Source organism: Oreochromis aureus, linkage group 3 (assembly GCF_013358895.1).
Source record: "Oreochromis aureus strain Israel breed Guangdong linkage group 3, ZZ_aureus, whole genome shotgun sequence".
In the NCBI taxonomy this organism is placed as follows: domain Eukaryota; kingdom Metazoa; phylum Chordata; class Actinopteri; order Cichliformes; family Cichlidae; genus Oreochromis; species Oreochromis aureus.
Genome location: NC_052944.1, coordinates 117,068,250 through 117,140,338, shown reverse-complemented (window position 1 = coordinate 117,140,338; position 72,089 = coordinate 117,068,250). Strand labels below are relative to the sequence as shown.

Here is a 72,089-nt window from a genome sequence, read left to right as displayed (position 1 = left end):
GTTCATCTAAGAAGGTGTGTTTAAACCATCTAGAGATGAACTGAAGCCTGTTGGCTAAAAAATAGTGATTAAAGTTAGGCAGATCTAATCCTCCTTTATCCTTGGTCCTTTGTAATGTTTTTAAGCTGATACGTGGGGTTTGTCTTTCCAAAGGAATTTAGAAATACATGAGTCTAGAGATCTGAACCAATCTTGTGATGGCTTATTTGGGATCATTGAAAACAAATAATTTATTTTTGGCAAGACCATCATTTTTATAGCGGCGACCCTTCCCATGAGTGATATGGGTAAAGATTTCCATCTAGCCAGATCACTTTCTACTGTCTTTAAAAGCGGGATGTGGTTTAATTTAGTTAATTCTGAAAGCTTACGAGAGACATTAATACCTAAATATTTTATATTTCCAGATTGCAGTGGTGTAGGAGAAGAATTATGGAAGGAGCAATTAATCGGAAGAACTGTAGATTTTGACCAGTTAATTGAATAATCTGAGACTCTTGAGAAAGAATTTATCAATGCAATCACCCCAGAGATATTGGTTTGTGAGTTTTGGAGAAAAAGTAACACATTATCCGCATAAAGGCTGATTTTATGTTCTACATTCTTACATTTTATAACTGCTGTTTTTAAGGCTTTGGGAAAGACACGTGATAGGATGGATGCGTTGACTACTTGGATCAGATCCTCCCTGATCGCTGGGAGGACCTTTTTAAGAAAACCTGTCGGTAATATTTCCAAGCAGCAGGTGGCAGAGCTTAGATTCTTAATAATTTTATCGAGGCTTGATTGATTTATTGTTTGAAAGTGAGTCATTTTCTCTGCATAAGTGCTAATTGGGCTTAACGTCGGGATTTCCAAGATCTTTTTAGTAAAGAAGTTGGCAAATTCATTGCAGGCCCTGGTGGAGCTTAGTTCAGGGGCTATTGCCACTGGAGGAAAAGTTAATCTCTCCACTGTAGCAAATAATGTCCTAGCATTATTGTTGTTTCTGTGAATAAGCTCAGAGAAAAATGACTCCCTTGCATCCTTCAGGGCTAGTTGATACTTTTCCAGCCTCTCTTTATATGTCTCGCAGTGAACCTGAAGTCGGGTTTTCCGCCATTTTCTCTCAGCACGCCGGCACTCTTGTCAAGAGCATTTTGTTTCAGTAAGTAAGGAAAGAGACAACAAGCTTGTTTAAGGCATGTACATGGGTGAGAGCTCTGAGTGAGACTCACACCCAACTGTAGTCCGCCTTCTTTATTTATACACTCAATGTATAGTTTACACAATGTATAGTTTCATAACTCTGTTAAGGGTAAAGGCGTGCTTCCCCTTTCGACAACTCTACTGCACGTCTTCGCCCTCATGCATATGGCATAATCTTCTCGTTTCAAGTTCCTTAGGCGTTTCCTGTTTTTCTCTAAAAGTAGTTGAAACAGATTTCACAAGCGGTTACACAAAAGTGGTTATTTTCCACTGCAGCAGTATGTATGCTAAAGACGTAAAACATAGACTTTATAAAAAGGTATAATAAAACAGTAAAATCTCTTAACAACTCTCTTTTTTCATTACATACCAGTGGATCACTTCTCCACGGAGATTTCTTTTTACTAGAGACAGTTTTAACCTTGAATGGTGCAATCTTATCCATCATGTCTAAGATTTTGGATAGAAAATCATCTGTCAGTTTGTTTACTGAATGTGTGTTGGTGGATGTCGGTGATTTAAATAAGGTAGAAGTGTACATCAGTTTAAAATATTCAGCTGAGTTTTCTTTAAGGAAGCGTTTTTTAACAGTGATCTTACTTTGATTAGGCATATTGGCTAAGATATTGCTATCAAATGAAATGCAGAGATGATCAGATAATGCAATATCAGTAACAGCAATGTTAGAGATATTTAAATCTTTGCTAATAAGTAAATCCAGAGTGTGTCCTTGATTATGCGTTGGCTCACTAATGTGCTGGATTAGATCAAAGTTATGGAGGACATCATTTAATGCTTTTGTTCCGCTATCTTGAGGCTTGTCAGTATGAATGTTAAAATCTCCCACAATTGCTGTCTGGTCATAGTCTAGACATATTGCAGAGAAAAGGTCATTGAAATCATTAAAAAAGTTTGTATTAGATTTTGGTGGTTTATATATGTTTAGAAATAAAACTTTGTTTGGTTCATTTATTTCAGTAGCTAAATATTCAAAGGTGCTGAATTCACCTAGAGATACCTTTTTAAAGTTTAGTGATTGGTGAAAGATTACAGCAAGACCACCACCTCTTTTGTTTTTTCTGATTTTTCTGATCACTAATGAAGTGATAATCAGTTGGGCAAGTCTCTATTAATACAGTTTGTTCTGAATTTCCATCTAACCAAGTTTCTGAAAGAAAGAAAACATGTATATCATGTGTAATGATGTAATCATTGATTAGGAGAGACTTCCCGGATAGAGATCTAATATTTAGTGCAGCAGCTTTAATATTCCTTTCAGTGATTGAGAGATTATTTTTGCACAGTATTATGTTCAGATTCTGTACTGTTCGATTATAAGTACTTTTAGTGTGTAAGGATCTGTTGCTTATAATAACTGGTACTTTGCTTTCAGTATATGAATGAGAGTGACCGGACACATTTTGGTGGGAATGATGCAGATTGGTTATAATGCAGCTGCTTCAGAGGAACAAAGATGAAAAACTGTTTTTATTTCATGTATAACACCTTTCAATAATGTCTAAAGTCTATTGACCAGTATAAGTAAAGACATCACACACACACACATGGAAACACTGAAACCTGTTTTTGGTGCAGCAGCGGTCCCAGCTGCTCGCCTTTATCTAGACTGGGTCGGCTGCTTATCTCAATATAAGAACGACTAGTCATGCAACACATCAAGACTGTCCTGCCCCCCTCCCTGGATCCCTTCCAGTTTGCGTATCGGCCCAACCGCTCAACCGATGATGCCATCTCCACTGCACTCCACTCAGCACTCACACACCTGGAAAAAAAAGACTCATATGTTCGAATGCTGTTCATAGATTTCAGTTCAGCATTCAACACTATAATCCCCCAACAGCTCACTCAAAAACTGGTCCAGTTGGGGCTCAACACCTCTCTGTGCAACTGGCTGTTGGATTTCCTCACCGGAAGACCTCAAGCAGTGCGGGTCGGCAGTAATACATCCAGCACCATCATTTTAAACACGGGGCCCCCCATGGACGTGTGCTGAGCCCCTCCTCTTCACTCTGCTGACCCATGACTGCACTCCATCATACAGCTCCAACCTCTTCATCAAGTTTGCGGACGACACAACGGTGGTGGGTCTCATTAGCAACAGGGATGAGACCGACTACAGAAGTGAGGTGAGTCGCCTGGCCACGTGGTGTGTTGACAACAATCTCTCTCTGAATGTGGAGAAGACGAAGGAGATTGTTGTGGACTTCAGGAGAATGCACACCCAACATGCTCCTCTGACCATTGACGGAGCGTCTGTGGAGAGTGAGCAGCACCAAGTTCTTGGGTGTGCACATCACAGAGGATCTCTCCTGGACGTACAACACCACAGCACTGGCCAAGAAATCACAGCAGCGTCTCTTCTTTCTCCGCAAACTAAGAAGAGCAGGAGCACCAGCCCCATCATGTACACTTTCTACAGAGGCACCATCGAGAGCATCCTGTCAAGCTGCATCACTGTGTGGTTTGGAGCCTGCAATGCGTCCTGTCATAGAACCCTCCAACGCATAGTGAGAGCTGCAGAGAGGATCATTGGTGTCTCTCTCCCTCCCTCCAGGACATTTACAGCACCCGTCTCACTAAAAAGCCCTTTGCATAGCGGCTGATCCACGCACCCAATGCAAAGCTTCTTCAAGCTGCTGCCGTCAGGGAGGAGACTGCGGAGTCTCCAGGCCAGGACCAGCAGACTGAAGGACAGCTTCATCCATCAGGCTGTCAGGAAGCTTAACTCCTCCCGATTCTGCCCCTCTCCCTCTCTCCTCCACGGTCTCACTGAACTCTGTCACACACACACACACACACACACACTCTCTGACTCACTCACTGGCCTGCACCAGTTATTAGTCACTTTGTGGAGCATTGGACTGCCACTACCTCATAAGACTTTGTTGTTACACTATCTCCTACTGTACATTACTAAATCTCCATTTGCACTATTTGCCTATTTGCACTACTTTGCCTGGTTTACACTCAATGTCATTTACCCTTACTTGAATATTGTATATTGTATATTGTATAGCTTTTTTTGTTATACGTAAAATTGTATTGTATTTATTTAAATTTTTACTTTCTAATTACTTTACTTGCATTTTTTAATCACTCTCTTATATTTAAATGTTCATTTGTTATTTCATCTAGGGTTTGAGAGTAACGAAATTTCTATTCTCTGTATGTCCTGTACATGTGGCAGAATTGACAAATAAAGCTGACTTTGACTTTGACTTTGACTTTGAATATAATCAATGTTTAAAGTTCTCAGTGTTTCTGTGTTGCTTCGTATAGGATCTCCCAGCATCATCACTGTGCTGTCCAATCATTGTGTGCTAGGTTACCCTTATAGTGCAATGTGTGTTTGCACAAAGAGAAGCATGTGTGTCAAATATAAATAAGCACAGAACAGAAAAAGCTGCCAGTTTCTTCTGTTTAGAGTCAAGTTAGTGTTTTGTGTCTTTGTTTGAGGCCTAATGTCAAGCAGAGGTGTGTGTAACTGGACTGCTCTGTTATATGTGTGAAATGTGTGCTTCTCTTCAGCATCATCTTCATCACTGCTGATTCCTTTGTGTCATCATGTGTTGAGAAGAGAGAACAGTTATAACGGAGGAGCAAAAGGAAGCCCTGAAATCTGCATCCAACAAGGAAGTGTTGGCTCACCAGTGATCCCAGCAGAGGCCACTGGTTTGGCTCCAGTGAACAGCAGTAGATCTACTCTTCATCTGTTTTAGGCCCAGTGAAAGATCTGAAGCAGAAATGGTGTCATTAGGAGAAGAAGAGAAGAACAAGTCCGGCGAGGAGGCAGCAGCTCTTAAAGATGAAACACAGCAACTTAGCCCTGAGCTCAGAGAGCTTCACATGAAAAAGCTCCTCAAGCAGATCATGTCAGAGGTTTGTCATCAACAGGAGGAACTGTTCATATCATAGAATGAAGGATGCTGTCAGCTGGATGAAGAAGGTTATTTAATGGCAAACGTTCACATTGAAGTCAAATTGTTGTGGTGTTGAACAGATTCATGGACTGATTGTCTCCAGAATGTTAGAAGAGCTTCAATGAATCATTAGAAACAACTTACAGCTGCACAGTTGTGTCAAACACATCTTTGTGTCATTGTGGGATTTTTGTGTTTCTACATGTGACACACGTCTAAAACATGCACACAATTTGAAGACAAACAGGGATCATTTGTTCCCACAGCCAGATGCTGAGAGCCATTTCCTTGTAGTCCTGTGTCTATATATATGTACCATTAGATGTTATTGGAATGATTGTCAGCTTTGATAGTTTCATGTATGTTTAGCTGGACGGCTGTTTGATCCTCCACATGTTTAAAGGTGTCCAGTCCTGAGACACTGGGGTGGAAACAGCTGTGATGTCATTGGACTGTCACAAAGACAGAAGTGCATGAAGTGAGCAGCCAAGGAGCCGCTGATGTTTTGGATTCAACAGCATTTGAAAGGTTGACACAGACACATTTGCACATAGAAAGCTGAATTTGTCATATGCCACAGTGAACTCACTGTTCAGTGTTTTCAGGAAGCTTCTTAACTGCCTCTGCTGCCAAACAAGCAGCTGATGTCCTTGAGAAGAAGCTGAAGAAGTCTTCAACAACAAATACAGGAAGTGGACTTTCAAATACTAGATTCACTTTAGACTCACACAAGAAATGACTCAACTAGCTGTGTTTGATTGACTCCTTTGACTCTATGAAAGCTCAGTGTGTGTCTATACACAGACTGTTGTGTTGGACTATTATTCAGTTGTCTGCTGAATGTTTTCAAATGTCTGCATCTCAGTGTAGATGAGGCTGGGGGTCATGGGAGGCCACCATAGCAGTCTCTTCAACATCATGACATCATCATAAATGCTGCTGGACTGTCTGATGGGCTGACGGTGAAAAAGCCGTCGGGAAGGAAACAGAAGACATTTCAGAGGCTGCAGCAGATTTATTTTATTTGGGGCCTTTTTCAGCTTTATTGGACAGAGCAGTGAAGATAAGTGACAGCAAAGCAGAGGGAGAGAGAAAGGGGGCGTGGTCAGAATCAAAGCCAGGCCAGCTGCTCTCCACCTCGTGGCACATGGTCACCTGCTCATCCTAGTGAGCTCCACCAGCAGCCTTTCACACAGTTTACACTGTCAAACACTGTGTGTGGACCTCAGCTAACAATAGGCTCCATTTAAGTCTGGACTACATGCTTTTATATTGAGGCAGATTTTTCACTGTTTTTATTCCATCAGCAGCTCAACATCATGAGCAGCTTTGACATAAAGACATCAAACTCAAGCTGACTTTAAACTGGATCTACTTTTAATACAGGGGCTCAAAAACAACTAACATCTTTATTATATATCAGGACAGAAAGTCATTTCATCTCAAATGGAAAACAGCTTTATTTGGAATAATCAGCACTATCAACTGGTTTGGGATCTCCACCAGTTTCATGTCTTTACAGCTTCTCCAACAAAGTTCCTGTAAAATCAGCATCTTTATTGGTTTGATAGTGATTGATTATTCAGTCCCAATCTGCTGTCATCTAAAGAACAAAATGATGTTTCTATGAGTTGTTGGGATTTAGAGATTCTTTTATTGCTGCCATATAATCTGCCTTATGATAAATGCATTAATAACATGTTCTACAGTATTATTTTATCAGTAATATTGTTTACAGGGTTCATATTGCATTGAAAATGTTTGTCATCACATTCATTCTATTCACAGGTTGAGTTCATTCTATACACAATGCATAACTGTGCTTGTTTAGAGTTGATGTTCTATCCAAGAGGGTTTTAAGCTTCACTGGTGAGAGTGTCCAGGTGATACATGTTGAGGGAAGATGAGAACATAGCAGGTTAATTGCATGCATGCTTACAATACACATAAATCTAGTAGCAGGCCTGAGCGAAGGCCCAAGTGTCTTCTGCTTCTTATTTGAGACCTGCGCCAATTCAGTCTACTTAGTGATTGAGGACGAGGGTCCATTATTAGCCCTTAGAGGCCCTGAAGCTTGAAGTTATTACCTTAAAAGGAAGGTGTTATCAAAAGAGAAGTTATATGTCTGTTCATAGTTATTAGAGATGTACAAGATGTACCCTTGTCTGTAAACAATGACTGGACATAATGTATTTTTTGACCTGTATTGACGTGTGTATGTGGGGTGTCATCCTCTATGCTATAAAACCAGAACTCAGTGTATTTTTGTCAGAGCAAATAAGCCATATGCTGACGGTTGTTCTCCGTTGTCAATAAACTCATCGTTTGATTGCACTTTTCTGGGCCTCCGTCGTTTGTTGTCTGGTCTACAGTTGATCGATCTCGCTTCATTTGGTGGAGGATGCAGGGCAACTGACGATCAGCAGAAAGAAGTACAGGTGTTTGTTGTCGGCGGAGGTTGAGCCCGGATTAGGTGATCGAACGGCAGACGTCACGGTGATGGCTTGACTATTGGGCCCTCAAAAAGGTAAGGCACAAACCTCTTAAACTGAAATTGTGCTGTATTGGATTATAATTCTAGAACATGTAGTCAAGTGGTCATCTGTTGATCTCTGTTTTGAGTTTTGTTTGAAACGAAAAACTTTGTTGCAACGAAAGTGAAACTTAAGAGTAGTGTTGTGTTCACGGTCGCTCGGAAAAAGCAGTACTGAGCTAAAAGTAACTAGAGACTGAGTTTTGATTAAGGAATAAAGAGATTAAAAGTGTCTAAAAGTCACGGAGTTGGAGAACTCCACCCCCGGGAAAGACGTTTCCTGGGTATTAAACTAGGGGAGGGGCCCCGCTGAGATTTTGTGGCCTCAGATATAGCCCTGGTGATCGCAGAGGATCATTGTTAGGGAGACACTTAATTGTGAGAAAAAGAGTAAAATACCAGACGCAAGAGTCCGAGGAAGTTGATATATGATTTAAGAGAAACTCAGGCCAGCCGTAAGCTTGAGGTTTTGCAGTAAAGCCAGCCGAGCAGTAAAGTGAAACTAAGGTCTGTTGTGTTGAAGTAACTCTGAGAATAAATACTGTGAGCTTTGAGAGACGATTAAAAAGTATTACCTGTGCATTTGTGGACCCGCCGTGGGCCAAGAAAAGCTGTGTTTTTGTTGATATTCCTGGAGAATTTGCAGACCTGTTGACGTCTCTTAAAGACGAGCAGCGGTGTGTATATCCGGGTTGTGGGGACTCACTCATACAGCTGGAAACCGTGACGTAAGAAACTGTCTGCAATGATTTAAGTGCCAGCCGGCTGCAGGCTGTGTGTGAGAGAGGCTGTAAAAGTCTCTTTTTCCGTTCTTTTTTGCTGGGGAAAAGTGCGCAGTTAAAACTTGGGTGTGGTCACTTCCCCTTTTAATTTTAACAAAGAATAGATACATTGATTAAATGAGGGGTGGATAAAGGGCATGCTCATTGTGCCGGTGTTTCATTATAGGTGCTTGAAATAGACAGTGAGAGGCCCACAGGGGATCCCATTAAGGCTGCTGAAGCATTTTCCTGTTTTGTGAGCGTGCCTTTGGTGATTTTGAAATACAGTATCACTGGACAGGGTGATTCTAATATAAGAGTTATTTTAATCCAACCAGAAACAGAGTAAGAGATAAAGCTGTGAGCCTCCTCCTGAGTGCGGAGAATTTGCAGAATTTTTGAGTATCTCTAGTCAAAGAAAAGGGAAAAGAGATTCTGTGTACGGCAGACCGTGAAGTTTCTAGATTAGATCAGAGAGAACTAATGTGGCCGAAGGTTGGATCTGATATGAGGCGAACAGAGGACCGGTCTAAAAAGATTAAAAGGTAAGCACAAACCTGTTCAATAAGCAAATTTGTGCAAATTGGCTGAATTCTAAATTATCTGTTCGCTGAGTAGATGATCTTAACTACTAAATTGGCGCAGTAGGGGTAAAACTGAATTCTCGAGAATAAAGTAAAACGTCGAAGTAATGAATGAGTAACTTGGAAGTAATGAGAAGCTTTGAAGCAAGGATAATGAAACTTTGAGAAACAGACAGTACTGAGTTAAAAGGTTATATGGTATTTCATGGTAAAAGAGAAAAAGAGACCAATGCATGTTTAAGAATAAGAAGAATATAAGAGTTATTGGTCAGCTTATGGTTTAATAAGTGTCAAACTCACGGGATTGGAGAATCCTGTACTTCTTTGAGATTTCAAAGAGGAGCTCCGGCGTGGGCATATGTCAGGTGGTGTTGCCGAGAGTTGTGGGCTCGGTGAATAGCTAATGATCCAGAGGATCATTTTGGGAGACGCTTATTTCTAAGTAAAAGGATTAAGTTCGGACGAGGAAGTCCGACAGAAAACACCTGGTGCTGTAATTGCCCTGGGTCTGTGTCTGTCTGTGTCTGTGTTGTTCAGTGACAACATGCACAGTTTAAATTGGGCGCTGTTCCTTCCTCTTTTTAGTTTCAAAACACAAAGGCTGTTGGATGAAGAATTACTGTGTGAGGAACGGCTTCACTTTTGATTAGGGAAATAATATGCTTACTTTTGGGTCTATGAAGATCTCGTAACAATCTGGGGGAGATGCCGGGGTAAAAAAGAGTGAGCTCGGACGAAGGGGTCCGAGAAAAGAACACCGTGAGTTGAGCAAGGTGTTTTAACTGACTCAGGATTTCAGAGAATCGAGTCAGCTGTGATCTTGAGTTTTAATGGTAAGTTGATTTTAAAGGAAAATCAATGTTTACCATGTTGAAGTAATTCTGATGATATTACTAGATGTGTTGTGATACAAGTAAAGAATAAGTTGTGTAAATGTGAACACACGATTGTGTTGAGATGTATGGATCGGCTGCGGTCCACCTGATAAGTTAATACTGGGTAAACTGAGACAATAAACTGTTTTTAAATCTTCACTGGCTGCAGTGAGACACGTGTGCTGAAGATTACTGGACCCGGCGAGGTCCATATGATGAAGTTCTTGGGGAGATAAATGACAGAAACAGTTTCTGAATTTTGAGGAGAATTCTGAAGCACTGAGGTTGAATTTTCTCTGTGCTTGGTGCGCTGTGTGGACTTATATCAGAGTTATAAGTCCAAAGGTTATGACCTGGAGGTCATTCATGGTGTTTAAAGAAGAACAGGAATTAGAAAAGGTTATTTAATGTCATATTTTGTGTAAATTGAGGAAAACTCACCACATGTGTTCACCTTTTTTCATTTAAAGGGACACAGACATTAACACACACACACACAGTTCTTGGGTGTGAGTTACTTCCTCTTTTAATTTTAAACTGCAACATGTGTGCATTGAACTAGAATTTCAGCAGTGGATGAGACAGGATTTAGGTTAGGGCTAGTCAAAGATAAAGATGACTTTTATTAGTCCCACAGCTGGGAAATTTGGTTTGTTAAAGCAAAAGTGCAAAGTTATGCAGCAGAAATTAGAAAACACTGGAATGCAATAAAATAAAGTAGAATAAAATAATATATACAATAGAATAAAATAGAATAAAATAGAATACCAATACTATATACAGCTGAGTAAGAAAATACAAAATACAACCTTGTCAAAGAAAGAATTGCACATATAGCAGTCTTATTGCACGTATGAGGGTTCTGGTAAAGTACTAGTCCTGGTAAAGTAAAAGATTATGCTCAAAGTTTTATGCCCTGGAGGCCAAGAGTCGTGTGTAGAGAAGAACATGACTTAGAAACGGACATTTAAGGTCACATTTTGTCTGAGATGGGGAGAATTGTCCCATATCTGTTTATTTCTCTTCTTTTTAAGAGGACAGACGCACTGAGTGTTGTCTACTTCCTCTTTCTGATTCTAAGCAAGCATGTTTGATAAAATCCTCTTAGGAAAGCGTATTTTGAGTGCGTCTAAGTGTGTGAATGTTGTGAGTACTTGATTTGAATGATTCTGTGTGATTTGTACAAAATAATAAATAAGTAATAATAACACATAGGAGAGTGCGTGAATAGAGGAGGCCTGAGAGAGTGTGTGCGCCAAACAGGAAGTCTGATTATAGCTGGGAGAGACGTTGCAGCATGAAAACAGAGGAATTAGAGACTGAATGTCTTAAGAAAAAGTAATAAAATATATTAATTACATGTTTTAGAAAAAGAAAGACTGAGAAAATAAATACATGAACTAACAATTACATTAATGAATAGAAAACACACATACACAAATTGTTACAGGTGAAATGTTGGGAATAATCAAGAAGTGAGATAGCTTAATATACTGATGAAATGAAGAAAGCAGCTTACACTCCTTTGATTTCCAGAGTCAGTGTGTCCCCTCCCCTCATAGCACCCGTGCCCACTTGGCCCCCGTATCAGGCGAGCATGGAAGGCTGGACAGCCCATGACGGGTAAGATCCCACCTCGAAACCCTGGGACAACCTAAGGCAAGGCGCAGTCACGATTGCTTGAACCTAGGTCCCTAAGTGAGCTTGGACTCACTGGAGGAGACGGGACTTCAAGGGTAAAGCCGCTGGGGCAGAGGGGGAAATGTCATTAACAATGACGAGTGATGAGCCAAAGAGGGGAGACACTCACTGTCTTTCAGGGTGAATTGTTCCCTGAACCTGAAAATCAAGCTCTAACTTCTGGCTGAGGACAAGGAATGTTGTTATTTAAGGAGGGAGATCAAATTTGGGAAAGAGAAAAACTGACTGTTTAAGTGGAACCTTGTGAGGGAGTCTGAAAAAACCACGAAAAGAAACATATACACAATCACACACACAAATAGAAAATGCATTAACCTTAGAATACAAAAGAGTTCATGAAGATCAGATAGCAGGTTTAGCATAGGAGTCTGTTTATCATCTTGTCCAACTCGTTTAGTGTGTAGTAGTTTTCAGAAGAGAAAATTTAGAATTTAGTGATGATGGTGTGCAAGTTGTGTGGTGTTTAACGAGATTTTCTGTGTATTGAGCAGGTGAGATGATGTTAGTTGACCTGAGAGTGTCAGGACCCTGAAGAACTTGTGGCAAAATGTTCTGTTTAAGATTGTTGAGGTTGTTGTTGTAGTGATGGGTTACTTCTATCGGTTAGATTTGTGTTGTTTTCTTATTTTAATAGAGGGAGTTTTATCAAACATGCACATGTCTAAGGGGTCCATCATTTTGTAACAGTGCACTTAGAAAAACCTGTCAGGTGATTTTGTTTTGTGTTTTGATGAGCTAATAATCAGCTCTCTTCTTCTCATTTTTGTTCTAAGCAGGCCTGCAAAAGAGTGAATAACAGCGCTGACAAAAGTCTCAGGACAACCAAGATAATGTGACCTTTTCCAGATTACAATGGGCGGAGGAGAAGGCTAAGTCTCTGTCTAAAAGGATTGCCGCGAGCCAATCCAGTCCAAAAGCAGAAAGAACTATTTTCCTAAAAACAAAATAAAACAAATGAATGAGCGCATGTTGCTGAGAGTGAAGACTCTGATTATTTGCGAGGGAGTCCACACTATCAGCAAGACCTGATGTTAATGCATGTGAGTGAATGTGTGTAAATGGACGGTGACTGGACGGACGAGGCAGACCATAGGTTGGACCGACTGGACACTGAGATAAAGACTGGACTAAGGTTGGACACATGACTGATAACTGTTCTGTTTTAAGTTTCCTTTCTTATAACACAGGTTGGATCATAAGTGGGGAAAAACTGAGTATGAAATGTGAAGTTCTGGTTAACACACAGGTTTTTGTTTCTAGGAAGTTCCAAGGATGCAGGTTGTGGATGGAGCCAAGAAAAGATTTGACATGATGATTAATTTGATTTCATTCCTTAAACACAGGTTTGAAGGGCCGGAGCATGTATACCTAATATGATATGACTAACCTTTTTCTCCTAATTTCTAAGCTCGAGTGAAGCATTTTGAGTTTGTAACACATAAGATGTGTCACAAAAGGGGGAGTTACAGGATTTAAGGTTTAATTTGAAATGGGTTTTAGGATTACTCGATGACATTTGGGGTTTTTGATAATTTAGATATGGTAAAATTGAGGCAGAAATTGTTATTTTCATGTTCTTTTTGATCTGTTTTTATGCTCAGAAGGTGATGGTTTATATCTTACCCTGGGCGTGTTTAATAAAACTAAAAGTGTTGCTCACACACATGAAGGGCATGGAGACTAAGTAAAGTTAATATAAAGGACAGAGCCCAGAACATGTTATGGTGAAACAACTTTGAATAATTAAAGGAACCTTAGATGAACACAGTAGATTAGTGAGGTGTAGCAGAGAGAGGCTTTTTGTTTTCTATCCTTTACAGGAGAAGATTTCAGGACCACAGCGACTATAGGGGGGCGAGAATCCTGGAAGCCCGAGACTGAACGGAACCAACCATAGAAAGGAGAAGAACAGAGCACGAAGACACCTAGTTGTTTATATTACAAAGAAGATCAAAAGCTTGTCAGACATAGGTTATAATGGGAGCATAAAAGTAATGAGAGGGACTTTAGGAATAGCTGCAGGATTTATATGTTATGAAAATGGCCCAAACACAGTGTTCAGACCGGATATGCGCTACCCGTTAAAGGGGGCGAAGAAATCAGGCCTAAGTTTTGAAAATGAAATGGGTTAACTCGATAGAGGATGTTTCCAAAGGTTGAGAAAATAATGTAGGACCTTTTACCAGGAGAAAGCTAATTGTATCTTTTACACTTTACAGTGTGCACTGAGGGAAGTCAGGAATAGTTTAAATTAGGATTAAAAAAATTAAACTAGGTGAAAAGGGGGTGTAGCAAGTAGATTTAGGGCAGCTCACAGCCTGGCGTAAATGCAAGGTGCCGTCACACAGCTTAAGTTATTTGTTAGATTTATTTTTATGACAAAATAATAAGGAAACATTGAAAACATACAACCCGTTGAGGAGACAGATAGGGTTGGGGAATTGAAAGGTTTTGTTTGTTTAGCATAATCACTTTTGTTATATTTTAGCTTTAACAGGGAACATGCCTCTCTGGAGCTTCTCTCCTGATGCTACCCTGCCAAAGACCCTTATCTATAGAGACTATGTCAGCTTCCAAACAGACAACAACAAACCAAATCTAGCAATAAACAACTTAAACATCAATAGTAACAAAGCAAGAACAATACAGAATCCACATCTGAACCGAAGAATAAAACAGTGAAATGTGGATTATTAAATATAGGTTTCTCACCCCGGAAGATGATTGAATAAAGAAAGACAGGTACTTATGTATGTCAGCATAGGGTGGAGTCCAACAGAAGCAAGGCACCCTACATGCGCACAGCATGCAGCAGGGGTTGCCAAAATAATATAGAAAACAGCACATGTAGTGAGAGAACACCCACTAAAAGTTCTGATTACACATAGTGTGGTGGCATATGTGAACTCGCAGGCGTTCAACTATGACATCATTAGCACAACAGAGACTGAGTAAAGTTTTAGATGCTCCAAATCTGACATTTACACATGAAGGAATCAATATGGCAGATTTAATGGGATCAGGAAAACCTCATGATTGTACTAAGAAAGCAGAAGTTGAAGGGAAAGTCAGGGAAGATTTAAAAGCAGAACCTATCCCTGGAACTGAGGATTGGTTCACAGATGGCTGCTGTCATCGTGATGAAGAAGGATCGAAAGCAGGCTATGCTATAGTCTGCAAACAAGGAACTGAATTTGAGCCCACGAGGAACTCCAGCAGTGGAAGGAGCCACGCTGGACGGGTCCTTACGAGGTCGTTGCCAGAGCAACTACAGCAGGTCAACTAAAAGGGAAAGGCGATACCTGGTATCATTGGTCGCAGTGTGCGCCAGCACATGAGAGTTTGGTAGAGGAAAACCCCTCTACACCCAACACAGGTGGTAACGAGCAGAGGCAAAATAAATCCTCTCACCTGTGCAACGGGCCAACCAGTAGTCTACCTGGGAGGCCGAAGAAAGAAGAGGAGCAGCGCAGAAGGTCGCCACGCCAGCAGAAAGGAGCGGTGACAAGTTGAGGACTCCACAAAAGCAGGGGAGTTTCATTCCAGGATACAAAGTTTATATAACATGATGCAAACACACGAATCAGAGACACGTAATGAGAAAACTGATTAGAATGTTCCTTACAACTACATGTTTATTGTATGCAATGATATTAACTATGGCTGTGTTGTTTATTGTCTATATTTTGTAGGGCACTCCGGACCACTTGTCTGAACACGGAGGCCAGTCCAGCCCAGCACTTCCTGAGACTGTAGTTGCTAAAACGGGATCGGGAAAAAAGACAAAAGCGCGAGGTGTCAGGTAAAGGTGATGAGTGTCTCAGCATGAATAATGGCATAGAGTTGAATTATGGTAAAGGGTCTACCAGCTCATTCACATTTGATTTTTGTGACGTCATTAAGTGTACAGGAGCTAGTAGTAGCTGGAGAGCGTATGAGGTATGGGTCTGCAATGACCCCATGATATGCTTAGGGTAAATTTAGTTGATGCAAAGTCTAAGCCGCTCGCAGAAAGCTTAATCACCATTCTGACTGATCAGATGGTAACTTCGGGAACAGTAGCTCAAAAGGAACAGAAACCAAAAGGGAGAGTACTTCTGACAACAGATTACTTTAGACTGAAGCCTAAGGATTTGATAAAGCGTGCCACAGGTTTCAAGGACAGTAACCTCTGGCTTGATTGGGTGGCTCAGAATGCTAGAGAACAACATGTATCTGAATGTGTTGCCCGTGCGTCAGCTAGGCCACGTTTGTTTATAGAGCCCGCACCATTGCATTAGAGGATGAGTGGGGCTATGATTGTATGTTACAGTTAACTAGAAGTGCAGTGACTACTGGCAACTGTATTTTGTTGTCCAGACTTTTCCCTGCCGTTTCAAAGCAGACAGCAGTGGGACCATTTATGCCAAAACAAGATAATTACATGTTTCAAGTTCTCTACAGATAATGAAAAGTACAAGGTGGGAGAGATCGACCCAACTTGGTGTGCTGTCACACTCACGGGACGAACCACCAACAATGTAAGCGATCCTAGCAGGGTAATTGGAACATGGGCAAGAAGTGGGCTCTATTATTACTGTGGGGAAAATACTCGTGTTCCTATGGGAAGCGTAGGGACATGTGTGATGGTGCGATTGGGAGCTCCGCTCATGCTTATTGGGAACCAGGTAAAGGCTATTCCACAACACAACACACGTACCTTAGCTGCCAGAGGTAAGAGACATATTTTGGCCAAAAGAGGGACCCAGGGTACACATGCATATGACCCTAGGTTAAACTCTCCGACCTGGATAGACTCTATTGGAGTGCCCAGGAGAGTTCCAGATGAGTACAAGCTGGTAAATCCGATAGTGGTAGGATTTGAAAGTATATTTCTTTGGGTGACACCTAATAAGAATGTTGATCGCATTAACTATGTTCATTGCAATCTGCTGAGACTCTCTAACCTAACCAGGGATGCCATGATGGGGTTCGCAGAACAATTGGGTCCGAGTTTGCTGATGGGAAATCGAATGGCCCTTAACATGAGAAGGGAGGCGTGTGCGCCATATTCGGAGACATGTGCTGCACTTTTATCCCTAATAATACTGCCCCAGATGGCTCAGTAACCCGAGCTCTGGAGGGCTTGAAAACTTTGTCTAAAACTATGCATGAACACTCAGGTATCGAAAATCTGCTGGCGTCCTGGATGACATCTGTGTTTGGACAATGGAAAGGTGTGGCTATGTCAGTGATGTTTTCTTTGACTGTACTTTTGGGAATACCGGTCATCGCTAGTTGTTGTATCATTCCTTATGTCAGAGGATTGTTGGTAAAAGTAATGGCGAGGGTTCCTAACCCTGGCTGGGTTGAGGGCATCTACCAGATGAACTTAGAACCCATAGAGTGGGGCAGGGAGTGATACAGCATGAGGTATGGTGACATTCCTTGTTGGAATGTCAAAAGAGGGAATGTTGGGATTTAGAGATTCTTTTATTGCTGCCATATAATCTGCCTTATGATAAATGCATTAATAACATGTTCTACAGTATTATTTTAACAGTAATATTGTTTACAGGGTTCATATTGCATTGAATATGTTTGTCATCACATTCATTCTATTCACAGGTTGAGTTCATTCTATACACAATGCATAACTGTGCTTGTTTAGAGTTGATGTTCTATCCAAGAGGGTTTTAAGCTTCACTGGTGAGAGTGTCCAGGTGATACATGTTGAGGGAAGATGAGAACATAGCAGGTTAATTGCATGCATGCTTACAATACACATAAATCTAGTAGCAGGCCTGAGCGAAGGCCCAAGTGTCTTCTGCTTCTTATTTGAGACCTGCGCCAATTCAGTCTACTTAGTGATTGAGGACGAGGGTCCATTATTAGCCCTTAGAGGCCCTGAAGCTTGAAGTTATTACCTTAAAAGGAAGGTGTTATCAAAAAGAGAAGTTATATGTCTGTTCATAGTTATTAGAGATGTACAAGATGTACCCTTGTCTGTAAACAATGACTGTACACAATGTATTTTTGACCTGTATTGACGTGTATGTGGGGGTGTCATCCTCTATGCTATAAAACCAGAACTCAGTGTATTTTTGTCAGAGCAAATAAGCCATATGCTGACGGTTGTTCTCCGTTGTCAATAAACTCATCGTTTGATTGCACTTTTCTGGGGCCTCCGTCGTTTGTTGTCTGGTCTACAGTTGATCGATCTCGCTTCAGCGAGCACGTGAATGCCTACATGTGCGCGTTCCCGCGTGTCTATATGAGTGCTCGTGAGTGACTGTGTGCGCATACCTATGTGTGAGTGTGCACGTGGGTGTAGGAGTATATCAGTTAGAACACTGGGTATGTGTCTCTTCCTAGGGGCCATAAAAACCCATCTCCCCTCCAGACCACAGTTATCCAGTTACAAATCTACTTCTAAGCTCATGACACAATCAGGCCTTTATTACATTGAGGGCAGTGTCAGTGTCTCTACCATAATTCTAAATTCTATCTTAACACATTTCTAAACTCTAAGGCAAGCTAAACATTCCTACACGGGACACAGAGGCTGTGTCTGTGTGTTAGCACTGATTATTCAAACCCTGTTTAAAATGTGACACATTTGTTATCCAAAAACATTTCCTCTAAATTTGCAAAGTTACCGATTTAAAAATTATATTTAGAATTTTTAATTGCATGACAAACATACGATAGACTCTTGAGCATATTTATATAGCTAATCTCACAATGGTATAACCGTGCTAAATAAAAGAGGCCCAAGCACCAATGCACTCTAATGCAAGCCTCTAAACTGCATGTTGATAAGTGCATGAAGTGTGCCTCTACCTCTACAGCTGAAAACAGTTTCTATCTGCACTCTGAGGGTCTGCTGATTTGTTTTTAATATGGCACTTTTTGATGAACTGCAGATGATAAATTCCTCTTTATTGGAGAAACTGTCCCTAAGCTATTGTTGCTCATACTTACTGAGTTCCCTAGCTACATCCTTACTATGGCAGTAAATTTTTTGAACAATAAAAGGTATGGTAGATTTAAAGAAGCATCCTAATTGAAGCAAAGGCAAAAAAATTGGAATGAATTTTATAATATAAATAATAATAATATAATAATATAATAATAATCATATTAAAGCCAACAAAAAGTGAAAATCCAAAAACCGGCTCCAATCCTTTGTGTTAATGTTAATGATAATAATGTGAGCGTGTGTGTGTGTGTGTGTGTGTGTGTGTGTGAGCGTGAGTGTGTGTGCCCTCACAGAAGAAAGGTCACAGCAGGACCTTTTCTCAAACGCATTTCCAATCAGTTTATTTTTTTACAAGAAGTGTAGCTCATACATTGGTATAAATGTATTCTTTGCGATACTTTATAAATATGAAACTCTAAAGATTTTGAGTTCATGCAAATTGTGAAACAAGAATCTAAATATTTTGTGTCACAACAATTTCTATAAAAGCATGTTGTTTACGGGCATAATGTAACAAATCTATTGTGGGCACTATTAATGATCAATGGTAATTGAAGAGGAAGCTTGAACCCTGGCTTTGGACATTTTCATGACAAGTGACAGCGCAGACATCTACTAATGAGAGAACATGTTTTATCATCATAAACACGGGGATATGAAGCATCGTTAAAGTGTCACTTCAGTAATGTTGACTCGTGTTTTTTAATAAATGACTTTAAAACACTAAACTCTAATTTCTGTGGTTTATTTTAAGTTTACAGAATATAACATGTGGTAAGACGACGAGTTTTACTTCTCACAGGCCGTGTTATGTGTATCTATTATCATGTATGCTACTTTGCTCTGTGGACTGTAAAATGTTTCATTGTGTTCATGAAATAAACCAGACTTTCACTGTCTGCATCTTTTACTGTTTTTTGCTTTTGCTCACTCCAAGTTTGACAAAACCCACAGACATCCAGAGTTAACTCACTAACAATGTGGAGCAGTCTCAGTGTATTTAGCTGCTTTTTGATGTTGATGATGTTGTTGGCCGAAAAAGGAGGTGTGTGCGCCATGTTTGGTGACATGTGTTGTACCTTCATTCCCAACAACACCGCTCCAGATGGCTCTGTAACCAGGGCTCTGGAGAGTCTGAAAACTTTATCCAAAACTATGCATGAACATTCGGGAGTAAATAATGGGCTGGAGGACTGGATGACGTCTGTTTTTGGGCAATGGAAGGGTGTGGTTATGTCTGCCATGTTTTCTCTTGTTACTTTTATAGGTATATTGGTTATAGGTTGTTGTGTCATCCCCCTGGCCTGACGACTGTTGGTGAAATTGCTGGAGAGGGCTATGGATTCGGGGCCAGCTGGTTTAACTGGTCCTGAGTCTATGATGACGTTGCGAGAGGTGGCTGGGTGGTCCGAGGAGTGAGACAAACATGACGAGTGTTGACCTTTTTCAAAGGCCAAAGAGGTGGAGTGTGGAGATGAGAATATTATTTTACTGTTACTGTTACTATTCATAACCAGTATTATTACTGTTGCATCACTTATCATTATCATTTTCATCAAAGCATTTATTACCTTAAAGTTTGCATTTCAGGTGTGAGCATAATTACATAATAATCTTTCATTGCAGGTGCAACTGTATTCATGTTATCCATATTGCATTTTGTGCTTATTAAGGAGTTGAAGCTTGGTCAAGTTAAGTAATGGTCTGAAGCTACGAGCAGCGTGATGTCTGGCAGATAAGTCAGGAATTATGCCCTTAAAAGGTCTTTGTGCTTGCACACACACACATACACAGTATCTAGACTTGTTTTTGCTCGAAACTGCTAACTTGTTTGACCTGCCTACGTGACAGTTTAGTTCCACGAATAACAGGAAACGGTGAAACAGGAAACAGTGAAATAACAGGAAATATCTGGCGGGGGAGTAGAGGCCACCTGGGAATATCTCCAGGGATGAATATACTGGAATTACTGGAACGGACGCATGTTATCTATCTGTTATCTATCTGCTTTGACGCATGATGCTCGTCATCAACTATGTTATATATATGACTGTTCATCTGTTGTTCTGGGAAGATCGATGCTGTTTGGACATCGTGCTCGGCTTCCCACATTTATATGTGTTTAATAAAAATCATTGTTTTGACGCCCTGGGACTTTGCAGTCGTCTGTCTCTTCCTCAAGTACGAATTCAGGACATGGGTAAATGGCCATTTACCATATTCTTGGTGATCCCATTTTTTTCATATTTATGCTTTTGGCACTGAGGCTACGTCCACACGCACACGGGTATTTTTGAAAACGGAGATTTTCCGTTTTCGTTTTAAAAAATAATCCCGTCCACACGTAAACGCAGAAATGAAGGAAAACGCTGCCAGGAACATGCCAAAGCAACAGGTGGCGATATATTCCTAACCGTGTAGAAATGTTGGCCAATCAGAAGTCTAGAAGCCTCGGTGGGAAATGGTAAACAAAGATGGGGCATAGAAGCAGAACCGTGTCCTATGTGTGGAGGGACAGTAACTGTGTGTGTATATGTAAGCATTTAAACACTGCAGAGAGTACAATTAACAGTAACAGTATTGTAGAAATTCATTTCACCAAAACAATAACGTGGCGCACAGTGTGACGTCAAAAAAGGCGCACACCTTTGACGCTGCGTTTTCTCCGTTTTTCTCGTCCACACCTAAATGCAAAAACGGAGATTTCGAAAATATCCACCCTGGCAGGCGTTTTTAGAAATCTCCGTTTTCAGTGACCGAAAACGCCGTTTACGTGTGGACGAAAGGTGCAAACGCATAGAAAAATCTGCGTTTTCAAAAATACCCGGGTACGTGTGGACGTAGCCTGAGGGTATCTAATACGCACGTTGTCACTGTGTTTTGTACTACCGGCTGTGAGGGCTCTGCTTTTGCTTTGAGCAGTCTGGTTTTATTTTGTCTCGTGAGTGTGTGTTTTTCAAACGAGATCCTCGTCAGTTTGATTTTGTTACCACAAACTTTGTGTGAAGTTCACAACAGAGGTAAAGAGATTTAAACACCCCAGTTTAAGGAGGCAGCGGTTGGACCAGCTGCACAGGGCAGGTGAAGAAGAGAGTGTCCGGGGAGATGTGCAACAGAAGCAGAGGGAACATTTTACAAGATGATAAATGGCAGATTTAGGTGATTAAGGATTTGTTGACAAGATTAAAAGACACGTCTGTCAGAGTTCAAAAACATTACAGTTTGATTAAATTAAAAGTTTTTAAACTACACAAGCTTCATTTTCTCCTCTGATAGTAATCATATTAAACATGTCAAGAAAGAAAGAGTATAAAGAAAAATAGTAAGTGTGCCTAATTAACCTCTTCCTGTGAACCTTACATCATCCTTTAATATGTTCAGTGTTACAAACTTGAAGAAGCAGAGAAAAGATCATCAGACATTAATCTAATCAGTTTTCAGCCTTCATTCATATTGAAAGTTGAAATCTTCCCTGCTAGACCGAAGTGCAGCGTTTAACACCGTTGGCCATAACATTTTATTACTGCTATTATTAAATGGAGAGTCCTCTTCACACACTGAGGTTAATTATGAAGCTCCACAGGCTTCTGTGCAAAGACCAGTTCTGTTTACATTATACGTGCTTTAGAAGACATAGTGTACATTTTTACTGCTATGCAGATGATACCCACTTTTATTGGTTAAACTGCCGGGATGTCTTAGACACATAATGAGCTTTAATTTTCTGCTTCTAAGTTCAGATAAAACTGAGGTTATTGTAACGGGGCGTAAAAATCTTAGAAACACTGTGGCTAACAAGATCCTTACTCTGGATGGCATCGTCTTGAGCCGCCTGTTGTAGTGATTTGGCACATTATAAGTAAAATTGAAGCACACAATCCCGTCGCACAACATCAACATTTATTTATATACAAAAATAAAAATGCTTTTTTTTACATAAAAGAATTGTAACTTCATATTTTATCACCGATTACGTGGGTACATTTTTTTTTTAATGCACTAAATGTAGAATACATTGTTTGGTAAAATGCAGGTTACACGTTTTAAGAAAGAAAAAATCAGTCTTTCAGAGAAAACATTAGCAGCCACCTTTGTAACACTCTGCGACCAACCGTAGCTGTCTGATTTTCAGCATGTCCAACCCTACCAGATTGATGTATGCCTCAGCGATGGTGTCAAAGACTTTCCTTTCCAATTTCAGTTCGTGCAAGAGAGTTTCCGCCACCATGTGGACTTTGACGTCGTCCATTTTGATGTTGCGAGCAATCAGCAGCCGCTGAATGGATGGAATGAAACGAGGGGTGAGGAGTCTTTTTCTGATGCTGTAATAATTTTCAGCGTAAAAGTCATCCTCCAAGACTTGCACACACTCGTGCTGTTTCTGGCGGGGTTGATCGGACATACAACCGTTGCATTCGTCAGTGAGGTACTTGTTGATTACAAGATGATACACCGCTGTTTTCACGGTATCGATGAAAAAAGAAGATGCCCAACCGTCAAGCTCGTCGGCTTGCTGCTGCTGCGATAGTAACCGGGCGTGTGCTATTGTGCCCTCGTCCACAGAACTTTCCTCCTCCTCAGTGTGGCGCAGGGGTACAGAGTCCATACTTCTCTCTGTATTTTGAGCTAAAAAAAGGTTTGAAGGAATGAGACGGCGGTCTTCTTTTTTAAATAACAGAAGGGGGCGTGATCTGGAAGTGGGTTGATCCTAAATGGTGCGGGTAGGAGTGGCAGCAATTTTCAAAAAACGTAGAGTTGGCCACAGCGTCTCTCCAGCAGCTGCAACTTTGGAAAAGAACGGTAATGTCCTTTCTCATCTGTTTGGGTTTAAATTCTCCATGAAAATGGCATCTTCCAGCCCTTCTGCTCTATCAACCATCAAAGTGGCAGAACTTGGTACAAGCAGCATCGCCAAGAGTAACAGAAATGAGTGTATCAGGGATACTGGGCAATCTTTAGTCTCTGACGATCCAGCCATGAACCCTATGTAACCTGGACGTGTGTCCCTCTATCTATAAAGAGATGATCTATACTGCTCGCCCAAGTGCAATGTCTACAATATCTGAATCTAGGTTTTTTTTTTGATTGGCGGTAGCAACTCTGTAAGAGCAATAAGACTTCCAACCCACATAACACGCACGACCACAGGTTAGTGAAACAAGGCTTGCTTTATATATATTTTTCTCTGGATCAGTTCCCTTTACTCATCCTCAAAATAGGGATACCTTCAAATGCAGTAAACATCTCAAATGCATCACAAAAATAATTGAAACAATCAAAACAGATGTAAGACAAGAAAGAAAATACAACATTTCAACACCCCAAAGAAAAGGAAAAAGAAAAGAAAATGTGGTACCACTAGACTTTTACTGGTTGTCAACCGTCAGTTTTTATGATATCAGTTTCATTTAGTTACCAGTTTATTTGGGTTTGAGAACAAAAAACAACCTGAGTTCCAGACGAAGGAAAAAGTAGCAAAAGAAAATGATAAAGTATCTCTCAGGTGGACTTCCTTTTGTTTTTCTTTTCCTACCGCCCTCCTGGTACGGCAGGCATCAACGAGTCGCGTCCTGACACACAGAAGGCCTCCACAGCAGCAACAGTGTCCTAGATCTGCGATGGCAGCTCCAGAATAGTTCAAAAAATTCGAAGAAACACTCCGACTCCTTCGAGGTAGGTACCCGTCTGTGGTTCACCGCTAACGGCAGCTCTCTCACAAATGTTAATTGAACTTCTTTTTTTCCTTTTAACTGGAAAACTGTGCTTCGCGGCAGCATGGAGTTTTTCCTTGCCGTCTTTGTTCCTCTACACCACACCTTCACGCGCACCGAGCTGCAGGTGATGCCTTCAGGGCAAGCCCGGAAATTAAACTATCAGACGAGAAGTACGATGCATTCAAAGAACCCTGTACTTCTGATTGCTGTAAATCTTACCAGGGTTACACCTACATTTGAAGATTGGAGTGAAGACGCACCGTATTCACCAGTGTCAGAGTGGAGCCCACCCCACTGCCCACTGGCCGTCACCCACTGAAGATCTCAGTCACTGTGAAACATAGAAACCTGCTTGTGTGGCCTCTGCCTCACATGTAGATACAGCTACAGGTTTCTCTGTCAGTCAGACTGAAACAGTGTCCTGATGCTGCATCATTCAGCTCTGTGCCCCAGTCAGCATCACTGTGTCTACCAGTGTCAGTGTTTCTTTTCCTGTAACACTCAGCACAGGCTCAGCTGGTATCCAGTGTTGGACTTTCAGCTGCTGTGATAGATCCTCTAACATAGATCAGCTCTGCTACATGTTGTTAGATCAGTGCAGCTGCCTGTCATGTCCTGATGTTTCTCTGGGTCAGCAGCTTCTCCATCAGAGGTTCACATGGAGCTGATCCAGTATCTCCAGTAACTGTGTTCTGTGCCTCACTGGTTCATCCTTCTGTCTGTGTGACGTCAGTCAGATGTTAAACTCTGTAATCTTCACTGTGTCACAGAGTTCAGTGAGTCCCGTTATTCACAGGATCAATCAGATCATCAGAGATGATCAGCAATCAGTGGTGCCAACAGCGCCTCCTGTGGTGAGAGGATGCAATAATGCAATGTAGCATTTTACACTGAACACTTCCAGTCATGGAAACTGTCTGTTGGATCTGTGTGACGTTGCTTTCTTGTGTTGCTTTCTTGGTTAGAGTTCCTCACAAATGTCCAGATGATTCTTCTAATGAGGCGTCGACCATGTTTTCAGTTCTTGGAAGAAAACATCGCCCTTTGCCATCCTTACTTTTCTTTGACTTCTTCAAATGCAGCTGAACTCCAGCTGGTATTTTATTGGACTCTGCAGCTGTTTGTGGTCATCAGTTCATTCCTGCAAACCTCTGAACCTGAACAACAATGATGCTGCATTGCTGGCTGATCCCAAAAGCTTGATTCTGTTCATCTGGACGTTTTCACGTTTGCTCACTGATCAGGTGACTTCTTCAGTCTCAGCTGACTGCAGCTTTACAACCTTACAAACAGCACATTTGCACAATGACTGAAACCAGCAGCACCTGATATATATGATACTAATATAATACATATACATATATAATCCATACTAATGATGAAGGAACTGAGCTCACAGTCCATTGTTCATTCAGTGAACTACTCAGTTTACTTTGGTCTCAGAAATGCTCACTCTGTTTGTACATCACTGTCAGCAATAGACTCATTCTGCTGTGTGGACAGGAACACATGTGACATCACTTCCTGTTTGTTTGTGACTGAAGAGGAAGAAGTTTACAAGGAATCATTTAGAAGAGTTTCAAACATCAACTGATTGAATCCATGAATGTGAAAATGTGTTTGTGAGTGAAAGAGACAGACATGTACAGACTGAACTATCTGTTCAACAGTCAGAGTGTTTCTCTAACAGGAGACACTCTTTACACTCCACTCAGCACAGGGACACTGAGGAACCACAAGACCTGACCATAAACCCAGGATAAAGAGTTTGAGTGAATGTGGTGTTGAAGGTGTGGAGGTGGATCAGAGTGTCAGAGGAGACTCTGTAGAAGGACAGAGTGCCAGCAGGACAGTCCACATACACTGCTGCTCTGTTAGAGACAGAGGAGGAGGAGGAGGAGGAGGAGGAGATGGATGTTTGTCTGTAATTGTGCCAGACAGAACGAGGACCATCATCAGAGCAGATCAGACTCCAGGACTGATCATTGTATCCAAACACACAGTCATCATTGTTTCCTTTCCTTCTGATTCTTCTGTAACTCACTGATATAAAAACGTCTCCTCTCCACTCGACCTCCCAGTAACAGCGACCAGTCAGACCATTTCTACACAGCAACTGAGGATAAAAACCATCAAATCTGTCTGGATGATCAGGATATGACTGAACCTCCTCCACATGTGTCACCTTCCTGTTGTTGTCAGACAGTTGGAGCTTTGTGTTCACTGTGTTTGTGTCGATTGTGAGTTGACAGGAATCTGATGGAGAGAACAAACACAATCCAGCTGCAGTTATTGATCCATCATCTGTTCATTGATTGACACTTTGATGATGACTCCTGACATGATGAAGATGGTTGACTGTGTGCTGCTTTGTTTTCATGAATCCCATTAAAAACACACTTACACTTCCTCAGACCTGGTCTCAACCATCGGACTCCAGCAGGCTCCACCCTGAAAGGAGGAGGGGTCAGAGCAGCACAGTCAGCATGCACACATGGACATTACATGGCTCTCACACACACTGTTACACACTGAGCTCAAAGCTCGGCTCCACTGTTTTATTCAAAGAAATCTACATTTATTTATCAGCACATTTAAAAACAGGTTGAGCCAAAGTGCTGCACAGAGTAGAGATAAAATAGGAAACATACACAGTAATTACTATAAAGACTCGTCAGAACTGAAAGCTACAGAGTACAAATGTGTTTCCAACCAGGTTTTAACAATGTCGAGTGTTGGTGACGACCTGATGTGAAGGGCGACTGTTCCAGAGTTTGGCTGCAGCCATCGATAAAGCTCACCTCTGTTTTTACGGCTAGTTCTGGTCAGATGCTACTTATCTGCAGACCTGAGGGCTCGACTTGGATTATTTTTGTTAAAGAGAGATAAGATGGAGCTAATCCATTCAGAGATTTAAAGACAAACAACAAGATCTGGAAGTGGATTCTACGACGTACTGGTAACCAGTGTAAAAAGCTGGAATGGGTCGTCTAGCACAGAGCCACCGCTGGAACCAGACAATTCATGAGGGAGAGAACTGTGACAGCGCCGTTCCTTCACTTGACCTCAGTCAGTCTTGTCTGCTCCCTTGTAACACTGCTCTTTATTGAGGTTACATGAATATGCATAAGTTCATTAACATATGACGTCTTACACAGGTATGAACAAAGAGTACCAGTCAGTGCAGAGTGTAGGTATGTGTGTGTTCCAGATGTGACCCTGTGACCCCAAAGCTGGTGCTAAGAGTCCAGCGGTCCCCCTAACAATGGGCTCTTATACTTAACCAGATACAGAGTAGGTGTCCTCCTATGCCATAAATCAGTAAGAGAAGGTACGACCTCTCTCATGACCCAAAGTTGTGTGTGCATGCCAGAGCACTCTGGAAGGCACACAGAGTCTTTGCAGACTACTAAGGATCAAACCTCTATCATTATGCAATCGATTATAAAACTCTAAGCATATATGAGTAAATATTTCTAAGCATAAATGACAATCAACAATATAAACCTTACAGCTGGTTTTAAAAGCAGAATTTATTTGTTTCTCAAATGAGAAAGAGCTATCGAGAAACACTCCTAAATCTTTAGCAAACAGAGTTCTGAACTTTTCCAGTGGGCCAAGGTCAACATTATTCGATAATGCTAATTCTTTTCCCTTGCATTATAACAATGTGAGGAGTTAATGCTAAGTATACTGCCATTAGCGGCTAATTCTAATTATTACCAGCTAATGCTAATATCGTTTTCTCTTCCCTTTTAACAATGTGAGCAGCTACTGCTAGGTAGGCTGATGCTAGCAGCTAATGCTAATTTGATGTGAATTAGCATTATATTAGTGAGGAGTTAATGCTAAGTAGACTGCCATAAGTGGCTAATGCTAATTTTAGGTAAATAGGAATTGGCATCTAATGCTAATACCATATTTTCTTGCTTTATAACAATGTGAGCAGCTAATGCTAAGTAGGTTGCCGTTATTAGCTAATACTAATTTGAGGTGAATTACCATTTTCTGCTTATGCTAACAATGTTTTTTCTTACTTTTTAACAATATGAGTAGTGTGGGATTAAAGAAATTATTTTACTGCTACTGTTCATAACCATCATCATTACCATCGCATTAATCTTCATTTCATCAAAGCATTTATTGAAGCTGCTGACATCACAATGAAGCCTGTATTACAGGGTGTTATTAATCACATAATAATCTTTCATTGCAGGTGCAACTGTAATCATTTTATACACATTGCATTTTGTGCCTATAAAAGAGTTGTGGCTCAGTCTATTAATTGAAGGTCAAAAGCTTTGGCTGGCGATATGTCCAGACAATCTATCGTGTAAGGGACTTAGAGCTGTGGAAGGATTGCATACACGCTTATAAAACACTTATATCATGTTATTCATTATTATCTTTTAGTCTTTTATATTCTTTTATTAAGCTTTGAGTAGTGGCCGTTGATTAAAGCATTTATTCAATATATTACACATATAGTTTCAGTTAGCTTATTACATATATGAGAGTGGCTTCTGTCTCTCTGAGAGGTCAGAGCAGTTGGCGAGGTGAGGCAGAGTGCATTTGAGGTTGAGACCCACACACACACACATAGTAGGTAGATTAATTTCTAGGTAAGAGTTCAGACATATTTTGCAAGCTTGCAACTGCATTTTGTGCCTGCAGAATTGACAGTTTGTTATAGGACGTGCTCTGATGTTCCGGAGATAAGCGAGAGCAAGACGAGCTACAGGAAGACACCTGGAATGGAGACGGAGGCGAAGTTCTTTTCTAACTGTGTCAAAAGTTGCTAACAGAACATTTGTGGTTTTTATGCATCTGCTTTGACGTATGAAGGGGCGTCATAGAAAATACACTGATGCTATAAAGACGACTGCTTGTGTATTACTGGGTGGAGATGTACAACTGATGTTTTGCAGTGTACATCTCCCCACACGTGTATTCATTAAAATCATCGTTTGACCTAACCCGCCCGGACCAGTGTTATTATTTGGATCCCTCCTGTATCCCTCCTCGATATTTGAATCCGTAACAGTAGCTATTGTGAACACTTTTTTTCATTCAATTTTAACCTTTCCCCTGCAATGTGAAGAGTTAATGCTAAATAGGACGCCATTAGTGGCTAATTCTAATTTTAGATGAAAAGCATTAGCAGCTAATGCTCATACTGTTTTCTTTTGCTTTGTAAGAAATACAGCAGCTAATGATACGAAGTCTACCGTTATTAACTATTGCTAATTTGATGTGAATTAGCATTATCCGATAATGGTAACCCTTTTCCGCTGCTTTATAACAATGTCAGGAGTTAATGCTAAGTAGGCTGCCATTAGGGGCTAACTCTAATTAGGTGAATAATTATTAGCAGCTAATGCTAATATCGTTTTCCCTTCCCTTTTAACAATGTGAGCAGCTAATGTTAATTTGATGTGAATTAGCATTATATTAGTGAGCAGTTAATGCTAAGTAGGTTGCCGTTATTAACTTATGCTACTTTGACGTGAATTAGCATTATGTGCTAATCCTAACACTGTTTTCCCTTACTTTTTAACAATGTGAGCGGCTAATTTTAAGTACGCTGTTGTAAATAGCTAATGCTAATTTAATGTGAATTAGCATCATTCAATAATGCTAACACTGATTTCTCTTACTTATTAAAAATGACAGTAGCTAATACTAATACTCGTTTCCGTTGGGTAAAAATGATGTGAGGAGTTAATGCTAAGTAGGCTGCTTTTAGCGGCTTATTCTAATTAGGGGTGAATAATATATTAGCAGCTAATACTGTTTTCTCTTTCCTTATAACAATATGAGCAGCTAATGCTAATTTGATGTGAATTAGCATTATATTAGTGAGGAGTTAATGCTAAGTAGGCTACCATTAGCAGCTAAAGCTAATTTGAGGTGAATAAGCATTAGTAGCTAACGCTAATACCCTTCTCTCTAGTGTTATAATGATGTGAGATGTTAATGCTAAATAGGCTGCCATGAGTGACTCCTTTCCCTTGCATTATAAAGATGTGAAGAGTTTATGCCAAGTAAGCTGCCATTAGCAGCTAATGCTAATACTGTTTTCCCTTGCTTTATACAACTTGAGCAGCTATTGCTAAGTAGGCCACTTTGCTCTGCTAAGGATTTATGTGACCATGATGGAAACTGCTAAGCTAATGCTGTTTATGGGCCCTGTTAGAATCAATATTCCATTCTCATTCTGTTGTTTGAGAACAATAACAGAAAAATGTGCACTTGAGAACAAATTTATTGTGAATTCAGCTGTGAATGTAGAGTTTGTCATTATTTAAGCTTCCATTTCCAAATGTTAGCTGACACTTTATTAGGTACACTGGCATCTATCTCAGGTACACCTGTGACCTAGATGTTCCTGCAAACAGACTCCTTGGATACCCCCTACATGAATATCCATGTACTATCCAGCTAGACTAGTGTGTCTGTCCCTGAAAATACTCCTGCATGTGTGATTGTTCATGTCTCATCTGCAGGAAACAAACAGGAAGTGAGTGAAAGACACAGGAAATGTTTCCAGCTCTTCCTCCTCTATCAGACATTTTCTCCATACCTGAGAGTGTCCAGTCTCCAGCCTGGATCCTTCAGTCCAGCCGACAGCAGCTTCATTCCTGAACCTCCTGGATGATTGTAGCTCAGGTCCAGCTCTCTCAGATGGGAGGGGTTGGAGCTCAGAGCTGAGGCCAGAGAAGTACAACCTTCCTCTGTGATCAGACAGCCTGACAGACTGCAGACACACAAAACAACAATCTATCAGTCAACAATCATTTTCTCTTTGTCACAATAATATCTATCCATTTACATCCATTCAATGTAACTTTATTTCAAATCAAATCAAATCACTTTTATTGTCACATCACATGTGCAGGTACACTGGTACAGCACATGCGAGTGAAATTCTTGTGTGCGAGCTTCACAAGCAACAGAGTTGTGCAAAAATACAATAACGTAAAACAAGCAAAATATAAGAATGGTTAAATCTGAAAGTAATGTACAATATATAAGAGTATATGCATTACTGGATGTGTATACTAAATATGTTTTTCTACGTGTGTGTGTATACATATTTTACAAATGAAATAGAGTAAACAATAAAATAAGATATATAAAATATACAGAGGTTGGTAGTTGGACATGTGCAAAACAGTGGCATTAATGTACAGTATGGAGTGCATAATGTTGAAGTTCCAGTAGTGAGGGTGAGGTGTCTATGAAGTGTTCAGCAGTCTGATGGCCTGATGGAAAAAGCTGTCTCTCAGTCTGCTGGTACGGGACCGGATGCTGCAGAACCTCCTTCCTGATGGAAGTAGTCTGAACAGTTTGTGGCTGGGGTGACTGGAGTCCTTGATGATCCTCCCGCTTTCCTCAGGCACCGCTTCCTGTAGATGTCTTGGAGGAGGAAGCTCACCTCAATTATCCGTTCAGCACCGCACTACTCTCTGGAGAGCTTTGTGGTTGTAAGCGGTGCTGTTGCCATACCAGGTGGTAATGCATCCAGTGAGGATGCTCTCAATGGCACAGCGATAGAAGGTCCTGAGGATGCGGGGGCTCATGCCGAATCTTTTCAGTCTCCTGAGAAAGAAGAGGCGCTGCTGCGCCTTCTTCACTGTTTTGTTTATGTGTACTGACCACGTAAGATCCTCAGCCAGATGTACACCAAGGAAGCGGAAGCTGCTCACTCTCTCCACAGCAGCGCCGTTGATGGTGATGGGGGTGTGTACTTCTCTGCACCTCCGGAAGTCCACTATCAACTCCTTTGTCTTTGCGACGTTGAGGGTGAGATGGTTGTCTTGACACCAGTGGGTCAGGGCGCTGACCTCCTCCCTGTAGGCCATCTCATCACCGTTGGTGATAAAACCCACCACTGTAGTGTCATCTGCAAACTTCACAATGATGTTGGAGTTTCTAGTGGCCGTGCCGTCGTAGGTGTAGAGTGAGTACAGGAGAGGGCTCAGTACACACCCCTGTGGAGCACCAGTGTTCAGTGTGATGGGGGATGAGGTGGTGCTGCCCAGTCTGACCACTTGGCCTCTGTCAGACAGGAAGTTAAGGATCCAGCTGCAGAGGGAGCTGCTCAGTCCTAGATCCTGCAGTTTCCTGTCCAGCTTCGAGGGAACAATGGTGGTGAATGCTGAGCTGTAATCTACAAACAGCATTCTCACATACATTTATAAGTGACAATACCCAACAGACAACAACAGTCATCTGAAGCTGTTTAACAGTGTAAGGTAACAGCCTCCAATATTAGAGACAAAGCCCCAAACATCAGACAATGGACTGTGAGCAGCACTTGGTGATGGTGGGAAGAAGAACTCCCTTTGACACAAAGATCCTCCCAGTGAAAACAGGCTCCAGGAGGAGCATCTACCATGACTGTTTGCAGGGTGAGGGGAAAGAGAAGAGATGAGCTCAGAGAGACAAGAACAAAACACAAACTAAGGAGAGAGAAGACAAAAGTTAAGGACATGCATTAGTGACATATAAAAGCATCAGGAGTGAAAAGAGGGGAGAAGAAAGCAAAGCATCATGGGAAGTCCACCAACAGCCTGAGCCTATAGCAGCATAACTAAGGGATGGTTCAGGGTCACCTGATCCAGCTCGAACTATAAGCTTTATCAAAAAGGAAAGTTTGAAGCTGATCTTCAAAGTAGAGAGGGCGTCTGTCTCCTGAACTCAAACTGGGAGCTGCTGCTACACCCAGTCCAACATAGCCAGGCTTTCTTTGCTGCTTTGACAAAACCTCAAATCCCAGTCAGAGATGATGAGCATCATCACAGTGATGATCATTTCTCTGTTAACCCAGGCTTTCTGCTTCAGGATCTGTGCTCGCTCACATAACAAGGAGACTTTTAAACATTACTTCACTAAATGGACTGAGCTCGGCCTACAGGTGAACTGGTGCCAGAGATCATAAAGAACATCAAACAGTCAAATTCAACACTTTTAATGGAAATATGAGATTAATGCTGCAGACAATCATGAACCTGCTGAATTCATGAACATCAAAAATGCAGCGAGTGGTAAAATAAAGATTTGACCTCAGTGTTACGGTCTATTCCTAACATATTCCTAACATGATAGCTCTAAAACTGGAACTGACACATATTTAAACTCTACATGTTACTCAGTACATTCAGTTCTGACCCACAGTCCAACAAAGGAAACATGGAGATCACATCAGTTTGTCACCAAAGTCTAATTATTAGTGCAGGTTAACCTGTTACTATCTCGTTAACTCATTAATTGATTAACGTCAGCAATTATTTTAATCACAGTTTTTAAAATCATGATTATTGTGAAAGTGCTCACTGGCTCTGAATGTAAAAACCATGGGTCACAGGAGGGATGTTGACTAGTGCTGGCTTGAAATGGGCGTCATTATGCATCTCAGCCAATGAGAGCATTGAGGGTGAATTTTCAGGCTTGCTGATAATCAATGTGAGCACGGCTGAGATTTTATTCTGATGAGCAAACCATGTGGCCAAACACTTTAAGAGACAGACTGGGATCATACCATTATGTGAAAGAAGACATGTCCCATAGACAGCAAGGGTAGTGGTAGAGACCAGGTACACAGAGAAATGGGGAGCTGTATTGAAATGCAAGCGTGTCAGGAAAGAGTAAAAAGGCAAAATGAGCAGCATCTGGCTGCATTTCAGTGATACTGGAGACCACAAAGCTGATTGCAAAATTTATATAGGAGACGCTGAGAGTAGAACTGATAAAATTAGGAGCTGGCTAAAGTGATACCCATTTTTATTTCCACCCATTTTCCATTGTGGAGGACAAATAGTTTCAAACTCGTCCAGGTCTTAAACCTCACGTGTTCTTCCTAATAGCAGCAAATGGATAAAAGTAAGGCTTTTATGAAAACACTGAATAAAAATTGCTGCCTTAAAAAAGACTAAATGTACAGTTCAGTATTGAATACTACATAAAATAAACTATATATAAAGTGTGTCTGAATGGCAGAGATGCAGAAATATGTGCATATAGCACAGAGCCACGGCTCAGTGTCTGAATGAGTCTCACAGACCTGAATGTGCTGTTGAAGCCATTTATAATTATAACGTAATTCTTTACCCGTTTGATCTGCTCCTTACCACAAGCGACCAGACGTAGAAGGTTTTGGACTTTTAACTATATTTTCTTAAGTTTTACAACTTTTCTTACTGTTAAAAACCTCGTTATGGCCATTCATACTATACAAAGTAATTAGACATGTGTGGTATCTACAGAAATGTCAAAATCTCAGCTAAAAGTTCACAAAACCATCTCAACAACCACCAAACAGCTGAAACAGCAGGTGAACAGATTACACAAAAAAGATGTAAACACAAATCCCCCTGATCATCTGTTTTTTAAAACATGAAGCGTAGTTTTGGACGTTCATTTACTGCTGGTTCAGTGAATTTTGGTTGGACAGTGATGAAACCTGCAGTCTCAGAAACTGTGAGAAGTCTGCCTTCAGCACGCAACAGCAGTGTTGTGTTGTGTGCTGTGGATTCACCTCTGCAAACTCATCACTGTTTTACCATCATGTTTCTACTTAGACATTAACAAAGGAAGCAGTTCCCAGGAACTACTTCCTGTCCTGTTAACATAAGAGTATGTTGCCCTTCAAAACACCTCCACTTCTCCTCTTATTAGAGGACTGCCTTTTTATTAATCTGCTAATTCTGTCAGTTGATGAAAAAACAATGCTTGATCTCACCTGAGAGTTTCCAGTGTACAGTGTGGACTCTTCAGTCCGTCAGACAGAAGCTTCACGCCTGAATCCTTCAGGTTAATGTTACTCAGGTCCAGCTGTCTCAGATTAGAGGTCTGAGAGCTGAGACCTGAGGACAGAGCTTCACAGCTTCTGTCTGACAGGTCACAGTGACTCAGTCTGAAAAATAACAGATAAACAATTACAAAAATAAAACACTTATGTTGAAGTGTAATGAGATACTATTATATTTAGCCATATTTAATCTTGATGTTGTCAGGAAACTGAGCACTGATGCAGAGCAACATGTGGAGAGAATCAGAGGAGAAGAAGTGAAGAGAGAACAGCAGTAAAACAACACTGAATTGTTCAATGTGCTTTTGATATCAACAAAATGTGTCAAATGTCTTTATTTTATATTTGTTTTAGTAGAATTAATGATTATCACTTAGATAACAGCCACAGGCCAGGTCTAAATTGCACTTTGGTAACAGTTACACCCAGAAATATTTCAGAAATGTGGACAATTTGTGCTCCAATGTATTCAGTATTGAACAAACTGAGTACCGATGACCACTTAATATTTTTGATATTTTATTTGAGTTGTTCCCACCTGATTTGTGTTAACTAGAATAAACATTTAAAAACTAAAGCTATGATCACATATTTACTTACAGAGCTTTGTTGGAGGGTTTGACCAATGGCAGCAGCCTCAGAAGAGCCTTTTTAAAGTCTCATGTTCTCACTTAGATCATTGATTTCTACTTACATTTCTTTCTGGGAAAAATGGGGATTACTTTGAAAACAGGAACTATTTTCCCCAAAAATCAGCCCTGGATTAGTAAATCACTCAAACATCTTCTCAGTCAGAAGAAACTGTCTTGTTATGAGGGAGAGAAGCAAAAGATCGAGGCACAGAAACTTGTCGAGAGAGAGATAAAGCAGCTAAAATCAGGTCTAAAAGTAAAGCAGAGCATAAGTTGAATAAAGGACACTCAAGGCTGGCTTGGAAAGGAATGAAGTCCATGGTGGGGATGCAGAACAAGGACAAAAGATGAATGTGATGCTGAATCAGCAGAAGAGTAGGACTCATTTAATTCTCTGTTGATCCTCTACCTAATCACACGAGCCAAGGTGTGAAAATGGGTGTAGGTCACAATCAGTCAAGGTTGCGGAGAGCTCATTGTGAAACCTAGCCCCACCCTATCATGTGATTTCTTGAGGTTAGCCTCTGTACAAACAGACTTCAGCCATATGAGAGTGAGTGTGAGTGAATGAGAGCACACACAGGACACTCTGATCTCTGAATGTGTGTGACTCAGTGAAAGAGAGGATTGGACTGGATATACTGTGACTGAAAAACAAAGTTTTAAAGAGAAAGGTGTCTGGATTAAAAAGGATTATGCTAAAGTGAACGTGCTAATGAAATCTGAACTGACTGAAATGTGAAGTGAAGATTATTCAGATGTAAAAGAGAGAGAGAAACTGATAATAAGGTGGGGCTGAAGATCAGTGAATGGCATGTAAACACCTGATTGGCTGAGTAGATATCAGATCGACAGTTTCAAAGTTTTCCCTGTGGATTATAACTTTAAGAAGATGTGACATTCATCAAGGAATCCTGCTCTCCGGATTATTTCCATGAACACTGATCTGGAACACATCTACAGCGCTGAAAGTGCCCATCTCACCACCAACCTCTCTGTGCACATTCACTTTTTAACCCTTTGTGAGACAATAAAGATGTAAATCTGAATATTTATCTATGTTAGTGCAAACACCTCTAATAGGTTGGTTTAGTCTTTCCAAGTCATAACTTCCCTTGGAGTCTGTGGTCCAGGCTCCTAAAATCATCCTAGTTTAACAAGCACTAAAATCTAGAGGAGAGCTGCACTAACAGGTGTGACTGATAAGATCTGACCTGCAAGGATACTCAGGTTTATGTGTATCAGGACAAGCAGGGAAGACATGGACATCAAATCTGTCAGGCTGCCTGAGTCCGCTCATCCACATCAGCTCAGAACTCTGCATTATCTACTGAGAAAGACTCAGATGACAAGGGATCAGAAGTTCTACAAAAAGCCAAACAAGACTTCCTGTATAGAGGTGTGCGGGCCTACTGATCCACAGTGTCAGCACAACTTTCACATCATATTCATCTCAGCACAACTAAAACATGGTGACTGACCTCAGAGTTTCAAATCGACATCGTGGATTCTCCAGAAGAACACACAGCTGCTTCACTCCTGAATCCTGCAGGTTGTTGTTGTTACTCAGGTCCAGCTGTCTCAGATTAGAGGTCTGAGAGCTGAGACCTGAGGACAGAGCTTCACAGCTTCTCTCTGACAGGTCACAGTGACTCAGTCTGAAAAATAACAGATAAACAATTACAAAAATAAAACAGATATGTTGAAGTGTAATGAGATACTATTATATTTAGCAATATTTAATCTTGTTGTTGTCAGGAAACTGAGCAATGATGCAGAGCAACATGTGGAGAGAATCAGAGGAGAAGAAGTGAAGAGAGAACAGCAGTAAAACAACACTGAATTGTTCAGTGTGCTTTTGATATCAACAAAATGTGTCAAATGTCTTTATTTTGTATTTGTTTTAGTAGAATTGATGATTATCACTTAGATAACAACCACAGGTCAGGTCTAAATTGCACTTTGGTAACAGTTACACACAGAAATATTTCAGAAATGTGGACAATTTGTGCTCCAATGTATTCAGTATTGAACAAACTGAGTACCGATGACCACTTAATATTTTTGATATTTTATTTGAGTTGTTCCACCTGATTTGTGTTAACTAGAATAAACATTTAAAAACTAAAGCTATGATCACATATTTACTTACAGAGCTTTGTTGGAGGCTTTGACCACTGGCAGCAGCCTCAGAAGAACCTTTTTAAAGGCTCATGTTCTCACTTAGATCATCGATTTCTACTTACATTTCTTTCTGGGAAAAATAGGGATTACTTTGAAAACAGGAACTATTTTCCCCAAAAATCAGCCCTGGATTAGTAAATCACTCAAACATCTTCTCAGTCAGAAGAAACTGTCTTGTTATGAGGGAGAGAAGCAAAAGATCGAGGCACAGAAACTTGTTGAAAGAGAGATAAAGCAGCTAAAATCAGGTCTAAAAGTAAAGCAGAGCATAAGTTGAATAAAGGACACTCAAGGCTGCCTTGGAAAGGAATGAAGTCCATGGTGGGGATGCAGAGCAAGGACAAAAGATGAATGTGATGCTGAATCAGCAGAAGAGTAGGACTCATTTAATTCCAGCTTTGATATCATTGATTTCAATGCAGAGCTTTGTGATTTTAGGAAAGGGCTGGTAGCTCTGACAGTGACACTGATGAGGTGTTTGTGAAGGTTCACAGTCATCTAAAGAGCTTAGAAAAGGCATATGGACTTCTTTAAGTTTCTTGAAGACGTTTCACCTCTCATCCAAGAAGCTTCTTTATTTCTAGGGTCAAATGGTAGAGAGTCCCAGATTTAAGCCCTGTGGGAGAGTCCGCCACGGGGGTCATGAACCCCCCTGTTGATCCTCTACCTAATCACACGAGCCAAGGTGTGAAAATGGGTGTAGGTCACAATCAGCCAAGGTTGCGGAGAGCTCATTGTGAAACCTAGCCCCACCCTATCATGTGATTTCTTGAGGTTAGCCTCTGTACAAACAGACTTCAGCCATATGAGAGTGAGTGTGAATGGGAGCACACACAGGACACTCTGATCTCTGAATGTGTGTGACTCAGTGAAAGAGAGGATTGAACTGGATATACTGTGACTGAAAAACAAAGTTTTAAAGAGAAAGGTGGTTGGATTAAAAAGGATTATGCTAAAGTGAACGTGCTAATGAAATCTGAACTGACTGAAATGTGAAGTGAAGATAATTCAGATGTAAAAGAGAGAGAGAAACTGATAATAACGTGGGGCTGAGTAGATATCAGATCCACAGTTTCACAGTTTTCCCTGTGGATTATAACTTTAAGAAGATGTGACATTCATCAAGGAATCCTGCTCTCCGGATTATTTCCATAAACACTGATCTGGAACACATCTACAGTGCTGAAAGTGCCCATCTCACCACCAACCTCTCTGTGCACATTCACTTTTTAACCCTTTGTGAGACAATAAAGATGTAAATCTGAATATTTATCTATGTTAGTGCAAACACCTCTAATAGGTTGGTTTAGTCTTTCCAAGTCATAACTTCCCTTGGAGTCTGTGGTCCAGGCTCCTAAAATCATCCTAGTTTAACAAGCACTACAATCTAGAGGAGAGCTGCACTAACAGGTGTGACTGATAAGATCTGACCTGCAAGGATACTCAGGTTTATGTGTATCAGGACAAGCAGGGAAGACATGGACATCAAATCTGTCAGGCTGCCTGAGTCTGCTGATCCACATCAGCTGAGAACTCTGCATTATCTACTGAGAAAGACTCAGATGATCAGGGATCAGAAGTTCTACAAAAAGCCAAACACGACTTCCTGTATAGAGGTGTGTGGGCCTACTGATCCACAGTGTCAGCACAACTTTCACATCATATTCATCCCAGCACAACTAAAACATGGTGACTGACCTCAGAGTTTCAAATCGACATCGTGGATTCTCCAGAAGAACACACAGCTGCTTCACTCCTGAATCCTGCAGGTTGTTGTAGGTTCCACTCAGGTCCAGCACTCTGGGATACGAGGGGTTGGACTTCAGCGCTGCTGCCAGATAATCACAGCTGATCTCTGACAAATCACAGTCTTTCAATCTGAATAAAAAATGATAAATGTAAGTTTATTAGACAAAGTGTGAGCTTGAAATCATTCAGTGTTTCATCATCTGTTCAGAGCTGAAGAAGGTTCAGAATGTAGAAGTTTAGAAAATGGAAACTCCAGACAGCTGAAGCCAATAGGAAGCAGCTTCAAACAAACAAGAGAAAAAAATGAATTTTTTACATTGAAGTTGTACATTTATCATAAAGTTGTCAAATTTTGCCATGTGAAATTAAAAAAAACTGAACAGGAATCCTCAGAGTTGAACCCTCTGCACAGAGGTTCAGTTTCCTCTTCAGGTCCCAAAGTGCAGAACAACAAGGTTTCAAACAGCTTCGTTCCAGCAGCATCAGCCACAGAAATGCAGAGAAAATTCTTTGGATCTCTTGGTTGTGTTGTATGATGCTGTGTTTGCATATCTGGTGTCCAATGTTCCCTCTAATTTTTCATGTGTCTGAGCGAACACACAAACTCCCTGAGTGGTCCCTTGGACCACTGTGAGCAACATCAGACGTGTGCACTGTGGTCACGCCAGCATCGAATCCATCCAAGTTACATGGTTTATTAAAATAATCAAATTACAGCATTTACATTTATGTTAGACTACTTTTAATTAACTGCTTTAGCCCAATTGCAATGAAAATTTAAAAAAAATCTTGTTCATGACCTGTGTAGTATGTTAACACTATTGGAAGTAAAAATAACTTGAACTCCAATTTTGAAAACACAACTTTCTTTTTCTTTTTTTATATAAAGCTCTGACTTGTATTATGAGTCTGTGTTCTGGGAGAGAGTCCTGTAACTCTCTGTCTGCAAAATTCAGTATATAATGACCAGTGTTGGGCAATTAATTATATATGTCTGTGAAGGTTCTCAGTCATCCAGGTCATCGTAGTCAAAGGAGTTTGCAAAGAAAAGCGTCTGGACTTCTTTGAGTTGCTTGAAGACGTTTCACCTCTCATCCGAGAAGCTTCTTCAGTTCTAAGGTCAAATGGCCGAGAGTCCCAGATTTAAACCCAGTGGGAGTATCCCCCCAAAGAGGGACAAAGGACCCCCTGGTGATCCTCTAATCACATGCGACAAGGTGTGAAAGCGGGTGTGGTACCTAATCAGCCAGGGTTTCGGGTGAGCTCATTGTGAAACCTGGCCCCACCCTATCATGTGATTTCCTGAGGTCAGATGGCCCAGGATGTGAGTGGGCGTTAAGGCGTCTGGGGAGGGAACTCAAAACTGGATTATAGATGGCAGACAGTTGGTGTCGTAAACCACCGCCTCTGTTCAAAGATGGTCGCTCACAGTGGACATAGATGGCCTCTTTCACTCCTCTTTCAAACCATCTGTCCTCTCTGTCCAATATGTGAACATTGGCATCCTCGAAAGAGTGACCTTTATCCTTAAGATGCAGGTGGACTGCTGAGTCTTGTCCTGTGGAGGTGGCTCTTCTATGTTGTGCCATGCGCTTTAAAACAAGCTTTAAAACGAGACCCCACAAGCAGCTACAAAAAGAAAGTTATAGCTTGCCTTCAAGACCTTGAAAAGGACAAAATCATTGACCGCCTCAAATATCACCGGCTTTATCCAGGGGATGCCATACCCTGCATTTATGGACTTCCTAAGATCCACAAGGAAGGGGTCCCACTCAGACCCATAGTCAGTAGCATAAACTCAGCCACTTATAACATTGCGAAACACCTTGCTACCATCCTGGCACCTCTCGTGGGAACACCCACACCACATCAAGAACTCCACCGACTTCACCGACAAGGTCCAGAAACTTACCCTGGATCCAGATGAAACCATGGTGTCCTTTGATGTAGTCTCTCTCTTCACTTGCATACCCACCACGGAGGCAGTGGAGACTGTCAGAAAAACGACTACAAGAAGACAGCTCCTTGGAAGACAGGACCAACTTCACCCGATCAGATCTGCACACTGTTAGACCTCTGCCTTACCACAACATACTTCAAATACAACGAAGGCTTCTACAGACAAAAACATGGCTGTGCCATGGGCTCCCCTGTGTCACCTATTGTAGCCAACCTTTACATGGAGGAAGTGGAAAGAAAGGCTCTTGGCTCTTTTAAAGGGAGAGTACCCAGCCACTGGTACAGATATGTAGACGACACCTGGGTCAAAATCAAGACACAAGAAGTGGAATCCTTCACTGCGCACATTAACGCCGTGGATAAAAACATCAAGTTCACCAGGGAAGACACTAAGGATAACTGTTTGCCTTTCCTGGACTGCGCTGTGCACATTGAAGAGAATGGCAACCTCAACATTGAAGTTTACGGAAGCCCACACACACGGACCAGTACCTCCTCTTTGACTCCCATCACCCTCTGGAACACAAACTTGGAGTAATTAGGACCCTACACCACCGGGCAGAACTTGTTCCTCTAAGCCTGAAGGGAAAAAGAAGGAACACACACATGTAAAGGAAGCACTGAAAACATGTGGTTATCCTAACTGGGCATTCATAAAGTCAGCAAAGAGGCACAGAAAAGAAGATCAGACACCAGCGAGGGAGGATAAGAAAGACAGACGCAACAACATTGTCATCCCCTATGTAGCGGTGTATCAGAGAAACTCAGGAGAGTTTTCTCCAAGCACGACATCCCAGTGTACTTCAGACCCAGCAACACACTCAGACACAAACTGGTTCACCCGAAAGACAAAACTCCAAAACACAGACTGAACAACGTGGTGTATGCTGTACAGTGCAGTGAGGAATGCCCGGACCTCTACATTGGAGAGACCAAACAGCCACTTCACAAGCGCATGGCACAACATAGAAGAGCCACCTCCACAGGACAAGACTCAGCAGTCCATCTGCATCTTAAGGATAAAGGTCACTCTTTCGAGGATGCCAATGTTCACATATTGGACAGAGAGGACAGATGGTTTGAAAGAGGAGTGAAAGAGGCCATCTATGTCCACTGTGAGCGACCATCTTTGAACAGAGGCGGTGGTTTACGACACCAACTGTCTGCCATCTATAATCCAGTTTTGAATTCCCTCCCCACGCCTTAACGCCCACTCACATCCTGGGCCATCTGACCTCAGGAAATCACATGATAGGGTGGGGCCAGGTTTCACAATGAGCTCACCCGAAACCCTGGCTGATTAGGTACCACACCCGCTTTCACACCTTGTCGCATGTGATTAGAGGATCACCAGGGGATCCTTTGTCCCTCTTTGGGGGGATACTCCCACTGGGTTTAAATCTGGGACTCTCGGCCATTTGACCTTAGAACTGAAGAAGCTTCTCGGATGAGAGGTGAAACGTCTTCAAGCAACTCAAAGAAGTCCAGACGCTTTTCTTTGCAAACTCCTTTGACAATTAATTATATAGTTACTTCTTCAAAAAAATAACTGAGTTATGCAAACAACAAAGTTTTTTGCAGCTGTTTACCTAAAAATGCAGCCAAGGCATTTTTTTAAATAAACATTTCAAACTATTTACAGAACAATCAGCTGTTCTGCATCAAATCTGATACCACACAAATTATTTGTGCCACTCCAAAAAATACTTTCTGTCCACTATGAGATAAAGGAGAACAACAGCCTGATACCTGCAGGCCTGACAACAGGAGATGTATCACTGCTGTAACACCTGTAACACTCAGCAGTCGCCTCCTTGTTCTGATACACACAACAAAACTATTGACTACACTACACACTAACTACACACTAACTACACACTAACTACACAAGATTTGCGCTAAACGTCGCAAATCTCTCACATCTCAAAACACCGCCGTCACTCCTAAAACTTCCCCCTTCCTAAACAACTAAATGCCATGTTGCCATATCATTTTTTGATTGGTCGACATGGTACATTTTTCCACAATAGGAATGGGTGGGGTTTTCTGGTGTTGTTTTTGTTCACAGGTGGAGAGTGCTTTCGAGCGTTTTCCTTATAAAACGCTGTTTTTACTGTTTCTTCCCGCAGTAAATATAAACAACGATAGTATTCAGGAAGAAAACCAAACATTGCATATTTTTTATGATGACTCTGGTTTTACGTGGCCTATCAACACAATTTAAAAACTGGTATAAAATCCACACTTTTTCCGTTAATTGTTCCGTCTGTCCTGCTCACATCTCCAATGGTTGTACACGTTGTCATTAACGTGGCTTCACTCCACATCAGCCACGCCGCTTTGCTAGCTAAAACACCGGTGTCGGCACATAAGGACGCTGTCATAGCCTGTCAACCACGTTGATTAGCTGCGTACATACGAATGTGAATCGCATTATTGGCTGGACTATGGGATAAGGTGGCATCGTTCTAATCCCATACGGGAGCAGCCAGTCACTTACTGACTAACACTGCAAAACAGAAGACACTTGTGACGGGAACGTGTGAGAAGTTTTGTGCAGACAAGTGTTGATTTTGAGTCTGGGACGAGGTCTCCGCAGTGTTTTGTGGGAGAAACGTTTCGTCACTCATCCAAGTGACTTCTTCAGTCTCAGCTGACTGCAGGTTTCCCCAAACCTTATAAACAGTACATTTGCATAATGACTGAAACCAGCCCACTGAAGGAACAAAGGGCAGTATCCACATTCTGCATACTGCCTGTGAGAAGCTGGAGACATTTCTCCTCCAAATCCACTGAGCAGCTGCTCGTGGTGGTTTTAGCTTCATGTGTGCGTGTTAGCATTAAGCCTCGGTGACACTCTGCTGTGGACACGGTCACAGCTGGACGCGTGATGGACGAGTCGTCCTTCCTGTTAAACTTCTTTGAGGTGAGCTTGAAGCTGCTGCTTGGGGCATGCACAGCTGGTTATTGTACTGGAAATGTTCTGCAGACGAGTCCACGCGCTCACAACAAAGCTCAGTGTGGACGACGCTGTGCACGCTCCAATGCTGATTGGTTAGAAAGTGGGCGGGAACAGGAAGACAGCGACAGCAGCGTTCAGCACAAACATGGAGGATCAACAAAGAACACGAGAAGCTCAGATGGAGGCTGCAGTGGACACTTTTCATTGTTTTAACACTCGCTTTCACTTCAGTTTCACCAACAACAGCATAAGCAGAGCAGCCCACTGACTGCGTGGCCGTGACGGCGCCCCCTGGTGACTGTAAACCACTACAACATGTAGACGGCCGTCTGCTGCTCATTTCTTTGCCACCATCACAGGAGCTCTTTATCCTGTTCTTTACTCTCATTGGTTCTTTGTCTGCTTGTTTTTTAGAACAGTAGTCATTGTGATTGTTCAAAGAAGACAATCAGCTGTGACTAAATGTAGCTCCTACAGCAGTGATGGTAATAACTACTGAAGCTAATCCAGTATCAAAGCTCAGGAATCAGCAGCTCCCACCTCGTTTTCTTTGAACAACTATTTTTAGCTGTGTTTTTGTGTTTCTGCAGACCTCAGACATCCTGCTGCTCTGGAGAACTGAAGCTCTAAAGGGCTCAGCCTTTATCTCCAAGAAACAAAGCTGATCATGGAGACCCAGCAGGTCAGCTGATCTGTGGACAGCACCAGCATCTTTAACTAAGCCTGAGAGGTGAGCAGTCTTTGGAAGCCTGTCTGATAGTCTCAGAGCAGGATTTGGATCATTATTTGGCTTTTCTTCTATTATTATGTTTAGTTTCTGCTTCACAGATATTCTCTGAGATGTTCTCTGAAATGTTTCCCACTGTTGGACGAACTTTCACAGTTTCTTCATAAAGGAGATCTCCTGTGGAGTCCATCTGTGATAATATGTTAAACACTGAATTATGATTCATATCTGAATGTACTGACTGTTAATTATTGATGAGAACATAATCAGTAAATATAAAGATGTTTGAGTTTGGCTTTGATGAATCAGAATAAAAGTAATAAAATAATGATTTTAGAGACAGGCCTAACTCAGGCCAGCTGACAGCCTCTGTACAAATAGACTTCAGCCATATGAGAGTGAGTGTGAGTGAATGAGAGCACACACAGGACACTCTAATCTCTGAATGTGTGTGACTCAGTGAAAAAGAGAATTATATTGAATATACTGTGACTGAAAAACAAAGTTTTAAAGAGAAAGGTGTTTGGATTAAAATGGATTATGCTAAAGTGAACGTGCTAATGAAATCTGAACTGACTGAAATGTGAAGTGAAGATTATTCAGATGTAAAAGAGAGAGAGAAACTGATAATAAGGTGGGGCTGAAGGTCAGTGAAGGGCATGTAAACACCTGATTGGCTGAGTAGATATCAGATCGACAGTTTCAAAGTTTTCCCTGTGGATTATAACTTTAAGATGTGACATTCATCAAGGAATCCTGCTCTCCGGATTATTTCCATGAACACTGAGCTGGAACACGTCTACAGTGCTGGAAGTGCCCATCTCACCACCAACCTCTCTGTGCACATTCACTTTTTAACCCTTTGTGAGACAATAAAGATGTAAATCTGAATATTTATCTATGTTAGTGCAAACACCTCTAATAGGTTGGTTTAGTCTTTCCAAGTCATAACTTCCCTTGGATCTGCGGTCCAGGCTCCTAAAATCATCCTAGTTTAACAAGCACTAAAATCTAGAGGAGAGCTGCACTAACAGGTGTGACTGATGAGATCTGACCTGCAAGGATACTCTGGTTTCTCCAAAAGCTGATTCTGTTCATCTGGACGTAGCGTTTCGTGGGAGAAATATTTCGTCACTCATCCAAGTGACTTCTTCAGTCTCAGCTGACTGCAGGTTTCCCCAATCTTATAAACAGTACATTTGCATAATGACTGAAACCAGCCCACTGAAGGAACAATGGGCTGGGAGGTCAGTTCCTTAATCTTAATTATGCAAATTCTCATGACCATTGATCAACAACCACTGACCAGATATTCATGTTTATTTGTATCAGGACAAGCAGGGAAGACATGGACATCAACTCTGTCAGGCTGCCTGAGTCCGCTCATCCATATCAGTTCAGAACTCTGCATTATCTACTGAGAAAGACTCAGAGGATCAGGGATCAGAAGTTCTACAAAGAGTAGAACCAGACTTCCTGTATAGAGGTGTGTGGGCCTACTGATCCACAGTGTCAGCACAACTTTCACATCATATTCATCTCAGCACAACTAAAACATGGTGACTGACCTCAGAGTTTCAAATCGACATCGTGGATTCTCCAGAAGAACACACAGCTGCTTCACTCCTGAATCCTGCAGGTTGTTGTAGGTTCCACTCAGGTCCAGCACTCTGGGATACGAGGGGTTGGACTTCAGCGCTGCTGCCAGATAATCACAGCTGATCTCTGACAAACCACAGCGGTCCAATCTGTACAAAGAATGAAAGATGTAAGTTTATTAGACAAAGTGTGAGCTTGAAATCATTCAGTGTTTCATCATCTGTTCAGAGCTGAAGAAGGTTCAGAATGTAGAAGTTTAGAAAATGGAAACTCCAAACAGCTGAAGCCAACAGGAAGCAGCTTCAAACAAACAAGAGAAAAAACTCTGAATATTTCCCATTAAAGTTGTTCATTTATCATAAAAACATGAAAAAGTATTATTTTTCCTTCAAGGAACAACATGGCTTCACTTTTAAAGGTGAAATGTGAAAGAAATGGACATATTTGAAGTCCAACACCTTTTTCCAGTCACATTATTGAAGCAGACAAACTACAAGCTCATTTTCATTACAACAAGTCATCTTCTGGCCCTTTATTATTATTGTTATTATTCAATATTTATGGAGGATGTTTTTAAATTAGGCTCAAATATGTGAAAGACATTTAATCCCATTTCAGTTTGGCCTCATCCTGGGCCAGATTATCCAACACACACTCTGACCACCGGCCCAGGGTCCACGCACAGCTGGGCTCCATCCAAGAGACAGGAAACAAAACCAACACAATAATAAAGAGCACCATGTGATCTTCTTACATTTTAGCTTTTCAAGCCAAACATAGTAAAAACATGTGCATACATATGTTTTCTGATAAAATGATGTGACAGTTAGAAAAGAATAAAGTGGTGGTGTTACAGCCGGCCTTTCTCCCCTCTGTTGCCGAGGCTGTTAGTCTCTCCCAAACTCAGCTAGAGGACTTCCACATGAATTAAAGCAGCAGATCTGACTTTACAAATGAAAGAGGAAGAGGAGAAGAAGAGGAGAGGGAGGCCACCCTGACCATCACTCCAGCTGAAAACATCACACTTCCATTAAAGTTGGTGAGAAAATGTTGAGCAGGATGAGCTGCTGGCTAATCTGGGGGCTGTAGCAGCAGCTCACAGTCACCGTGGATTTCCACTCATGAAAAAGCTCTGGCTGCTTCATTTCATATCAGAGACTTTAAGGCTTCAGTGAAGCTGTACTGTGATGCTTCCTTTCCATATTCAGCCCAATGTGCTCTGTATTGTTTTATGCAGGTCATGTAAACAGGAATGAGCAACTCATTTCAATATAAAAGGTTGGAACTGTAAAGAAAACAAACAGAGCTCATAAACTGAAACTGATTTCATTTTTTCAGCTGGAACATTTTAGTTGTTCCTTTTTCAATACATACATGATTATATTTACAGTAAGTCTTATCATTCCCCTTTTCCCTGTCAGTCACCGCCAATGTTCCCTCTAATGTTTCATGTGTCTGAGCGAACACACAAACTCCCTGAGCGTCCACTGTGAGCGACAGCAGACGTCTGCACTGTGGTCACGCCAGCATCTAATCCATCCAAGTTACATGGTTTATTAAAATAATCAAATTACAGCATTTACATTTATGTTAGACTACTTTTAATTAACTGCTTTAGCCCAATTGCAATGAAAATTTAAAAAAATCTTGTTCATGACCTGTGTAGTATGTTAACACTATTGGAAGTAAAAATAACTTGAACTCCAATTTTGAAAACACAACTTTCTTTTTCTTTTTCTTTTTTTATATAAAGCTCTGACTTGTATTATGAGTATGAGTCTGTGGTCTGGGAGAGAGTCCTGTTACTCTCTGTCTGCAAAATACAGTATATAATGACCAATGTTGGGCAATTAATTATATAGTTACTTCTTCAAAAAAATAACTGAGTTATGCAAACAACAAAGTTTTTTGCAGCTGTTTACCTAAAAATGCAGCCAAGGCATTTTTTTAAATAAACATTTCAAACTATTTACTGAACAATCAGCTGTTCTGCATCAAATCTGATGCCACACAAATTATTTGTGCCACTGCAAAAATAATTTCTGTCCACTATGAGATAAAGGAGAACAACAGCCTGATACCTGCAGGCTTGACAACAGGAGATGTATCACTGCTGTAACACCTGTAACACTCAGCAGTCGTCTCATTGTTCTGATATACACAACAAAACTATTGACTACACTACACACTAACTACACAAGACAACACACAAACACACTCCAAACACGCTAAACGTCACAAATCTCTCACATCTCAAAACACCGCCGTCACTCCTAAAACGTCAAATGCCATATCGCCATATCATTTTTTGATTGGTCGACATGGTACATTTTTCCACCAATAGGAAAAGGTGGGGATTTGTAGTTTTGTTTTTGCTCACAGGCTTTCGAGCGTTTTCCTTATAAAACGCCGTTTTTACCGTTTCTTCCCGCAGTAAATATAAACAACGATAGTATTCAGGAAGAAAACCAAACATTGCATATTTTTTATCATGACTCTGGTTTTACGTGGCCTATCAACACAATTTAAAAACTGGTATAAAATCCACACTTTTTCCGTTAATTGTTCCGTCTGTCCTGCTCACATCTCCAATGGTTGTACACGTTGTCATTAACGTGGCTTCACTCCACATCAGCCATGCCGCTTTGCTAGCTAAAACACCGGCGTCGGCACAAAAGGACGCTGTCATAGCCTGTCAACCACGTTGATTAGCTGCGTATATACGAATGTGAATCGCATCATTGGCTGGACTATGGGATAAGGTGGCATCGTTCTAATCCCATACGGGAGCAGCCAGCCACTTACTGACTAACACTGCAAAACAGAATTGTTAAAGTTTTAATTTTGATTTCAATTGAGATTTGATTTTTTTTTGTGTGTGCAACGCAGATTTTCTGTGCGCAGAGACCGTGCCAGCAGTGCGCAATTGCGCACGTGCGCAGCATAGAGGGAACATTGGGCACCACCACAGTTCACTTCAACAAAACTTTACTTCAGATTTGTTTTCATGTTTTGATCCAGTGATGAGAGCCGTTTCCCCCATGTCCAGTCCTTGTACTAAGCTAGGCTAAACATGTCCAGTGCCTGTCTCTGTGCAGCTTTTAATCTGATATTAATAAGGTAGAAATGGAGGAAGAAGAAAATGACTTCATCAATCAACATGCAGCTACCAACCCAAATGGTGAGGTGGTGGTTAGTTATTACTGTTGTTTATGATCCCCTACATTATCCTACATTCAAATATATCCTCCAGCTACAATAGTGTTTGTGTTCCTAACAGGATTTCATGAATGTGTTATTGTTCATGTCACATCTGTATGAAACAAACAGGAAGTGAGGTTTATCCTTCATGATCACAAACTGTTCCAGCACGTAAACCTGAGATCTGTGTGGAGCAGCTGACCTGTACGATGTGCTCAACACAAACATTATTTACCCTCAGTTACTGTGTGACTGAACCACGTGGGTGTATGAAACATCGCTTTTAGTTTTAATAGCACATGGCAACATTCAGACGTGAATCTATACAGTAACAATTTGATTTGTTACAGTGAGGAGACTGTTGAAGGGAACGATGAGGGGAAACTGTAACAGCAGCAACAGAAACCAGGAGACAAAGCTGAGGTCTGGGTTCCTCTATGCTACACAGCCTCCTGCTCCTGTACTTTAGTAAACACATAAATATCTCCAAGTACACTTACTTCAGAAACTCTATTAAACTCATTACAAGTTTACTTCAGCTTTAAATTACTCACAACATCAGCACACATGAGTAAACAAAGTAACTCACACAGCTACTGTTCAAGTTTAGTCATCTTTAATACAAATATACCCCATTACTATGAATCTCACAGCTACCTGCTCATTGAACTGAACAATAATTCTGTTTTTCCATTAAAACAAAATATGTGACTGTAAAAAATCTTCAGACCGTAATTAAGAATCTCCTTAGCAATCCAAAGATAAAGAAAAGTTCACCTGCCAATTCTATAAAGCTTGGTTGTTTATACAATAATATCATTTAATGATCAGCAGTGGGGATGTTTGGATCCTGACCTGAGAGTTTCCAGTGTACAATGTAGACTCTGCAGTGCAGCAGACAGAAGCTTCACTCCTGAATCCTGCAGGTCATTGTTACTCAGGTCCAGCTCTTTCAGACTAGCGGACTGGGAGTTGAGAACTGAGGACAGAGCATCACAGCTTCTCTCTGAGAGGTTACAGCCAGTCAGTCTGGAAGAAAAACAAACAAACAAATTAATTAAATCAGTCAAATGAAACATTTTTTAATGCCAGCATGCAATACAATTATTGGTTAACTAAATAGCTTCATTAAAACACAACTCTTCTTCTATATCAGCACTTACTCCTTGTAAGCTCCACCTTCTGAGTCAGAAGACATGAAAACAAACTGTAAATCTAGTAGAAACATGATTGGAAATCTTCTCAGATCCATTTGTACATTTAGAGCCTGATACTGAAATATAGCAGCACGGACATTCACAGCAGCAAAGGGTTCTTGCTGATCTGAGCTGGCTTGGCCCTGGCTTATCGAAGATTAAAGAAAGCGGAATCAGCTGTTCAAAACCCACAAGGCTGCCCGCTGTGACTGAAACAATGGGACGGGTCGTGACTTCTCAAAATGGGCTCATTGAACGCAGCACGGATAAGATCTTGAAGAAGCTCATGGCGGTCGTGAGTTCTCAGACTTTGCTCTTTGAGCGCAAAACTGATAACCTCTCGGAGAAGCTCGTGGCTCTCCAACGGGAGATTGAGAGACGAGTGACGGACTGTTAGATCAGCTGTGAAATTGACATGCAGTTGTTCGCACCAAAGAAAACCACCATCATTTCATGCGGCTAACATACCGGCGCCAGCTGTGGTCTCAAGGCTGGAGCTGAACATAACAAATCTCACCCTGATAACAGACGGTGTTTAGACTATTCCTTCCCATCCTAAGCATGCTTATCCCCTCCCGGTGCAGACGGTGGGTCGAGGGGGCCAACGCAAATGCTGCAGGCCCGGATACGCTGTCTACACAGGCTGTCTCTCACCTTTTACCCATCCCTGTTGCTTGTCATGTGTTTCTATGGCGTATTAAGAGTTTTGATGTGCTCTGCGCTAAGGTCATTTTTTTTCTGTTCTCAAACTGATCTCCCTGTTGGAGCTCAGTCTGGGGGCAGTTCTTTTTCCTCCTCATCTTTCCTGATGTTGTGCATTTTCCGCTGTTCGGTTCCGGGTCGCTGCTCTAGCGGCTGACCGGCCAGCTACCTAGCCTGACCTGTCTCCCCAATGTGATGTTTGTGTATTGTATGTACGGTTGGCAAGGTCAGTATCCTAATTGCCCCTTGAAAATAAATACAGTGTTCTGAATCTGAAAAGATTACAGAAGACGACTCTGTTCAGTAAGTATTACACTCATGCTATCAAGAAACACCAAAGGTAGGTAAAACTCTGGTTGTTGCAGCCATCCAGTATGACATGCTTTGTACTGCTTTGCTACAGTTTGTGACACCTGGTTGATGAGTTGTGAAGGATGATGAAACAAACACTTCACTCAATGTTTTTCTTCTAAACTGGATGGAATTTTGAGAGTTTTTCACACTCTGTCCCAACTACAAATTGGGGGGAACACAGCAAATACATAAACTTTACCCACTTTACCCACGGGGGCGATCGTGGCTCAATAGTTGGGCGTTCGCCTTGTAATCGGAAGGTTGCCGGTTCGAGCCCTGGCTTGGACAGTCTCGGTCGTTGTGTCCTTGGGCAAGACACTTCACCCATTGCCTACTGGTGGCGGTCAGAGGGCCCGGTGGCGCCAGTGTTCGGCAGCCTCGCCTCTGTCAGTGCGCCCCAGGGTGGCTGTGGTTACAATGTAGCTTACCACCACCAATGTGTGAATGGGTGGATGACTGGATATGTAAAGCGCTTTGGGGTCCTTAGAGACTAGTAAAGCATTATATAAATACAGGCCATTTACTTGGATCCTTATCATTCAAGATTGTGAAAAGATTCTCTACTCAGAGAATACTGGTGATTTTAGATGAGAGAGATGATTTGGAAGATGATGAAGGGGAAGGGTTTTCAGAACTTGAGGCCTTTTGTCTTCACTGTATAGGACAGAGAAGACAGGAAGGGAGGGAGAAGTGAGGAGAATAACACACAGGAAATGGTCTTGGGCAGACTCAAACCAGGCCCTGGAGTCACGCCTCTAACTTTCAGTACATGGGTCACCTGCTCAGCCAGGTAAGCTACAGCAGTCAACAGTGTGTGAGTTAATTTGAACACAATGATGACTACAAGTCAGGTAAAAGAAAATACTTATCATCAACCAACAAGGGAAAACAGTGAGCTTGAATGACCAAGCTTTGACCAAGGGTGGCTCACTCCTCGGTCTTCTTGCCCAAGGAGTGAACCACCCCGCATGGCTATCAATGTGGTGCAACGAAGGCCATCATACAGTACAGGCCATCCAAGCTGATTTTTAACTTTTCGTCCCAGATACCACCTTAAAAATCATCTAGATTAGGATATGTTGGCTGATCTGAATTGTGTTCTAGATCCAATCACAACAAACAGAGAGCTGTTGTGTGTCCAAGGTGAACAGGAAGAATATATACATGCATAAAGTCAATAAAGTCAGAAGGTTTGCTTTAGACTGTGCTGCAGTTTATCATCAAAGACTGACAAACAGGCACCATGCTGCCAATAAATGGCATCAAGTCTGACTTGAGTTTTTTCTTTTTTTTGTTCTTTTTTTTAAAATGAAAATTAAACTTTATAGCAACCACAGCAGAGATGACCAGGGAAGGTGTGCTTGAGGGGATATAGCTAAAACAGCTGGTTTCAGACTGAAGGTGAACTGAGGTGCTGCACCCAAGTCTGTAACAACATTTTGACAACAGTGTGAAAGAAGAAAAGCAGGTTCAGGGAGGGACAAACATCTGCTGCACAGGTTTGGAGTGAGAGGAGAGAGCAGGCCAACAACAACAAAGAAAGAACAAACACACTGTGGAAGACCGAAGCAGAGTTTAGTTTAAAGTGTAACTAAGGATGTTTCTCTGGCTGCCATGATTCACTGAGTAATTCAAATGCTTTCTTTAATGCAGGACCCACCATGCATGTAAAAGCAAGTGTTTCAGAGATATTTGTGACTAAAAATAGACCTGCAGTAGAAATGTATCTAGGAGCATGCATGTGAATATAAAGTATAACAACATTAGGCACATGGAGCCTAAGTTTTTAAACAAAGACTGATAACATAACAGCAGCAGTGATGATCAGAGTTCATGGTGAATTCAGCGTCTCGAGTGCACCGAGTTCTGGAGGCATCAAAGAGGTTACAGTTGTATTGGAGAAATCCCAAAACTTTAGGATTCAAATTCATAAAAAGACAGAAAGCCTGGTGAAATAAATTACTGACACAGTTGGATGTTAAAGTAAAGACATGAGTACAAATGTACTCACAGAGCTTTATTGGAGGCTTTGACCACTGGCAGCAGCCTCAGAAGAGCCTCCTCTGAAGCAAAGTATTTCTTCAGGTCAAACACATCCAGATCTTTTTCTGATGACAGTAAGATGAAGACCAGAGCTGACCACTGAGCAGGAGACAGTTTATCTGTGGAGAGACTTCCTGATCTCAGGGACTGTTGGATCTCCTCCACTAGAGATCGATCATTCAGTTCATTCAGACAGTGGAACAGATTGATGCTTTTCTCTGCAGACAGATTCTCACTGAGCTTCTTCTTGATGTATTGAACTGTTTTCTTATTGGTCTGTGAGCTACTTTCTGTCTGTGTCAGCAGACCTCGTAGGAGAGTCTGATTGGTCTGCAGTGAAAGACCCAGGAGGAAGCGGAGGAACAAGTCCAGGTGTCCATTTGGACTCTGTAAGGCCTTGTCGACAGAACTCTGATGGAGAGATTGAAGTTTTGGTTTGTTAAATAGTTTAGACCATGTAGAGGTTGTTTGTTGTTGTTCCAGCAGATTGAGTCCAGAGTTGATGAAGGTCAGATGGACATGAAGAGCAGCCAGAAACTCCTGAACACTCAGATGGATGAAGCAGAACACCTTGTCCTGGTACAGTCCTCTCTCCTCTTTAAAGATCTGTGTGAACACTCCAGAGTACACTGAGGCTGCTCTGATATCGATGCCACACTCTGTCAGGTCTGATTCATAGAAGATCAGGTTTCCTTTCTGCAGCTGATCAAAAGCCAGTTTTCCCAGTGACTCAATCATCTCCCTGCTCTCTGGACTCCAGTGTGGATCTGTCTCAGCTCCTCCATCATACTTGAACTTCTTCACTTTGGCCTGAACCACCAGGAAGTGGATGTACATCTCAGTCAGGGTCTTGGGCAGCGGTCCCCCCTCTCTGGTTTCCAGCACATCCTCCAGAACTGTAGCAGTGATCCAGCAGAAGACTGGGATGTGGCACATGATGTGGAGGCTTCGTGATGTCTTGATGTGGGAGATGATCCTGCTGGCCTGTGTCATGTAATTAATATATTCTTAGTGCTTATTTTCTGATTATATTGTTTTATGTACTTTAGTAATGAAGGTTTGTAAAGCAAGGCCACTTTTGACTCACAAACTAAGTGCTCAGCCAGACTGAAAAACAGGAACTTAGTGTAGCGCATACACGCATATTAATAAATACAGGAAGCCAGATAGAAAAGAGGAACTTGTACCATATAAGGAGTTGTTTGTATCAAAATTGTGTGACGTGTAAAGTACCAAAATAAAACCTATATGAGACACAGTTTATGATTCTAATGTTAGAGATCCTGCAACTGGCATTGGGCTGTGCAGGGCTCTCTCTCTTCCGGAAGATGATTGAATAAAAAGAATTATAAATGTTTTCACCACTATGAGTCGGGTTTTCTCTGTTCTATCATGGGGACAAAAGAATCGGGTTTTAATACCTGCTCCTCATCTCTGAATCTCTTCCTGAAGTACTCCTCCTTCTGTGAGTCGGTGAACCCTCTGACCTCTGTCACCATGCCAACACAGTCAGGAGGGATCTGATTGGCTGCTGCAGGTCTTGTTGTTATCCAGAGGTGAGCAAAGGGAAGCAGTTTCCCCCTGATGAGGTTTATCAGCAGCACATCCACTGAGGTGGACTTTCTAGGGTCAGTTAGGATTGTAGTTTTGTGGAAGTCCAGAGGAAGTCGACACTCATCCAGACCATCAAAGATGAACACAACCTGGAAGTCTTCAAAGCTGCAGATTCCTGCTTCTTTGGTTTCAGTAAAGAAGTGATGAACAAGTTCCACCAAGCTGAACTTTTCCTCTTTCAGCACATTCAGCTCTCTGAAAGTGAATGGAAATATGAACTGGATGTCCTGGTTGGCTTTGTCTTCAGCCCAGTCCAGGCTGTATTTCTGTGTTAAGACTGTTTTCCCAATGCCAGCCACTCCCTTTGTCAGCACTGTTCTGATTGGTTCATCTCTTCCAGGTGAGGCTTTAAAGATGTCTTCTTGTCTGATTGTTGTTTCTGGTCTGTCTGGTTTCCTGGATGCTGTTTCAATCTGTCTGACCTCATGTTCATCATTGACCTCTGCAGTCCCTCCCTCTGTGATGTAGAGCTCTGTGTAGATCTGATTCAGAAGGGTTGGGTTTCCTGCTTTAGCGATGCCCTCAAACACACACTGGAACTTCTTCTTCAGAGCAGATTTAAGTTTACGATGACAAACTGCAGCATGAAGTTCTCAATGAGAAGAAATATGGAGAACATAATTTGAAAGTGGAAATAACGAATTAATTTTAAAAAGAATGAATCTTTAAAACATGTTGCTCCATCTCATAAGACATTAGAAAATATTCATTTATCCAGCAGCTTAAATCTTTAGATAAATCCTCTTACTGCTCTGCAGACGGTCAGCCAGCTCCTCCTGATTCATTCTCCTCAGGAAGTCCACTGTGATCTTCACAAATGCCTCTCTGCTGCTGCTCCTCTGACTCTCTAAGCATTCTGGGTAATCTGGACTCAGAACCTTCTGGATCTTCTTCAGCTCGTTCTTCACAAAAGTGATGATGTTGTCCTCCAGCAGCTGGAACAGAATATTTATGAATGAGCCAATCAGACTGAAATCATGGAGCCAAACATCAGATCGATGTTGGACACACTGACAATCCACTGGTCTACAAAGAGCAGCATGGAGATGACTGTGAACTAGTGATGGTAAATTTGATTCTTTTTACTGAATCGAGTTTTAATGAGTCACTCACCAAAGTGAATCGGGTTTTTTGAGTCATTTGAGTCACTGAGTCAGTTGACCAGAGAGTGCAAAAAATGTACATTTTCACTCAAACTTAATTTGTTTCTCTTTTAATGTAAATCCTACTGCTAAGATGAGTGATTCTTAAAGAAAACAACTATTTTATATATAAAAAAGAGCAAAAGAATTTCTAAAGGAACATTTCTTTTGTTTATTTTTGTTTTATTAGTATTTTCCTTACATGTGTCAAATATATATTTTCTCATCTAAATGTCCACTGAGCTGTGAGCCAGGGGGCGGTAAAGTGCCTTAACATTGGTTGCCAACCAAGAAGAAGAAGAAGTAGCTGCGAGCCAGGAGGGAGGGGGTGAGTGAGTGAGTGATTCGTTCGCTCTATGATTCAGCACAGGAGGGAGGGGGGTGAGCGAGTCATGAGTGATTCGCTAGCTCTGTGATTCAGCACAGGAGGGAGGGGTTATCGAGTCATGAGTGATTCGCTAGCTCTGTGATTCAGCACAGGAGGGAGGGGTTAGCGAGTCATGAGTGATTCGCTAGCTCTATGATTCAGCACAGGAGGGAGGGGGTTAGCGAGTCATGAGTGATTCGCTAGCTCTATGATTCAGCACAGGAGGGAGGGGGTTAGTGAGTCATGAGTGATTTGTTTCCCCTACGATTCAGCGCAGGAAAGGAGGGGGTGAGTAGCTCAAATGTGCTGTTAGCATGTTAGCAGAGCGATGCTACTGTGAACCGAGGAGCTATTGTCTTGATGTGAGCTTCTACTCAGGGTTTTTTCTTCCAGTTCAGAGCAGAAATGTTTTTGTTAAGATACTGGATGTTGTGTTTTTCTTCACAATTTGAATTATAAGCTAGATATATTTCTACTAATGAAATTAGTTTGCTAACAGCAACAGGGATGAGTCAGTGAGTCAGTTGCGCTTGTGAATCATGATTCACGAGTCAGTAAAGTGATTCTCGAGTATTGAACGATTCGTTCATGATTCGCGCATCACTACTGTGAACAGAATAGATGTAAAAGTAGTTGTTGTACATGTACAGACCATAAATATGGAGTCCAGCTGTGTTTGATGCTGCTGGGCAGACTGACCACTGGGAACCTCTGAGCTCTGCTGGTCCACTCTGTGGAGGAACCATGAAGAATTAGTTCAACACAGGATAAAGATCCAGGAGTTTCTGCTCAAATAACTTCATCTGAATCAAGTTTGTCAAGTTTTAAACTCTCAGATTGTGAAAATATGGGCCATTTTTAGTAAGTTCATGGACGTCCTTTCAGTGGTGATGTCAGGGATGATTTTGAAGAAGCTCATTAAACTGAACCATCAGCAGATCACTGCTCCAAAACCAGAACATGATCCGAGGTCTCCCTCCACCACCAGAACACCAGCTTTACTAACGTGGTAGATCAGTGTAGTACAGATCAATAACTGATGAGTCATTTTATCAAAATCACTGAGTGCTTCACATCTGACCCTCTGATGTTTCTGTGGACATTTTGCATATTTAATGAATGTCTGAAAGTTTTACATTCATTCTATGAATACAGTGGAAATGTTGTGTTATACTGGCTGTTGTTAATCAGACGCCATCAGGACAACACTGAAGCACATGTGGATGTCATGATACTGATGCTCAGATTTAATCACAGGGAACAAAACCAGATGTTACCTTCAGATTGTGACCTTTGGAGTGGACGATGCAGATTTCAATAGAGAATAGATGTTGTTGTTTTTCACCTGTGAAAATAAATCTAATTTTTTGAACTTAAGAATTTATGATGCTGGAAAAAAATCCAGGCTTTAGCTGCTGGGTCTCTGTGTGACCTCTCAGACTGTTTAACAGATCAGACACAAAGAGAATCAGAGCAGCTCTTTAAAGACAAACATGAACCCACTCAGGTCACACTTTCCCCACAGATATGAGCATCACTGTCCTCAAACAGCAAATGACCAAGTCTAACATTTGGATCTTTTCTCTTTCATTGTTTTCTTTTTAATGAATCTTTGTAACAATCTGAGGATGTTTCAGGTCAGATTTATCCAGGAAACACAAACATGTAAAGGAGTCATCACAGCTCTCTGACCTCGTTGGTCCAGGTTCAGCACTGAAGGCTGGAGTTAAATCTTTGGACCGGTCACTCCTCACAGACGGACAGCTGGATCCTGCAGACTGTGACCTCTGACCTCTGCAGACACAAACATGATTGAAGCAGCTGTGATCACACAGACTGCAGATAATGCAGCTGTTTCCTGTCAGTAACATCCTCTTAGATTAGAGTTCAGCTTTTTACAGGAAAACTGGACAAAACTGATTTTGTTACAAATTCATTTTCATTTCCTCTCAGCTCACAAACACAGTCAGAAAATCAACCAGAATCAACACTGATTATAATGTCAGTGCAGAATTATTTCTGTAACTCAGTGAGTTCAGCTCTCTGACCTCGTTGGTCCAGGTTCACCACTGAAGCCTGGAGGTCGACCTTTGGACCGGTCACTCCTCACAGACGGACAGCTGGACCCTGCAGTCTCTGCTCTGTCCTCCTCTTCCTCCATCATCATCTTCAGTCAGTCTGAGAGGTAAACCACAAACACTCAGTGAGTTCACATTAACAGGAGTAACTGAGTCGCAGTCGCTGACCTCTGACCTGTCATGTGACCTAAATACCAGGTCAATATGTCTGTAGGTTCAGTCATCCAGGTCATGTGATCTAAGGAGCTTAGAAAGAAAAGAGACGTCTTTAAGTTTCTGGAAGACGTTTCATCTGAGAAGCTTCTTCAGTTCTAAAACCAAACGGTGGAGAGTCCCAGATATTTAAACCTGAGAGGGAAAGAAAGCATGTCGCTGACCCACTATTGTGGGTCACCATGTTAAATACAACATGTTATTTCAAGGAGGAAACTGAGAGCCTTTTCACCAGGAGCACAGACATCTGGAGCACAGACATCCGGAGCACAAACATCTGGAGCAGCATGTCGATGCTGTTGGTTGAGATCCTGAAGACTGAAGTCCAGGCAGCTCCAGCAATGATCCACTGATGTGTTTTTATTCCATGTATGAATGTTGTTATTGACAGAGACGAAGTTTGTGTGTCAGTGATGCAGTGACTGTTGTTGTTACCTGTACAGGCTGGTTAGACTCTATGAAACAGATCATACAGATCTCTGCATGTTAGAAGAGACTATTAAAGGTCATGAATGAGACAAAGGCAGGGAGGCGTCCTTTACAGCTAAACAGCAGAGTGAGAGAACAGCCAGCACCTCTACATTTATCACATTATACAGCACATGTATGTTACTGACAGGGATGATAAGAATTTAGTGAGATTTTAGAGAATTTAGAGAGACCGGAAATACAAACACACACAGTTTGTTGTGTGAAGAAATCAAACATGAACAAACAGTAAAGTTCCTAAAGACAAACTGTTAAAGGAGGAAACAAAGCAAACTTACAGTTTCTTCACACACCAACAACAAGCTCCACTCCACACCTGGACACTAAACATGGACACACAGGTGAGCTGCTTCCTGGAAGGAGGCGGGACTCCACCTGAAGCTTAGCACAGGTGGGAGGGACTCAACAGGAGCAGCCGAGCTCATTTGACCGAACACTGGAAAATTTCTCTCTTTTCTTCCTGTTTTATTTGCTTTAAATTTGCATTTTATGTCCCCGTGTGTGTCTCTGTGTTCAGATGTGATGTTTACTGCAGACCTGTTTGTTACGCACACATTATCATCTTTACTAATTTGACATTATCCCTCAGAGATGCAGCTCACACATAAAAACAGGAATGTATGAACAAAGAAAATACTGGACAGAAGTCATTGTTGCTCCTCTACAAGCTGATGTTAAAAACATAAACAAAACATAATTCATAATCATTTTTTTTAGCTACAATATGTAATTTGATCAATGATTTATGGAAAGACGAAAAGTGATCCTTTAATCAAAGATCAACCTGACCAACATTTTCATAGATGTTGGTCACTGTGCAGACTGAATGTTTACTAATGCATCTGGATGTTTTTCTTTTTTAACTTCAGTGTTAATGTGTGTTTGACTTAAAACCTCAGACTAGTTCAGAGTAAAGTTCACTTTGTTACACGAAACCTTGTTGTAGCTGCCAGTGTCAACACACTGATCCCAGATCAGCTCTCACACTCACTGTTTGCTTTATTTGGAATATAAACAAACATTCAAATGCAGTGGATTTCTCTGTTTCCAGACTATAGATCCAGTCACACTTTCCTTCACCTGTGCAGTAAAAACTGAGAGCAGAGCGGAAACCAACCATCCAATCAGTGAGCAGCATCAACACCTGGGCTTCATTCAAATGTGGTGACAGGGTGTGGTTGTTTGCTCAGCTGCAGGGGAAGTTTGCTGGTACATCATCATTTAAATGTGAGTTTCCTATTACACAGCAGTGTAATGAGACTAAATGTGTGTGGCAGAAGCAGAGTGGAGCAGGCAGTAATGTGAAAACAAAGCAGTTCAGATTGTGTGATTAAGAAATAAAGAATCCCACAGCAGTCTATAAACACTGTGTTCATCGTGTGGAGTTGGTGTTTCTGTTAGTGATGTTCAGAAGAAGCTTCATGAGGCTTTGAAGATTCAAGCTAAGTGCTTAATTCCTCAAAGCTTCGTGTGCAGACAAACCCCCCTGCTGGTCAAAAACATGCAGAGTTATTACAGGTCATGTTGAGAGGAGGATTTGTAATTACAGGCCCTCATGTAACCTTGTGTGCACGGCAGCAAAATTGAGAACTAAACTAATCTAACAGTCTCGACTTGTTTTTTGTCCTTCAGTTCTTGTTTTCATTTAAATGTTTGTTTTGTGCAGATTGATGTGTAACATGTTCATTCAATGAAAATGTTAATATATGATTACGATCAGGTAGATATCCATGTTAATGGATGTCAGTATATCAGATCAAAGAAACTGGTGCAACTTTCTGGACCTCAGTGTCACGATCTTGGGTCGGTAACCCAGTTTTTTGTGTTATTATTAATCTTTGATTTCATTATGATTCATCACTGCTAGTCTTTTGATTGATGTTTTGAATTTCTAGCTCCCTATGTTCTCCAGTATTTCCTGATTTCTAGTCTATAGGTTTTGTTTATGTGCCTCCCCTGTGTTTCAGGTCTCCTCTAGCTGTGTCCGAATTCAGGGGTAGGATGCTCTGAAGCAGGGGCGATTTTAGCCCATTTTTGGGGGTGCTTCAGCACCCCCAAAATGAATCAAAGCACCCCCAAAGATTTCTTACTTTTTTTTGACAATATTTGCTGTTTGTGTGACACACTACTAAAAATATAAAAAGCATACAGTACTTGGTTGAGACGGAACATTTTAACAACAAAAGTATAAAGAACCCCCCCCTCCTCCCAAAATGGCTTGTTCCAGCTCGCCCCCCTCCCCCACTCTGGCTCTAGGGTCGTTGCTGCCACAGCGATGGTAGCTGAGACGCAGCAGAGCGGAGGTGGAGTTCCTAGATTAAAACAGGACATATTAGCAGCATTTAACCTTCAGTTACTCTTTATGTAGTTAGATAGGAGTCATGTCTCTTTTTAGCTGAAAAACCTTACACCCAGGTAACCTGCAGTGTTGAAAACGTGTTTTCCAATGATGTTTGCTACCCTACAATCCGTCCTACTCTGTAGTAAATTCTGCGACATTTGACCGCCCTGTTGCTCCCACTGAAATGTATACAGCCTATTTAAAATCTAAAACTTAAAATTGTCCCTAGCCTACTGTTGTTACCACTGTCCTGTTTGAAATGGATACTAACTAGCTAACTGACTGAATGCCCATTAACCTTATAACTCCTGTTGTGTGTGTGTTTGTGTAGAGAGAGACAGTCAGGTTCATAATGAATATAAGGAAGTTTTTTCAAAAACAGGAGCCACATTCAGGTAAAAGTGTAAGAACAAATGATCCATCAATAAAGGATAATGTTGGATCAGTGTTTCAATATTTTATATCTTTTATTAGATGTTCATGTGGTTTGGTTATTTGCCTTTTGGTTGAAAATAGACTGAGAGAGGACTTTTCGTTAGTGATCTTAATAATTTTTTTTCATATTAATGTAATTTTTTAATCTAATTGAATACAATCTATTTGTGTATGATTGTCAGTCCAAAGAGGGAGAGAGGAAAGAGGGGAACTTGAGGCGAAAGTACAAGGTCAGGAAGAACCAGGTAAGAAAACAGACAGGGAAGAGTGACAGGCACAACAGAAACTATGAAACTGATGAAGAGAAAAAAACTGATTTTACTCATACAGTCTGGAAGTTGTGTCCTCCCTATATTAAAGCTGCTATACAGAATCTGCAAAACAGACTGAGTTGAAACATTTTTGACCCTCTCTAACAACATTCCAACATAACATTATCATTGATGGGGAGATTAAAATTAATGATATATTTTTATGTGGTTCAGCCACAACTCTACTAAAACCTCAGCCAGTAATAGGTAGGCCAACGTTTGGACTGTCCAGTTGTCTGTATGACTGCCGCATACAAACTTATTAAATTAGTTAAATTAGTATCTGCAGTAAAGATTTTTTCATACATTGTATACATTCTACCACAGGCAAAGTTGCCTCCATTTTTATAGTTTTTTATTTTGTAATAATTTATTCTGTTTTGGGAGTGTTTTTATGTATCTGTATTATATTATACATACACTCCAAAACATGCACTCAGTTTACTTCTTACTCACTATGAGCATCATTTAAATAACCTTTATCCGATTTGATGGTTTTGTTACAGACTTCTAAAAAAAGTGTTTTGCTTTACCTTCACAAATGTAGGGTTGTGTTAAAATGTACAAAACGGTGATGTCATGTTTTGTGACGAGGACCCAGGCAGAGAGAGACTTGATGAATTTAAGAATCTAATGATTTAATAAAGAAATTTGCAGACTTGCACAGAGATGTTAAAATTATGATGACTGATAGCGGAGATGAAGACAACAGACAATGAGGACAGGGAGGAACAGGGGTTTAAATGCACCAAGGAGACAGTGAGAGGGAACTCAGGACAACTGGAGACATTTAAGGATGCAGGGACTGACAGAGACAGGGAAGAAGTCTCATTGTGACGTGTAAAGTTTATCTCGCCTGGCTGGGCAGCTCTCTGGGTGCTCAGCACCCCCAAAGCTCTGATCCTAGAATTGCCCCTGCTCTGAAGGATTCTACCTACCTACCAATGTATTTTTGTAGGTAGTATCCTTCGACAGACGGGTAGGCAGGAAGTGAGTGGCTGTGCACAGCCCCCCTTTTTTTTCCATAGAAACATTATTGAAGAAACAATGAGTAGGCAACATATAAACAGGCTGTGGACAGCCTGCCTTCATTCAAGTCCGCCCCTACTTCTGTGTTTTTCTGGTCGCTAGTGCCACAGCGCGGCAGCTTTGAAATGGACCCAGAAATGTCTCTCCATTTTTTTGGACATTTTTAATTCTGGAGGAACTAGAATGTCACGGCGAGTGAGAAGAGCCGTATGGCCTTGAGGCGACTTTTGTTTTGATTTGGCGCTATATAAATTAAATTGAATTGAACTGGAAAGATAAAGGAGGATTCAAGTGCAGACACTCGCTGGGATGTGGAGGTGGTTTATTGAAAATAAAGCACAAAGTGAAAAATGGCAAAACAGACAAAAGCTAAACTAGACTGGGACAAAACTAAACTACAAAACAATAAACCAGAACAAGAACATGAAGGTGGCTGAGATAGCAGGGAGAACACACGGAATGAAACATGGTAGATTCAAAGACAGACCAGCAAAGGAAGTAAGTGACGAGTCCAGACAAGGGAGGCAAAACTGAATACACTCACATAAGACACGGACTTTCATAATAAAACAGGAAACAAGAAACCACACACAAAAATGCAGACTAGACTTAGAACTAAACCTACTCTAAACATGAGAACACAAAACCTGAGAACAAAATTACCAGGATTTAGACATCGGGGAAACCAAACAACCTCTGGCGGAGTGGATGGCACAGCACAGAAGAGCTACCTCATCAGGCCAGGACTCTGCAGTCTATTTACACCTACAGGCCAGTGGACACTCTTTCAATGATGAGGATGTACACATCCTGGACAGGGAGGAACGCTGGTTTGAGGGCGGAGTCAAGGAGGCCATTTACGTGAAAAGGGAAAGACCATCTCTGAATGGAGGAGGGGACCTACGGGTACATCTGTCACCATCTTACAATGCTGTGATTGCAGCCATTCCCCAACTCTCTCTGAATGGGACTCATGTCCATTGATCAGTGTTCTTTGATCAGTGGTTGTTGATCTTTAGAATTTGTGGACGGCTGTTTGATCCTCCACATGTTTAAAGGTGTCCAGTCCTGAGACACTGGGGGTGGAAACAGCTGTGATGTCATTGGACTGTCACAAAGACAGAAGTGCATGAAGTGAGCAGCCAAGGAGCCGCTGATGTTTTGGATTCAACAGCATTTGAAAGGTTGACACAGACACATTTGCACATAGAAAGCTGAATTTGTCATATGCCACAGTGAACTCACTGTTCAGTGTTTTTCAGGAAGCTTCTTAACTGCCTCTGCTGTCAAACAAGCAGCTGATGTCCTTGAGAAGAAGCTGAAGAAGTCTTCAACAACAAATACAGGAAGTGGACTTTCAAATACTAGATTCACTTCAGACTCACACAAGAAATGACTCAACTAGCTGTGTTTGATTGACTCCTTTGACTCTATGAAAGGTCAATGTGTGTCTGTACACAGACGGTTGTGTTGGACTATCACTCAAAAAAATAATTTATTGGATGAACGTAATTTTATCTTGCCACTTATATTCCATCTAAACAAATCATGTTATATCAATCCATCTTGGTTGTGTTGTGTCAACACGATATATGTGTGTAGGTTTAACATAATATTAAGATTAACATTCAATTAATTTGACTTTTGTTCAATCAACATGTTTGAACCATGTTAGTCTAACTAGATTCATTTAAATTCATCTTATATTGTTTAAACACTTTGGCACAACGAAAGTCAGTCTTGTTACACGAACTAATAAAATATTTGTTTGTTACACCAATGATAATCTTGTTGAATGAGTGAAATGTAACTTATGTCTGTAGTACATGTTGTATTCATATTACATAAAGTTCGACAAAAAAATTCAACAGATTTACAGCAACTTCCAATCCACCCATCTGCTTATATTTAACTGGGCTGCGGTATGATAGGGGCAGGGTACAGACTGGACAGGTCGCTAGTCTATCATACAGAGACAAACAACCATTTGCACTTTAACACCTTTGGGTAATTTAGAATAACCAGTTACCCTTACAACTGCATGACTTTTAACTGTGGAGGAAACCAGAGTACGCACACTGATAAAAGCTATTTTGGAGAGAGGTATATATAATCTATGCAAATCATATAAGATTTACTCTATTATTGCACTCAGCCGAGGAATTGTACAGTAATGGGTTAATTATACCCTTTTCTTAAGAGTAACAACATTACATTAAAAAATGCAGTAAAATATACCCCCAAACCTTGAGTCTTATGCGCCAGACCGCGCTTTTTGACTGAGCTGGACAGCAAGCAAATTCTGAGTCCTTTCTTCAGCTTCCATCGAACCCGATTGAACCACGGAAGAGAAGGTAAGCTATTTACATAGGGTGAATAATATATAATAGCGCATGCAAATGGTAATTTTTGAAGTAAAGAGCTATTACACTTTGCTTGTATTGCTTAGGTCTGTGTAATGCGCCATTACTTGACTTTGAATCTGTTGCTGTCTGTTAACCGTCTAGACAACTGTCGGTAAGATACAATGAAATGTGTTCGTGGTGCGCTTTTTATCAGTCAGCATGCATGACCAGTCCCGAACTGGTAATCGGAACAATGAGGTCGTATGCAAATTCATGGGCTGAATCCTCCTGAGGGCCCGGCCTTCGCGAGCTCTGTGGCCGGGTCCTCAAAAGGTCCGGTAGGCTGGATGTAAACCTACGTTTAACCTGAGTAGCGAAAGACAGCAGTGTTCTGAAAATGATGTGCCGGGAGTTGTGCCGTTCTCAGCGGCTCTAGTGACCCTCGAGCTCTCGGCTAGCTATCGAGCTTGTGGGTAACAGACGTCTCCGAAAATGTCGAAGCACTTGTGCAAATATGCAATATTTTGATAAACTGAGCAGATATTTGAAGTTTACACACCCACATTCTCGCCTGAAAATATGTTAAAAGTTTATTATGTGACCCAGAAAGAATAATAAGAGTAATTTTAAAACGTAGTAGCGGCCACCATTGCCGGAAACTGGAGTTTGGCTGGGCCGCGCTATGAATTCTGGGATATGGTGGGCCACGAAGGAGGACACACCCGACCCATCTTTCAAATTCTTTCAAAGGAGGATGCATTGGTCAGATTTCGGCGCGTCGGTGTGACGTAATTGGTCTACAAATACGTTGGGAGGATGCAGCCCATGAATTTGGACACCCCCAATAATTACAATCGCGGTCTTTGCAAACTACTTTCCTTCCTTGATGGAAAAGAAAATGGACGTCAGACGATCTTTATTATCATTATTAGTATTATTATTATTTTGAGAAATGAGAGCGGCAATCCTTAAGTTGTGGTGGCTCTGCTCCTGGGTCAATACATAAAGCAGGTAAACAAACTTAAATCCTGTATGTCTTTGAAATTCTATGAACACTGGGCAGATCATTCCCAACAGCCATGTTTTAAAACTCTTAAAAAACAGCTGTTGCATCCGTCTGCGTCTCCCCATTGATCTTCACTGTAGCTCGTCATCCCGGAGAGCTCAATGAAAGCTTTCTCCCAGCTGTAACTGGCGGCTTTGTTTTAGCAGCACCAGAACTTTCTGAAAAAGCTCTGAAGCATGCTTGGTTGTGTTTAAAAATGTGATAGATAGCGCTTTGCTCCTGTATCTGCTTCATAATCCGCTCAGCTGTTCGCTCGGGGAAACGCTGGGACACAGCAGCATCATGAACTCCAGCTATAGGGAGATTTTTCAGCAGCAAAACAAATAAAGCCAACGTGAAACGATCGGTAAAAAATAAAGACTGCTCTGAGAGTTTGAATTATTAACTGTATTTATTGATGTGTGGTTAAAGAGTATCTTACGTTCAGTAAGCAGGGGCAGGTCCCGCCTTCCTCACTTCTGATTGGATAGAAAGTCTCTCCTACTTACGGATGATCCCTCACGGGTCGGACAAGTATGTCTCATGTGACCATCAGTGTTGCCAACGGTCTCTGACAGAAAGTAGCTGAAGTGCCCCAGGGTGTCACACCAAAATAAAAGCAGGGGGGGTAAAGCTCTCAGCCTGAAATGTTGTCCCAGTCCAGGCCTGTGCATGACTGTCTGACTGCTTGTTTTAAGTTTAAAAATTAGTCAATGCTAGCTTTTTCTAAAATATTGAAATGGCAGATGTTAAAAAATAAAACAAAGTACTACTGTATCCCACTAGTATGTGTGAAAATACCCACTGTTGCTGCACCTAAGTTTTTTTTTGTTTTTTTTTTTAATATTTTTGAATATATTTTATATTATATTGGGTAGTGTTAGAACGTCAGTGCTTAATAATTGTTTTCATAATCATATGTCCCTGTTACATGTCTGCAGGCTGCATGTTTTCTTTCCCTCTCCTTTTGTTTGCCTTTCCCTTAGGTCACAGACTGCAGGCTGATGTCAATCTGGGGATGTCCAACTAATTAGAGGAGGGAGACCCTGATTGGACAAACAAGGAGAGCACACCTTGATAAGGAGACTCACCTGTGGCTGGGCGCGGCTCTCTCTTCCCTCTTTTGAATTGTTTGCCTCATGTGTAAAGCTCCTCTGCTGTGTTTCTTTTGTTTGATGGTTGTGGTGGGAGTAAGAGTGGACTAGGTAAGTTTGGGGACCCCATACACTTACTCACGTAGAGACTCTTTGTTAGAAACACTAGGTAAGTAGGTTGGTGCCACCCATGTAATTTTGAGCTTGTTTTGAGTTGTGGTTTAGGGACTTTTTGTTTTTTCTAGGATAGTAGCTCAGCTATGTTTTGGTTTTGTCTTTTTGGTATTTTCTTTGGCACAACCTAACTGTCCCTTTCTCCCCCACATTTGTTGTTTGACTTTGGGTTATTTATCTTGTGAGAGCGCTGCCATTAAATCTTTTTCTTAACATCTTTACCGAGTTTCCGGAGTTGCTGTGTTTTTCCCTCCTGCCCTCGGGGGGGGACGTAACACAAGTGGGGGCTCGTCCGGGATCTATTTTCCGGCGCTATAGATAACTCTGGTGCTTGGTACAATGTTACTGCCTTGTATTTAAGTATGGATTTCGACTTAGAAGATTTCATTCGTGCTCCGAGTCTTGAGAAGTATGAGTTATGTCGTAAAGATGACTTGTTGAGTGTTGCGGCACATTTTGATATTCCAGTAAAGAAATATAGTACGAAAAAAGAAATTAAGGGCATTATCTTACAACGTTTAGTTGAGTCGAAAGTCTTGACTGGTTCTGATGTATGTGAGGGTAACATTCCTTCTGTTGAGCAAGGTGTCCCACCTCTGAAGGAGGATGTTGGTGCTATGGCTACTCCCCCCAAAGTTCAGGTGGAGCCTAAGGTGCCTCCCACTCTACCTCGTTTCGACCCTCTGTCCCCAGACTTCAGTGGGTCAAACGGACATGCTAGACTTAAGGTGCGTCTAGCTCGCCTTCGGCTGGAGGCAGAGGAAAGGGAGCAAACACGCAAAGCCGAGTTCGACCTCAAACTTCGGATAAGTCAGCTGGAAATTGAAGCTGAGAAGGAGGTAAAGCTAAAACAGCTAGAAGTGGAAGCTATGAGACTTACACAAAGCCAGTCTTCTCCCAGCTCACCGGCTACTTCAGATCCTTTACATTCCTCTGGCAGCACCTGTAGGTTTGATGTGCGCAAAAATATTGCTTTGGTGCCAACATTCAGAGAGACAGAAGTTGATTCCTACTTTAATGCTTTTGAAAGGATTGGAACAGCATTAGAATGGCCAAAAGAAATGTGGGCTGTGCTACTGCAATGCAAACTAATGGGCAAAGCACAGGAGGTTGTGTCATCTCTCTCTATCGAAAACAGCATGAAATACGATGTACTGAAAGAGTCCATCCTTCGTGCTTATGAGCTTGTTCCTGAGGCCTACCGACAAAAGTTCAGGAATCACAAGAAGTCTAACGGTCAAACATATGTAGAGTTTGCACGTGAGAAGGCAGTTCTTTTTGACAAATGGTGCACAGCAAGTGAAGTGAAGAGAGACTTTGAAGAGCTTCGTCAGTTAGTCCTGTTGGAAGATTTTAAGAATCTATTACCAGAGAAGCTTGTAATGTTTTTAAATGAGCAAAAGGTTGCCTCGCTGTCAAAGGCAGCCATTTTGGCTGATGAGTTCACTTTGACTCACAAAAATGTGTTTGCATCATCCCCTCGTTCAGATAAAGTGTTGATCACACGCTCACCAAAGCCTGATCGTGGTCAGCCTGAAGCCAGAGCTAAGCAACCATTTCTCTCTCGTGAGGTACGTGAATGCTTCTATTGCCACAAGAAGGGTCATGTCATTGCTGATTGCCTTGCACTAAAAAATAAGACTACACCACCACAACCCAAGGGCGTGGGTTTGATTAAAAACATGTCGCCTCCCAGGAACCAAACATCGCAGAGTGAAATAGATCCTTGTTTCAAACCTTTTATCACACAGGGTTGTGTTTCTTTAACAGGTGATACTGTTGATGACCAGTCTGTAACAGTGCTGAGAGACACGGGTGGTTCGCAGTCTATCATTCGAGAGGGTATTTTGCCTTTGTCTGTTGAGTCATCCTGTCAGTCAAGTGTTGTGGTCCAGGGTATCGGAATGACTTTTGTGTCTGCACCTTTGCACAATGTTCATATCACTTCCTCTGTTTTCAGTGGAGTTGGTAAGGTCGCTGTCCTCCCCTCGCTGCCTATAAAAGGGGTTGATTTCATCCTCGGGAATGATTTAGCGGGTGGAAAAGTGATGCCTGTCCCTGAGATGCTGGATAAGCCTGAAACAGGCTTAGAAGTTAAACAGCAAGAAAACGCTAACATTTTTCCTGCTTGCGTGGTAACTAGATCTCAGTCCAAGAAGACTGACTTTGATTTGTCTGACTCTTTCCCCGTTATGGAAGAAGGACCTGATAGTGTTAGACCAGAAGCTATGCTTAATGATCAGTCCAGAGAGATGTTTTCTCTTCCTAATGCAGACATAAAACTGTCCTCTTCTGGAGAGGAATTTATTGTTGCACAGCATGAAGATGACTCTCTTCTGAAATGCCGTTCTTCTGTACTTACCCAGGAGGAAGCTAAGGTAAAGAAGGTGGCATACATTGTTGATGAAGGCCTCCTTCTACGTTGCTGGGCTGGTGAAAACTTAGATGACTGGCATACAGTTTATCAAGTGGTTGTGCCAAAGGTTTTTCACTTGCAAGTCCTAGCGTTAGCACATGATCATCCACTTTCCGGACACCTTGGCATAAATAAAACGTATCATAAGGTCCTCAAACATTTTTTTTGGCCAGGACTCAAGTCTGATGTTGTACGTTACTGTCGTACCTGCCATGTTTGCCAAATTGTGGGCAAGCCAAATCAAGTTATCCCATCTGTACCCCTGTCACCAATTCCAGTGATGGGTGAACCATTTAGCAGGGTTGTTGTTGACTGTGTAGGACCTTTACCATAATCAAAGTCAGGCCACCAATACATTCTAACAATGATGTGTGCTTGTACTAGGTTTCCTGAAGCAGTGCCCCTGCGAAGAATCACCGCTCCTGTCATCAGTAAAGCTCTGGTCGGGTTTTTCTGTGTTTGGTCTTCCAAAGGTAGTCCAGACTGATCAGGGAACCAACTTTAAGTCTAGGACCTTTGCTCAGGCCTTGAAGGCATTAGGAGTGGAACACATTACATCAAGCCCCTACCATCCTGAAAGTCAGGGAGCACTTGAAAGATTTCACCAGACATTAAAG

General features: G+C 41.5%; 1 protein-coding gene across 1 annotated transcript; it reads right to left on the bottom strand.

Moving 5' to 3' along the window:
- Positions 1–34,952: 34,952 nt before the first annotated feature.
- On the bottom strand, positions 34,953–51,945 carry LOC120435130 (ribonuclease inhibitor-like). The gene is made up of 5 exons (XM_039604120.1): positions 51,935–51,945; positions 46,853–47,032; positions 39,586–39,765; positions 37,185–37,361; positions 34,953–35,176 (listed from the first exon to the last, which is right to left on the bottom strand). Exons 1-5 carry the CDS (start codon positions 51,943–51,945, stop codon positions 34,999–35,001), a joined length of 726 nt encoding a protein of 241 aa, XP_039460054.1. The 3' UTR covers positions 34,953–34,998.
- Positions 51,946–72,089: the final 20,144 nt, after the last annotated feature.

What these genes read in the sequence shown, in the direction of transcription:
- LOC120435130 (XM_039604120.1), bottom strand. An exon ending in TGTCGATTTGAAACTCTGAG is followed by an intron (nt 39,766 to 46,852) that starts GTCAGTCACCAT and finishes TTTTTTATTCAG; the next exon opens with ATTGAAAGACTGTGATTTGT. An exon ending in TGTCGATTTGAAACTCTGAG is followed by an intron (nt 37,362 to 39,585) that starts GTCAGTCACCAT and finishes GTTATTTTTCAG; the next exon opens with ACTGAGTCACTGTGACCTGT.